The following is a 60,948-nucleotide window of genomic DNA, read 5'->3' as shown; positions in this document are numbered from 1 at the left end:
TTCCATAATTGTAAGGTTGATAACTCCCTTTCATGGAAAAATATTTATTTAAGTGCAAATTTCTTTCTTTCTTTCTTTCTTTTTACTTTTATTTTACTATATTTTTAAAAATATATATTTTTTATTTTTTATTAACATATAATGTATTATTAGCCTCAGGGGTATTTCCTTTCTTTAATATAGATTTTTTTTTTGTTTTGTCCTGAGGGTACATGGAAGTAAATTTCTGCTGTTTTTTCTCTATTGTTAGTGCTTAACATAGTACCTTACTCAAGGAAACTACCAAATTCATATTTGTTAAGTGAATCAGGGGATAAATCATTTGAAACTTTGGATTGGAAGAAACAATGACAACCATTACTTAGTCTTTAACTGGAAAAGTACAAGCTTTGAACTATATTTTCCTCTTTTAATATTTTCTGATTTGGAGATATACTTCCGTTTAATTTGTTGTGTTTTGTTTTTTGATTTTCCTAATTTGGAGGTAAAGCTAGGATTTAAGTTTTTAAAAGCTATTAACATGCCTGTTTGTGGAAGGATCTTAAAAGATATTTGTGATGAAGATGTTACTAGAACAGGATGAATGAAAATGTACTGAATAAAATAACTTGACTATAAAATTTGATCCATTATATTTGGTTCATTATATTTATTTACTTATTTGGCTTCACATTCCCTTATTTCCTGGAAAATATCACAATTCTTTTGATTGAGTAATTGAAGGCTTGTTTGACTTGCTTGTTCCTCAGTGTATAAATGAAAGCGTTCAGAACTGGAGCGATAGAGGTAGTGAGCACCATCACACCCTTATTAATCGCCACTGATTCCTTTGCTGAAGGTTTGATATAGATGAAGATGCAGCTGCCATAAGTTATAGAAACCACAATCATGTGGGAAGAACAGGTAGAAAAGGCTTTTTTCTTTTGCTGGTCAGAAGGGAATCCTAAAATTGTCTTGATGATATAAATGTAAGACAGAACTACACATGTAAGTGTCATAAGGAGGGTTAGCACAGCACAGATTATAACAGTCTGTTCCATGAACTAAGTATTTGAACAAGAGATTTTCAGGAGGAGAGATGCATCACAGATAAAATGATCAATGGTATTAGAATCACAGAATTCCAGATTTAGGCCTAAGCTAAGTGGGGGGATTATAATAAACAGACCAGCTACCCAACAACAAAAAACACATCTTCTGCAGACAGTACTACTCATGAAGGTCACATAATGCAAGGGTTTGCAGATGGCCACAGAGCGGTCATAGGACATAGCAGCCAACAGAAAAAATTCAGTTACACCAAAGAAGTCAGTAAAAAATACCTGACTGGCACAGGCATTGTAAGTAATGACCCTGTCACCTGTTGCTATGCTATACAAATACCTGGGAATACAAGCAGATGTGAATGAGATCTCTAAGGAGAAATTTTGTAGGAAATAGTACATGGCAGTTTTAAGGTGGGAATCCAATAAGATGAGGGAGGTGATAGTCACGTTCCCAGTAATACTCAACATATAAGTGAGGAAGAGAAAGATAAAAATTAAAACCTGCAGTGGAGGGTCATCTGTCAGTCCCAGCAGAATGAATGTTGTTACTGTACCGTTTCTCATTGCTGATTCCTGATAATCTGTTAAATCTGCATGTAACATTGAGACATTTTATTATATATTATTTTAACAATATGAACTCTATCATAGTCAGGTTTTTATTTGTTATTATTAAAATGTTTGCAATTTAAGTGTACACTCTGTAATGGACTAATTTTGACTCTCATGGGTCTCTCATTTCATAGGAGAAAGATGTTTTTTATTTTCAAGAATTCTTTGATGTATTTGCTTGACATATTGTTCCTTCTTAAAATACTAATATGTCAGACATGTTGGGTTTAATGCATATTCTGTAGTCACTTGAAGTCTCTGTTTATGATTAAAGAATTTTGCTTTCTGTTTTTGTTTATTGCATACAAGTTTTCTCCCATGAATATCCCTAAACTTTATCCTGCGTGCATTCACACACACTCATACACATACACACACACAATGTCTTTACCTCCCCTCTAAGATTTGTCTTTCCCTAAGTAATCACCTATAATTCACAGTGGAGCAGAATATATAATGTCTTAACGTGCAGTATACTTTGCATGAGATACTTTTATACTTTCACAAAGTGCTCTGATCAACCAACTTCAAAGATATTACAAATGGTATGTTTTTCTGATCCTTGTATATATCAGTGTTTTCTTCATTTCCCTTCATTTCTTGCCATAATATGTCCTCTGTATTTGCATCAGTTCCTATGTTTTGAAATATTTCAAGTGGTTATCACTAAATCTGTATCTTTAGTTTATAATTGTTCTTTCTCATTCTCAGATGCAACCCAACATCTGTTTGGATATTTCACATGGACTTCAAATTCCCTGTATCACAAATGAAATTAATCTCCCTTTCTCTTCCACCTCATCTTAATATGTCTTTTTCAAGAAGGATAATACACTATATTTATTGAACACATTCCATGTGATTGGTATTTTAGTAAACATTTCTCATGAGACATCTGTTCTCTGTCTTCAACTCACTGAGTAATTTCGATTCATCTTTAAGCCCTATGGAGTTTCCTAAAAGTCTGACGACTATCCTGTCTTTAAACTTCATCACCGTGTTCCCATAGAAAACAATGCTTTCTACTATTTTTAACACTCAAAAGAGAATACTAATTTGTGAAGATCATAATGTGCTTTTTTCACCATACAGCTAACAGAGCTCTGTATACATTTTCAGCCATCTAATATTTCTAAGTGAATTTAATTAGAGTGTGCTTTCCAGACACCTATGCAGCTATTTTCCTAATTGGATTTCTAATTCAAAGCACTTTGATAATAATTTTGTTCATTAAAATTTTCTATTGCAATGTATTATTGATTTTTTTTTTACTTTTAAAGAAGATCAAGTTTTTTTTTGCTTTTGTTTATTACTTTCATAGAGGATAGAAGAGAAACTGCCTTCTCTTTGCCCTATCTTCTAGTAAAATTCTGTTGATGCAATTTTTACTACTGGAAGCAAGATATTAATTCCAGACGGAATGAAAAATTTTTTTTTGTTTATTTACAGCATAACAGTGCTCATTGTTTTGGCATCACACCCAGTGCTCCATGCAGTACATGCCCTCCCTATTACCCACCACCTGGTTCCTCAACCTCCCACCCCCTGCCCCCGCCCCTTCAAAACCCTCTGGAAGTTTTTCACAGTCCATAATCTCTCATGGTTCATCTCCCCTTCCAGTTTCTCTCAACTCCCTCTCTTCTCATTCTCCCCATGTCCTCCATGTTATTTGATATGCTCCACAAATAAGTGAGACCATATGATACTTGACTCTCTCTGCTTGACTTATTTCGCTCAGCATAATCTCTTCCAGTCCCGTCCATATTGCTACAAAAGTTGAGTATTCATCCTTTATGATGGAGGCATAATACTCCATTGTGTATATGGACCACATCTTCCTTATCCATTCATCTGTTGAAGGGCACCTTGGTTCTTTCCACAGTTTGGCGACCGTAGCCATTGCTGCAATAAACATTGGGGTACAGATGGCCCTTCTTTTCACTACATCTGTATCTTTGGGGTAAATACCCAGCAGTGCAATTGCAGGGTCATAGGGAAGCTCTATTCTTTTTTTTTTAATATTTATTTTTATTTGTTTATTTACAGCATAACAGTGTTCATTGTTTTGGCATCACACCCAGTGCTCCATGCAGTACGTGCCCTCCCTATTACCCACCACCTGGTTCCTCAACCTCCCACCCCCCCACCCCCCTGCCGCCCCTTCCTAACCCTCTGGTTGTTTTTCAGAGTCCATAGTCTCTCATGGTTCATCTCCCCTTCCAGTTTACCTCAAATCCCTCTCCTCTCCATCTCCCATGTCCTCCATGTTATTTGTTATGCTCCACAAATAAGTGAGACCATATGATACTTGACTCTCTCTGCTTGACTTATTTCGCTCAGCATAATCTCTTCCAGTCCCATCCATGTTGCTACAAAAGTTGGGTATTCATCCTTTCTGATGGAGGCATAATACTCCATTGTGTATATGTACCACATCTTCCTTATCCATTCATCCGTTGAAGGGCATCTTGGTTCTTTCCACAGTTTGGCGACCATGGCCATTGCTGCAATAAACATTGGGGTACAGATGGCCCTTCTTTTCACTACATCTGTATCTTTGGGGTAAATACCCAGCAGTGCAATTGCAGGGTCATAGGGAAGCTCTATTCTTAATTTCTTCAGGAATCTCCACACTGTTCTCCAAAGTGGCTGCACTAACTTGCATTCCCACCAACAGTGGAAGAGGGTTCCCCTTTCTCCACATCCTCTCCAACACACGTTGTTTCCTGTCTTGCTAATTTTGGCCATTCTAACTGGTGTCAGGTGGTATCTCAATGTGGTTTTAATTTGAATCTCCCTGATGGCTAGTGATGATGAACATTTTTTCATGTGTCTGATAGCCATTTGTATGTCTTCATTGGAGAAGTGTCTGTTCATATCTTCTGCCCATTTTTTGATATGATTATCTGTTTTGTGTGTGTTGAGTTTGAGAAGTTCTTTATACATCCTAGATATCAACCTTTTGTCTGTACTGTCATCTGCAAATATCTTCTCCCATTCCGTGGGTTGCCTCTTTGTTTTGTTGACTGTTTCCTTTGCTGTGCAGAAGCTTTTGATCTTGAGGAAGTCCCAAAAGTTCATTTTTGCTTTTGTTTCCTTGGCCTTTGGAGACATATCTTGAAAGAAGTTGCTGTGGCTGATATCGAAGAGGTTACTGCCTATGTTCTCCTCTAGGATTCTGATAGATTCCTGTCTCACGTTGAGGTCTTTTATCCATTTCGAGTTTATCTTTGTGTATGGTGTAAGAGAATGGTCGAGTTTCATTCTTCTACATATCGCTGTCCAGTTTTCCCAGCACCATTTATTGAAGAGACTGTCTTTTTTCCATTGAATATTTTTTCCTGTTTTGTCGAAGATTATTTGACCATAGAGTTGAGGGTCCATATCTGGGCTCTCCACTCTGTTCCACTGGTCTATGTGTCTGTTTTTATGCCAGTACCACGCTGTCTTGGTGATCACAGCTTTGTAGTAAAGCTTGAAATCGGGTAACGTGATGCCGCCAGTTTTGTTTTTGTTTTTCAACATTTCCTTAGCAATTCGGGGTCTCTTCTGGCTCCATACAAATTTTAGGATTATTTGCTCCAGCTCTTTGAAAAATATCGGTGGAATTTTGATCGGAATGGCATTAAAAGTATAGATTGCTCTAGGCAGTATAGACATTTTAACAATGTTTATTCTTCCAATCCAAGAGCATGGAACAGTCTTCCATCTTTTTGTGTCTTCTTCAATTTCTTTCATGAGTGTTCTGTAGTTCCTCGAGTACAGGTCCTTTACTTCTTTGGTTTGGTTTATGCCCAGGTATCTTATGGTTCTTGGTGCTATAGTAAATGGAATCGATTCTCTAATTTCCCTTTCTGTATTTTCATTGTTGGTGTATAAGAAAGCCACTGATTTCTGTACATTGACTTTGTATCCTGCCACGTTACTGAATTGCTGTATGAGTTCTAGTAGTTTGGGGGTGGAGTCTTTGGGGTTTTCCATATAAAGAATCATGTCATCTGCGAAGAGAGAGAGTTTGACTTCTTCCTTGCCAATTTGGATACCTTTTATTTCTCTTTGTTGTCTGATTGCCGTTGCTAGAACTTCTAATACTATGTTGAACAAGAGTGGTGAGAGTGGGCATCCTTGTCGTGTTCCTGATCTCAACGGGAAGGCTGCAAGCTTTTTCCCATTGAAGATGATATTTGCTGTGGGTCTTTCATAGATAGATTTTATGAAGTTCAGGAATGTTCCCTCTATCCCTATACTCTGAAGCGTTTTCATCAGGAACGGATGCTGGATTTTGTCAAATGCTTTCTCTGCATCAATTGAGAGGACCATGTGGTTCTTCTCTCTTCTCTTATTGATGTGTTCTATCACACTGATTGATTTGCGAATGTTGAACCAACCTTGCAACCCAGGGATGAATCCCACCTGGTCATGGTGGATAATCTTTTGAATGTGCTGCTGGATCCTGTTTGCTAGGATCTTGTTGAGAATCTTTGCATCCATATTCATCAGTGATATTGGTCTGAAATTCTCCTTTTTGGTAGGGTCTTTGCCTGGTTTGGGGATCAGGGTAATGCTGGCTTCATAAAAAGAGTCTGGAAGTTGTCCTTCTGCTTCAATTTTTTGGAACAGCTTCAGGAGAATTGGTGTTATTTCTTCTTTGAAAGTTTGGTAGAATTCCCCAGGGAATCCTTCAGGTCCTGGGCTCTTGTTTTTTGGGAGGTTTTTGATCACTGCTTCAATCTCATTACTAGATATCGGTCTATTCAGGTTGTCAATTTCTTCCTGGTTCAATTTTGGGAGTTTGTAGTTTTCCAGGAATGCATCCATTTCATCTAGGTTGCTTAGCTTATTGGCATATAACTGTTGGTAGTAATTTCTGATGATTGTTTCTATTTCCTTGGTGTTAGTTGTGATCTCTCCCTTTTCATTCATAATGTTATTAATTTGGGCTTTCTCTCTTTTCTTTTGGATTATTGTGGCCAATGGTTTATCAATCTCATTGATTCTTTCAAAAAACCAGCTTCTTGTTTCATTGATACATTCTACTGTATCTCTCGTTTCTACCTCATTGATTTTTGCTCTTATCTTGATTATTTCCCTTCTTGCATGTGGAGTTGGTTTGATTTGTTGTTGATTCTCCAGTTCTTTAAGTTGTAGAGACTGCTGGTGTATTCTGGATTTTTCAATTTTTTTTGAGGGAGGCTTGGATGGCTATGTATTTCCCCCTTAGAACCGCCTTTGCTGTATCCCATAGGTTTTGGACCGAAGTGTCTTCATTCTCATTGGTTTCCATGAATTGTTTAAGTTCATCTTTGATCTCCTGGTTGATCCAAGCATTCTTAAGCCAGGTGGTCTTTAGCTTCCAGGTGTTTGAGTTCCTTCTGAACTTTTCCTTGTGATTGAGTTCCAGTTTCAAAGCACTGTGATCTGAGAATATGCAGGTAATAATGTCAGTCTTTTGGTATCAGTTGAGTCCTGCTTTGTGACCCAGTATGTGGTCTATTCTGGAGAAGGTTCCATGTGCACTTGAGAAGAATGAGTATTCTGTTGTTTTAGGGTGGAATGTTCTCTATATATCTATGAGGTCCATCTGGTCCAATGTTTCATTCAATGCTCTTATTTCTTTATTAATTTTCTGCTTCGATGATCTGTCTATTTCTGAGGGAGGCGTATTAAGATCTCCTACTATTATTGTATTCATATCAATATGACTCTTTATCTTGATTAATAGTTTTCTTATGTAATTGGGTGCTCCCATATTGGGGGCATAGATATTCACAATTGTTAGATCATCTTGGCGGATAGTCCCTTTAAGAGTTATGTAGTGTCCTTCTGTATCACTGACTACAGTTTTTAGTTTAAAATCTAATTTATCTGATATGAGAATCGCTACCCCAGCCTTCTTTTGAGGCCCATTGGCATGAAAGATGCTTCTCCACCCCTTCACTTTCAGTCTTTGTGTATCCTTAGGTTCAAAGTGGGTCTCTTGTAGACAACATATGGATGGGTCCTGTCGTTTTATCCAATCTGCAACCCTGTGTCATTATATGGGTGCATTTAGGCCATTCACATTGAGAGTGATTATTGAGAGATAGGTTTTTATTGACATCGTGTTGCCTTTGAAGTCTTTCTGTCTGTAGATTGTTTCTATATTTCTGTTCAATGATATTCTTAGGATTTTTTCTCTTTTATAGGACCCTCCTTAATATTACTGCAGTGTCGGCTTGGTAGTTGATTTGCGGATGTTGAACCAACCCTGCAGCCCTAGAATAAATCCCACTTGATCGTGGTGAATAATCCTTTTAATGTACTGTTGAATCCTATTGGCTAGTATTTTGGCGAGAATTTTTGCGTCTGTGTTCATCAAGGATATTGGTCTGTAGTTCTCTTTTTTGGTGGGATCCTTGTCTGGTTTTGGGATCAAGGTGATGCTGGCCTCATAGAATGAGTTTGGAAGTTTTCCTTCCATTTCTATTTTTTGGAACAGTTTCAGGAGAATAGGAATGAGTTCTTCTTTAAATGTTTGGTAGAATTCCCCTGGGAAGCCGTCTGGCCCTGGGCTTTTGTTTGTTTGGAGATTTTTGATGACTGTTTCAATCTCCTTACTGGTTATGGGCCTGTTCAGGTTTTCTATTTCTTCCTGGTTCAGTTGTGGTAGTTTATATGTCTCTAGGAATGCATCCATTTCTTCCAGATTGTCCAATTTGTTGGCGTAAAGTTGCTCATAGTATGTTCTTATAATTGTCTGTATTTCTTTGGTGTTAGTTGTGATCTCTCCTCTTTCATTCATGATTTTATTGATTTGGGTCCTTTCTCTTTTCTTTTTGATGAGTCTGGCCAGGGGTTTATCAATCTTATTGATTCTTTCAAAGAACCAGCTCCTAGTTTCATTGATTTTTTCTATTGTTTTTTTGGTTTCTATTTCATTGATTTCTGCTCTGATCTTTATGATTTCTCTTCTCCTGCTGGATTTAGGGTTTCTTTCTTGTTCTTTCTCCAGCTCCTTTACGTGTAGGGTTAGGTTGTGTACTTGAGACCTTTCTTGTTTCTTGAGAAAGGCTTGTACCGCTATATATTTTCCTCTCAGGACTGCCTTTGCTGTGTCCCACAGATTTTGAACTGTTGTGTTTTCATTATCATTTGTTTCCATGAATTTTTTCAATTCTTCTTTAATTTCCTGGTTAACCCATTCATTCTTTAGAAGGATGCAGTTTAGTCTCCATGTATTTGGGTTCTTTCCAGCTTTCCTCTTGTGATTGAGTTCTAGCTTCAGAGCATTGTGGTCTGAAAATATGCAGGGAATGATCCTAATCTTTTGATACCGGTTGAGACCTGATTTGTGACCCAGGATGTGATCTATTCTGGAGAAGGTTCCATGTGCACTAGAGAAGAATGTGTATTCTGTTGCTTTGGGATGAAATGTTCTGAATATATCTGTGATGTCCATCTGGTCCAGTGTGTCATTTAAGGCCTTTATTTCCTTGTTGATCTTTTGCTTGGATGATCTGTCCATTTCAGTGAGGGGAGTGTTCAAGTCCCCTACTATTATTGTATTATTATTGATGTGTTTCTTTGATTTTGTTATTAATTGGTTGATATAGTTGGCTGCTCCCACGTTAGGGGCATAGATATTTAAAATGGTTAGATCTTCTTGTTGGACAGACCCTTTGAGTAGGATATAGTGTCCTTCCTCATCTCTTATTATAGTCTTTGGCTTAAAATCTAATTGATCTGATATAAGGATTGCCACTCCAGCTTTCTTCTGATGCCCATTAGCATGGTAAATTGTTTTCCACCCCCTCACTTTAAATCTGGAGGTGTCTTCGCGTCTAAAATGAGTTTCTTGTAGGCAACATACTGATGGGTTTTGTTTTTTTATCCATTCTGATACCCTGTGTCTTTTGATTGGGGCATTTAGCCCATTAACATTCAGGGTAACTATTGAGAGATAAGAATTTAGTGCCATTATTAGCCTGTAAGGTGACTGTTACTGTATATTGTCTCTGTACCTTTCTGATGTACTACTTTTAGGCTCTCTCTTTGCTTAGAGGACCCCTTTCAATATTTCCTGTAGAGCTGGTTTGGTGTTTGCAAATTCTTTCAGTTTTTGTTTGTCCTGGAAGCTTTTGATCTCTCCTTCTATTTTCAATGATAGCCTAGCTGGATAGAGTATTCTTGGCTGCATGTTTTTCTCGTTGAGTGCTCTGAATATACCATGCCAGCTCTTTCTGGCCTGCCAGGTCTCTGTGGATAAGTCTGCCGCCAATCTAATATTTTTACCATTGTATGTTACAGACTTCTTTTCTCGGGCTGCTTTCAGGATTTTCTCTTTGTCACTAAGACTTGTAAATTTTACTATTAGGTGACGGGGTGTGGACCTATTCTTGTTGACTTTGAGGGGGGTTCTCTGCATCTCCTGGATTTTGATGCTTGTTCCCTTTGCCATATTAGGGAATTTCTCTCCAATGATTCTCTCCAATAGACCTTCTGCTCCCCTCTCTGTTTCTTCTTCTTCTGGAATCCCAATTATTCTAATGTTGTTTCGTCTTATGGTGTCACTTATCTCTCGAATTCTCCCCTCATGGTCCAGTAGCTGTTTGTCCCTCTTTTGCTCGGCTTCCTTATTCTCTGTCATTTGGTCTTCTATATCACTAATTCTTTCTTCTGCCTCATTGATCCTAGCAGTGAGAGCCTCCATTTTTGATTGCACCTCATTAATAGCTTTTTTGATTTCAACGTGGTTAGATTTTAGTTCTTTAATTTCTCCAGAAAGGGCTTTAATATCTCCAGAGAGGGTTTCTCTAATATCTTCCATGCCTTTTTCGAGCCCGGCTAGAATGTTCAGAATCGTCATTCTGAACTCTTGATCTGACATATTACCCATGTCTGTGTTGATTAGGTCCCTAGCCTTCGGTACTGTCTCTTGTTCTTTTGTTTGTGGTGATTTTTTCCGCCTTGTCATTTTGTCCAGATAAGAGGATATGAAGGAGCAAATAAACTACTAAAAGGGTGGCAAAGACCCTGGAAAAATGCGCTGTAACCAAATGAGAAGAGACCCCAAATTGTGGGGGGGAGAAAGGGGATAAAACAGCTTCTGAAAAAAAAAGAAAAAAAAAAAGAAAGAAAAAAATTTAAAAAATAAAACAAATAAAAAAATACAAAAAAGAAAGAAAATATATATATATTTAGATGAACTAGTCAAAAAATGTTAAAAAAGAAAAGGGTAAAAGTTTTAAGAAATTTAGCAGAAGAAGAAAAAAGAAAAAAGAAAAAAAAATTGAAAAAAGAAAAAAAATTGAAAAAAGAAAAAAAAATTGAAGTAGCCGCAAGACTAAAGAATCATGGGGAGAAAGCCATGAGTTCCGTGCTTTGCTTTCTCCTCCTCTGGAATTGCTCTGCTGTCTTAGGAATTGAATCTGCTTTCTCCTTGATAGATGAAATTCGTCCTGGCTGGATATTTTGTTGATCTTCTGGGGGAGGGGCCTGTTGTAGTGACTCTCAAGTGTCTTTGCCCGAGGCGGGGTTGCACCGCCCTTACCGGCGGCCGGACTAAGTGATCGGCTCGGGTTCGCTTTTGGGAGCTTCTGTTCCCTGAACGCTTTCCGTAGAGTTCCGGAGGACGGGAATGAAAATGGCGGCCTCCCAGTCTCCGGCCCGGAGGAGCCGAGAGCCTGGGGCCCCACTCCTCAGTGCGCCCCCAGAGGACAGCACCCAATCACTCCCGTATCCCCAGCCTCTAGCCGCGCTCGGAGCTCACCCAGCCCGTGACCAGTTCAAGGTAACCCCGAGCTGAGAGTTCAGTCCTCGGCTCTGTCTTGGCAGCCAGCTTCTCCGTTCTAATAGCTGCGAGCTCTCCGACACTCCGACACCCCCGATCCTTCTGTGACCCTGCGGGGCCTGGGGCCACGCTGGCCCCGTGTGGGCTTCACCCCGGTTTAGCCCCTGGAGCAATGTCCCTCAGTGGAACAGACTTTTAAAAGTCCTGATTTTGTGCTCCGTTCCTCCGCCGCTTGCCGGGAGCCGGCCCCTCCCCCCGCGGTCTATCTTCCCGTCGTTTTAGATTCACTTCTCCGCCAGTCCTACCTTTCAGAAAGTGGTTGATTTTCTGTTTCTAGAGTTGCTGTTCTTCTTCTCTTCGCTCTCCCATTGGATTTGTAGGTGTTTGCAATGTTTAGATAAGCTATCGAGCTGATCTCCTGCTACCTGATGTAGTCTCAGGCTGCTACTTCTCCGCCATCTTGACTCCTCCCCCTCTCCATCCATTTTAAATGTCAGTCTTGCTGGATAGAGTATTCTTGGTTGCATGTTCTTCTCATTTAGTACTCTGAATATATTTTGCCAGCCCTTCCTGGCTTGCCAGGTCTCTGTGGAAAGGTCTGACGTTATTCTAATGGGTTTTCCTCTGTATGTAAGGAGCCTCTTTGTCCTAGCTGCTTTTAAGAGGGTCTGTCGTGAAACATAATTCCTCATTCTAACTATAAGGTGTCGTGAGGACTTTCAAGAATCTAAAATCTTGGGAGGAAATCTCTCTGCCTCTAGTACATGAACGTTGTTTCCATTCGTGCGATTGGCAAAATTTTCATAGACAACTTCTTCCACTATATCTTCTAGACTTCTTTCTTTTTCCTCCCCTTCAGGGATTCCAATAATTCTGATGTTGGAACGTTTCATGGCATCATTTATTTCCCTGATTCTGTTTTCGTGGCTTCTGAGCTGTTTGTTCCAGGCTTCCTCCTGATCCTTTCTCTCTATCTGTTTGTACTCCAGATCACTAATTCTATCTTCTGTCTCAGTTACCTTAGCTTTTAGAGAATTTAGATTAGATTGGAACTCATTGAGAGCATTTGAACATCATCCCTGGTGGCTTTCAGTTCTGCCCTAACATTGTGAACCTCATCCCTGGTGGCTTTCAGTTCTGCCCTAATCAATTCTGTTTGGTCATCCATGGCTTTCTCCAACCTAGCTATTGCCTGGATAATTGTTAGTCTGAATTCCTTTTCTGACATATTGTCTATGTCAGTAGCCATTAGCTCTGTTGCAGAAGGCCCATCCTCTGTATTTTTCTTCTGTTGGGTATTCCTCCTCCTAGTCATTTTGGTAAGAGATGACTGAACAGATGCAGCTGGACTTATCGATTGTGGTGCAGTCAAGGTGCACCCTGGATCTTCTGTGCAATCAGGGTTCCCAACCCAAATGAGAGAAAAAAGAAAAGAAAAAGAAATAGAGAAGAAGAAAGAAAAAAAAGGGAAAAAAAAGAAAAAAAAATGAGAGAGAGAGAGAGATAGGAAAGAAAGGGAAGATAAAAGAGAAGGCTCAGCCCAAATGGGCCACAAGGTAAGATTTATGAAGTATACAACCAAAAACGGACAAACAAAAAGACTGATAAAAGTATATGACAAGAGAAATAAATATATATATAAGCAAAAAAAAGGGAAGAACCTCATCAGAAAGAACCCCAAGTATAAGATTTATATATTATCAAGACAAACACAAATTCACAGAAACACTGACAGAAGGAAAAATTGGGAGAGTTGTTATAAATTCTCAGTGTGGGTGAGGAAGGTTATTTTGATTCTTCTTGAATGTATCTTGCTGATTTTTTTAAGGGACTCAACTTTCCTATGTTACAGGGGGATTAGAAACTGGTTTGCCAATAGGGGTAGCATTGATTGGGGAAAGAGGATTACCTTGAAGTTTAACTCTATATGTATAGTAGGAAATAAATATTAAAAAAGAATAAACTGGACTAAACTGAGTTAAAATTAAAAAAGAATTAAAAAATAGAAAAGCAAAAGAAAAACACGGGTGTATGTATCAAAAAGTTCAGGTTAGAAGGTTATTAATGAATTTGATGTACTGGACATCTCCGTGTGATGGTAATTAGGTTAAAAATTATTTGTATGTATAAAAAAAAAAGAACTCAGAATATTGGTAAAGAGTTAAAAACAAAAGTTGTATTTATGAAGTAGTGGTGGTTGTTCTGTTGTAGTCTTTTTTTTTTTTTTTTTTCTTTCCTGGTTGGTTTTCTGGGGGAGGGTCCTGCCACCTGGGTTTTCAGACAATGATGTTCCCTGAGTTAGGTCTTCCCCCTCCCTTCAAGGGGGTGGGCTCTGAGGAAATTTTTTTTTCTTCATTTGTTCTCTGGGGGTTTTTATGTTCTTTCATCTGTTTTCTCTCGCCTTGACAGCTTTTGATGGTTTTTGGAGTTTTAGAGGAGAGCAAACTGCACCCAGACCTCCCTCTCAGAGAGAAGCCTCAGAATGTTCTGCAGAGCTGCTGGCAGAGTCGGTTCTGAGTCACTGTCCCTGGGGATGCAGGAGCTCCTCGTTGTACCCAATACCAGGGCAGCGGTAGCTGTCTAGGCAGCTCCAGACTGCCAGAGAGGTTCGGAGCAGAGATCGCACACTGAGATTTTTCCCGCTGTCCTGGGCTGGGAATGTCTGGTTTTTCCTCATGCCAGAGCTCCAGGCTAGCGCCTATGAGCACCTCTCCCAGGGGAGGGTGTGGGACTCGGGAGTTTCAGGATTGCCGTCTGGCCAGGTTCCCAGCCCCTCACGGGAGCCAGACCCCACTCTTTCTCGGGCACGCTGGCGGGTCAGGTGCACTGGCGGCTCAGGGATGGAGACCTGATTTCTCTGCCACACTCTCTCTGGCTCAGTGCCAGGAGAGGCTGTCCTGGGTCCGGGGACTTAGGTCCCTGACCCTAACCGCCCAGGTTCCCACTATTTCCCCCCACAATCCTTTGCTCTTTGTTTTTTGAGTGCTTTCAATCAGACTCCAAGTTAATGCTGGTCCCCAGATGCAGGGCACTCTCCTATTGGGGTATTACTTTCCAATAAGTCCCTCTGGTGACTCCCTCCCCCTTTGGTTTATCTTCCGGTATCAGTCCCATGCTCCCAGTCAGCTTTACCTGCCACTGGCATCTTCTGCTCCTGTAGAGATCCAGACGTGTATAATTCTGATCTCAGGCTGATTTCATGGGTGGTCGAAGTTCTTTGGTAGGTAATCTGCTCACTTTAGTGTACAGGTTGAAACTGTGCCTACTCCTACTTCCCTGCCATCTTGACCTCTCCTCCACATATGCTGTTTCTGGAATGAAATTTTTTGACTGAGTTTCTGTTATTAGATCTTCCACAGGTTGTTTTAAGGCATTGACAGTTAATTAGTGAAGACTCAAATATGTTCATTTAAAGTTAGTGTCTCTAGGTTTGAAATTTCCTACTACAGTGAATTACGAAAAGTTTCCCCTGGAGACTCCAATTTACTTATATGTGGACTACTCACTTTAGCATGTAAACTAATGTATTTAAAACATTAATTTTGTTCAGTTAGCCACTGTATAGTACAACATTAATTTTTGATGTTGTGTTCAATGATTCATTAGCTGCATATAACACTCAGTGCTTATCACTAGTGTATTGTTTTACTAATGTGGAACAGGGTTGGCTCTAAGGAGCAAAACCAGTTAAGGCCTCAGGACGATGATATCAAACAGAAGAAAGAACTGAACTAAGCTCTTGATTGGTCTGACAGAACACTCTAAGGGAATCAAGAGATACACTCAACTACTATAGTAAATCAAATTGATATGTGGGAGAAAAATTTCTGCGGCCCATCTCCTACCTTCCTCCAACCCAGTTTCTAATTTCTCAGCAATGCATACATCATGGTATTGACTAAATGTACTCAGCCCTATCTCGATAGGATATTATTCTATACTCTAAAAAGTTTTTTTTTAAACTAAGTTGTCATAAGGTATAATACAACACTTAAAAAAGACTCAGTGAAATGTGACTAATTGGTTTTTGCTTACCCTGCCTTCAAAACATGTTTGATGTGGGTTTAAGGATCTCTAATGAGGATGACACTTTGGTTGATGTGTCATTCTTCTGAGAGAGTAAGGGTATGTTTATATAATTATGTGAATATATATCTTATTTTTTGGTCAGATTGATGATACAGGTAATATATTTCTGGATAGCTATCAAATTTTAATCCTTTTAAATGTCAGTATATTCTTGTACATAAAAGTCTCTCAGAAAATTACATTTATGTATGACTCTCATTTATAATTTTTAAAAGATAGGTAAAACATGTTTTGTTAGAGCATAATAAAACTCAGGTGACATGAAAGTAAATACAATTAAAATGACACTTTTTCTCACTTACCATTATGACTGTGAATCATAGTTTCTGCTGGTTTTTGAAACACATGAAGCTTTAAAACTCCTAAACTGAAGATGGTAGTTGGGGTGAAGATTTTTATCTGAACTTCTGGCCACTTTTGCTTATGAATCCACTGTCACATTCACAACTCCAAGATGCACAGTAGTGTCCATCTTCAACCAGTTACATGGAATTCCTTGTTTGCTATTAAAATCCCCATCACAAAAGGGATAAAAAGACAAACAAAAAATCATACAGTACAAGGCTGTGGAATGTCAGTAACCTTCTCCAGTTTCAAGAAAGTTGCAATTTTGACCTCTCAGGGCTGTGAGCACAATTGCTATATCTAACTTGACATTTGCGTTATTTGATAAGAATGCAACTAAGTGAATAAAAAAAAGTCCCTGATGATTGAAGAACAGAGTCCTTAATGAATCTTCTGAGAAATAAAATTGGGGTAAAAAAAGAGTACACTAACTGTGGCTTCTTTGGAGACAGTGTCCTTGGAGACAAAAGGGTACAGCAGCAGATAAAGAAACCACATTCTTCATTTACTGATTTGTTACATAAATTATATTTGGAAAATTTAAATACATTAATTATATTTTGGAAATTATACTTGGACAAGAAAAAGGAAAAATATGTGAAACCATATAACCCATAGTGCTTAATTATAGCATTAAAACTCCAGTCTTTCCCCCCCAAATATATCAATATACTTAAAGGAATGATTTAAAAATAAACATTAGTAACATAATTGGTATATCTGGACATATACATCAGTGTTCTTCTAAACATATTCTAGATTAATAAACATATAATTATATCTGAATCATTTATTGTTATTAACTTATGTTCAATATCTTAATGTTCCTTCAGCTCTTGATGCATTGAGCAGTGCATCTTCATGTCTCTCAAGTTATGCTACTTTTGGATGACTTCCTATTTATTGGTACATACAAATGATCAATGAGTATAAGCTATCCCAAAGTAATACATTTTAAAAATAACATTTTTAAAATATCCATTTAAAAATAACATTTTTAAAATATCCATACTAAAACACACATCTTTCATTGTTGGTGTATAAGAAAGCCACTGATTTCTGTACATTGACTTTGTATCCTGCCACGTTACTGAATTGCTGTATGAGTTCTAGTAGTTTGGGGGTGGAGTCTTTGGGGTTTTCCATATAAAGAATCATGTCATCTGCGAAGAGAGAGAGTTTGACTTCTTCCTTGCCAATTTGGATACCTTTTATTTCTCTTTGTTGTCTGATTGCCGTTGCTAGAACTTCTAATACTATGTTGAACAAGAGTGGTGAGAGTGGGCATCCTTGTCGTGTTCCTGATCTCAACGGGAAGGCTGCAAGCTTTTTCCCATTGAGGATGATATTTGCTGTGGGTCTTTCATAGATAGATTTTATGAAGTTCAGGAATGTTCCCTCTATCCCTATACTCTGAAGCGTTTTCATCAGGAACGGATGCTGGATTTTGTCAAATGCTTTCTCTGCATCAATTGAGAGGACCATGTGGTTCTTCTCTCTTCTCTTATTGATGTGTTCTATCACACTGATTGATTTGCGAATGTTGAACCAACCTTGCAACCCAGGGATGAATCCCACCTGGTCATGGTGGATAATCTTTTGAATGTGCTGCTGGATCCTGTTTGCTAGGATCTTGTTGAGAATCTTTGCATCCATATTCATCAGTGATATTGGTCTGAAATTCTCCTTTCTGGTAGGGTCTTTGCCTGGTTTGGGGATCAGGGTAATGCTGGCTTCATAAAAAGAGTCTGGAAGTTTTCTTTCTGCTTCAATTTTTTGGAACAGCTTCAGGAGAATTGGTGTTATTTCTTCTTTGAAAGTTTGGTAGAATTCCCCAGGGAATCCTTCAGGTCCTGGGCTCTTGTTTTTTGGGAGGTTTTTGATCACTGCTTCAATCTCATTACTAGATATCGGTCTATTCAGGTTGTCAATTTCTTCCTGGTTCCATTTTGGGAGTTTGTAGCTTTCCAGGAATGCATCCATTTCATCTAGGTTGCTTAGCTTATTGGCATATAACTGTTGGTAATAATTTCTGATGATTGTTTCTATTTCCTTGGTGTTAGTTGTGATCTCTCCCTTTTCATTCATAATTTTATTAATTTGGGCTTTCTCTCTTTTCTTTTGGATTAGTGTGGCCAATGGTTTATCGATCTTATTAATTATTTCAAAAAACCAGCTTCTAGTTTCATTGATACTACTGTATCTCTCGTTTCGACCTCATTGATCTCTGCTCTAATCTTGATTATTTCCCTTCTTGCATGTGGAGTTGGTTTGATTTGTTGTTGATTCTCCAGTTCTTTAAGGTGTAGAGACAGCTGGTGTATTCTGGATTTTTCAATGTTTTTGAGGGAGGCTTGGATGGCTATGTATTTCCCCCTTAGAACCGCCTTTGCTGTATCCCATAGGTTTTGGACCGAGGTGTCTTCATTCTCATTGGTTTCCATGAATTGTTTAAGTTCATCTTTGATCTCCTGGTTGATCCAAGCATTCTTAAGCCAGGTGGTCTTTAGCTTCCAGGTGTTTGAGTTCCTTCTGAACTTTTCCTTGTGATTGAGCTCCAGTTTCAAAGCATTGTGATCGGAGAATATGCAGGGAATAATGTCAGTCTTTTGGTATCGGTTGAGTCCTGCTTTGTGACCCAGTATGTGGTCTATTCTGGAGAAGGTTCCATGTGCACTTGAGAAGAATGAGTATTCTGTTGTTTTAGGGTGGAATGTTCTGTATATGTCTATGAGGTCCATCTGGTCCAATGTTTCATTCAATGCTCTTATTTCTTTATTAATTTTCTGCTTCGATGATCTGTCTATTTCTGAGAGAGGCGTATTAAGATCTCCTACTATTATTGTATTCATATCAATATGGCTCTTTATCTTGATTAATAGTTTTCTTATGTAATTGGGTGCTCCCATATTGGGGGCATAGATATTCACAATTGTTAGATCGTCTTGGCGGATAGTCCCTTTAAGAATTATGTAGTGTCCTTCTGTATCTCTGACTACAGTCTTTAGTTTAAAATCTAATTTATCTGATATGAGAATTGCTACTCTGGCCTTCTTTTGAGGCCCATTGGCATGAAAGATGCTTCTCCATCCCTTCACTTTCAGTCTGGGTGTATCCTTAGGTTCAAAATGGGTCTCTTGTAGACAACATATGGATGGGTCCTGTCGTTTTATCCAATCCGCAACCCTGTGTTGCTTTATGGGCGCATTTAGGCCATTCACATTGAGAGTGATTATTGAGAGATAGGTTTTTATTGACATCGTGTTGCCTTTGAAGTCTTTCTGTCTATAGATTGTTTCTATATTTCTGTTCAATGATATTCTTAGAATTTTTTCTCTTTTATAGGACCCCCCTTAATATTTCCTGCAGTGTCGGCTTGGTGGTTGCATAGTCTTTTAAGCCTTGCCGGTCTTGGAAACTCTTTATCTCTCCATCCATTTTAAATGTCAGTCTTGCTGGATAGAGTATTCTTGGTTGCATGTTCTTCTCATTTAGTACTCTGAATATATTTTGCCAGCCCTTCCTGGCTTTCCAGGTCTCCGTGGAAAGGTCTGACGTTATTCTAATGGGTTTTCCTCTGTATGTAAGGAGCCTCTTTGTCCTAGCTGCTTTTAAGAGGGTCTCTCTTGAAACATAATTCCCCATTTTAACTATAAGGTGCCGTGAGGACTTTTGAGAATCTAAAATCTTGGGAGGAGATCTTTCTGCCTCTAGTACATGAACATTGTTTCCATTCATGAGATTGGGAAAATTTTCATAGACAACTTCTTCCACTATATCTTCTAGACTTCTTTCTTTTTCTTCCCCTTCAGGGATTCCAATAATTCTGACGGTGGAACGTTTCATGGCATCGACTTTCTTATACACTAACAATGAAAATACAGAAAGGGAAATTAGAGAATCGATTCCATTTACTATAGCACCAAAAACCATAAGATACCTGGGCATAAACCTAACCAAAGAAGTAAAGGACCTGTACTCGAGGAACTACAGAACACTCATGAAAGAAATTGAAGAAGACACAAAAAGATGGAAGACTGTTCCATGCTCTTGGATTGGAAGAATAAACATTGTTAAAATGTCTATACTGCCTAGAGCAATCTATACTTTTAATGCCATTCCGATCAAAATTCCACCGATATTTTTCAAAGAGCTGGAGCAAATAATCCTAAAATTTGTATGGAGTCAGAAGAGACCCCGAATTGCTAAGGAAATGTTGAAAAACAAAAACAAAACTGGCGGCATCACGTTACCCGATTTCAAGCTTTACTACAAAGCTGTGATCACCAAGACAGCATGGTACTGGCATAAAAACAGACACATAGACCAGTGGAACAGAGTGGAGAGCCCAGATATGGACCCTCAACTCTATGGTCAAATAATCTTCGACAAAACAGGAAAAAATATTCAATGGAAAAAAGACAGTCTCTTCAATAAATGGTGCTGGGAAAACTGGACAGCGATATGTAGAAGAATGAAACTCGACCATTCTCTTACACCATACACAAAGATAAACTCGAAATGGATAAAAGACCTCAACGTGAGACAGGAATCTATCAGAATCCTAGAGGAGAACATAGGCAGTAACCTCTTCGATATCAGCCACAGCAACTTCTTTCAAGATATGTCTCCAAAGGCCAAGGAAACAAAAGCAAAAATGAACTTTTGGGACTTCATCAAGATCAAAATCTTCTGCACAGCAAAGGAAACAGTCAACAAAACAAAGAGGCAACCCACGGAATGGGAGAAGATATTTGTAAATGACAGTACAGACAAAAGGTTGATATCCAGGATCTACAAAGAACTTCTCAAACTCAACACACACAAAACAGATAATCATATCCAAAAATGGGCAGAAGATATGAACAGACACTTCTCCAACGAAGACATACAAATGGCTATCAGACACATGAAAAAATGTTCATCATCACTAGCCATCAGGGAGATTCAAATTAAAACCACATTGAGATACCACCTGACACCAGTTAGAATGGCCAAAATTAGCAAGACAGGAAACAACGTGTGTTGGAGAGGATGTGGAGAAAGGGGAACCCTCTTACACTGTTGGTGGGAATGCAAGTTAGTGCAGCCACTTTGGAGAACAGTGTGGAGATTCCTGAAGAAATTAAAAATAGAGCTTCCCTATGACCCTGCAATTGCACTGCTGGGTATTTACCCCAAAGATATAGATGTATTGAAAAGAAGGGCCATTTGTACCCCAATGTTTATTGCAGCAATGGCTACGGTCGCCAAACTGTGGAAAGAACCAAGATGCCCTTCAACGGATGAATGGATAAGGAAGATGTGGTCCATATACACTATGGAGTATTATGCTTCCATCAGAAAGGACGAATACCCAACTTTTGTAGCAACATGGACAGGACTGGAAGAAATTATGCTGAGCGAAATAAGTCAAGCAGAGAGAGTCAAGTATCATATGGTCTCACTTATTTGTGGAGCATAACAAATAACATGGAGGACATGGGGAGATGGAGAGGAGAGGGAGTTGAGGGAAACTGGAAGGGGAGATGAACCATGAGAGACTATGGACTCTGAAAAACAACCAGAGGGTTATGAAGGGGCGGCGGGAGGGGGTGGGGTGGGGTGGGAGGTTGAGGAACCAGGTGGTGGGTAATAGGGAGGGCACGTACTGCATGGAGCACTGGGTGTGATGCCAAAACAATGAACACTGTTATGCTGTAAATAAGCAAATAAAAATAAATAAATTAATTAAAAAAAAACACACATCTTTTAGTTTTATAGAGTCAGAGAAAAACTGTTTCCCAGAGACAACATGACCCAATTATCACCAAAAGAGAATATAACTGAAAAGACAGAATTGATCATATTTATTTATACTTCTAGCTATTAATTGTAACCTTTCGATGTTTATTTACAATTATTCTTACAGCCACAAATTTTAAAATAAATGTAATGTTGAAAATCTTCATGACAGCTTCTGCTCACTGCTGATTGAATCCATGGATACAGTTACAGAATCCTTGTGACTTAATCAATTGCATAAACTTCCTCAAGATAGATGTGCTGTCATAAGCCCAGGAAATATTTTCTTTTACTTCCCACCACCAAAAAGAAAGCCTAGTACAAAGGAAATTCCAGTAGCTTTGGAAAATTTGATGTTTTAAACTATCTTTGCTAGTGTATAGAAATGCAACTAAATTTTGTTATTAATCTTATATACTGCAATCTGGCTGCACTTAGTTCTAATAGTTGTTTGTGGATTTTCTATATACTAAATCATTTCCCTTCTTCATTTCCTGTCTTTTTTTTTCTTTTCTTTCTTTCTTCCTCTAATTACCCTGGAAAAAAAACCCTCTAGTACAATGTTGAATAGAAGTGGTGAAAGCAGATATCCTTTTGTTACTGATCTTAGGGAGAAAACATTCAATCTTTCCCCATTAACTATGGGTTACCTGTAGATGCTTTTATGAAGTTGAGGAAGTTACCTTCTATTCCTAGTCTTTCAAGTGTCTTTATCACAAAAGGGTGCTGGATTTTGTCCAATGTTTTTACTGTGTCTCTTGAGATAATCATGTGTATAATATATAACATTTATACATTCAAAGAGGTTTTCTTTTTTGCATTTTTTGGGTTTATTTTTTATTGATCAGCAATTAACAAAAAACCCTGCAACGTATTTTTTCTTTGCTTGGTAATAGACATTTAATATTCTACCATTTTGTAGATGAAAATCTATTCGAAAGAAATTTTCTTTATTTTCACCCAAATGTATATATACCAAAACCTTCATATATAAGTGGGATTATATGATCAGTGTTTTATTTTGATTTTTTCCTTCATCTCCTTCTACCCATTCTTCTTTCTAATTACATTGTTTAGTTTCTGCTTCAGATAACCTTCATTAAAATTGTTTTCCTTTAATATTTTATATGTTCAGTGATTATATGAAAATAAATACTCTGCAATACATAAATAATCTATGCATTCACACAGACACATGCTTATACTAAAATTTTCCAACCTGGAGTATTGGCTGTCTTTCTTTTGTTCTAATTAAATTTTATATATTTTTAAGAGATTTTATACTTTCTTTATATATATATATATATATATATATATATATATATATATACACACACACACACACACACACACACACACACACACACTGCACTTCTCTGTTAAATTTATTCTCTTGGTAATTAAACCAAGATAACCTTTTATGACCAAAATAACATTTGCTCATTGATTTCCTGTTGCTTTTTGCTATTAAAGTCTCCTGCTTTTTAAAATAGTTTCCATTTTTTCAGCTAGAATACCAAATTCCCTTACAAGTTCCATTAGTTTCCTACTAGTTCCTTGAGTTTTCCTTGAATGTAAGAATGCCCTCAATATAAAAAAAGATCTATTAAATTTCATCAACTTTAAGACAACATCAATTGTAAGGCATGCCATTATACCACTTATCACAATTGAAAAGAAAATATTGACAATTAGCCTATAAACAACAGTAGATGCCATCCATTGAATGAAATGTCTGAATTTCAGAAAAGCAATATATGAATAATACTTTAAAATCAGGGAAATGCCATTGTTTTTATTCTTTCCCATTTATATAATGATTATTTTGTTTTCTTATGTCATCATCCAAGATCTAATAAAATATGGAGCATTTCTGATTTTTACTCATCACATTCATTGGGGTGGGGTTTATCTGTGCTATTAGAGTTTACAAAGAACTGGGTTTCAAATTTTTTGAACTTATTTAATTGATTTGAGTTTCTCCCCACAGTAACATTTTTCATTTGCTTTTGTTTTCAATGTTTTTTTTTTTTTCAAATTCATTAGTATAAATTCCTCACTTTTGGTCTAGTTTATATATTTTTAAATAATGAATTTATTTAAGATAACAGAATTCCTTCTAACTACAGCTTTCTCGGTGCTCCAAATAATTTGTGATGGCTTGTCTGCATTTCATTACTTTCCAGATAACAATTAGTTAATTTGATGTAAATTCCTTAATTTCCAAGGAATTATATTATGTGGATTTTTCATTCTTTACAGAAATTTTTATGGTTGTTATGGCAGAATTTGGACTATGAGAGCTTAATTTGCATTAGATGTAGGCACAGGCTATCAAATACAGTGGGGAATGTTTTCCCCTTGACTCAGAGCTCTATACCCAGCAGATGATATTTTTTTCAGAAACAAAGTAATCTTTCTGTGAAAATGAACTTGGTTTTCTAAATCAAACTTTCACTGAATGTGCAGCTACTGTGCTGTCCCAAGTAATTTCCACATTAAACCTGAGACTTTAAGCCTAAGCCTTCGTAATCCATAATGTGATGTCCTGTGCCCACCCTCCAGTCTATGCTCACCTCAGCACTCAGTAGTCATTTTGTAGATTATTACCATGCTTTTAGTTGAATCTTTATTTTTGATATCTCCTGTTGACCACTTTGCGATGATTTCAGCTATAGAGTTAAGAGAATGTTTATTACATTTTATCCAGTGTTTCTGTGTGTTCATTATAGTGTATTTTCATGTATTTACTCAGTATTGGAAGTGCCACTACTCTTTTTCCCATGCATTTTAAATTATGTAATTATCCATCCATTTTAGACATTTTACCTATAATTACTCTTATTACATGTGTTTACATATCATTATTGTGTATGTTGAAGAGCTACAAACAATTTTACCCTATATTTCCCCAAGGAATAACTCTTATTATATATTGTAACAGAATTAAGATGTTAATTTCTCTTCAGAATGGTTTTTCAGAAATTGATATGCAAAACTACCAAATATTGGTTTGAAAAATCAAAACACAAGAATGGCATGAGCAGAGCTCAATGGAACGTTGGTTAAAAAAGTGTTGAGAAAATTAATGTAACAGAAATAAATGTTATTGAAAAACAAGATTATAGACTTCAAAATAAAATGTCTGTGGACATTTATTCTTGTTTTTGAGATATTTTAAAAATAATATTTCTTTTACTTACTTGAGAGAAAGGCAAATTCTTTTGACTGAGTCCTCAAAGGCTTTCTTAACTTGATTGTTTCTCAAAGTATAAATAAATGGGTTCAATGTAGGTGAAATAGAGAAAATGAGCACTGAAACCACTTTATTAATGGTCACTTTTTCCTTTGCTGTACGATTCATATAGATAAAAATGCATGTGCCATAGGTGATGGAGACCACAATCATGTGGGAAGAACAGGTTGAAAAGGCCTTTTTCCTTTGTTGAACAGAAGGGAATCTAAAAATTGTCTTGATGATAAAAGCATATGACAGAACCACACATGTAAGTGTCATATTCAAGGTCAGCACAGCACAGATTATAACTGTCCATTCCATGAACCATGTATCTGAACATGAGATTTTCACTAAGGGAAATGCATCACAGCCAAAATGATCAATTATGTTAGAGTCGCAAAATTTTAGATTTAAACCCAGGCTAAGTGGTGGAATTATTATACATAAACCAGCCATCCAAGAACAGATGATGAGAGTCCTGCAGGCACTGTTGCTCATGATGATCACATAATGCAAGGGTTTGCAGATGGCCACATAGCGGTCATAGGACATGGCGGCTAGCATAAAAAACTCTGATACCCCACAGAGGTCAGTAAAAAACACTTGGATGACACAAGCATTGTAGGTAATAATGTTGTCACCTGTTGCTATGCTATACAAATATCTGGGAATAATGGCAGATATAAATGAGATCTCCAAGAAGGAGAAATTTTTTAAGAAGTACATGGGTGTTTTAAGGTGGGAATCCACAAAAGTGAGTGTAATGATAGTCAAGTTTCCAGTTACACTCAGTGTGTAGGTCAGAAAGAGAAAGATAAAAATCAGAACTTGCAGCTCAGTGTCATCCGTAAGTCCCAGCAGAAGGAATGTTGTTATTGTACCGTTTCTCATCACTGACTTCTGACTTCTCTCCAATCTGCATGTGATATTCAGATAAATGTTCTTATTGATTATAGATTATTTTAACTGTTCTAAAATAGATTCAAGATTTTATATTTCATTATATTTTTAACATAAATATACATTATATGTATATTTACATTTTATGCCTATCCTGTACTTGGGATTTTCCCATGTGACCAAGTAGATTACTGAGGGAGTGTCATTTTAAGGGTGAAAAAGTTCTTCCCTATTGAGAAACTGAGTCACAAAATTTCACACCCGATTTCGTGTCTTTTCTTGACACTTTGGGTCTTTTTAGAAAAATAGTGCTAATATAACTTGGGTTCACTATATAGACACTAGAGCAAAACAAGAGGTCTTTAGGGATACCTGAGTGTCTCAGTAGCTTGGGCATCTGCCTTCAGCACAGGTCATGATCCAGGGGTCATGGGATCAATTCCTACATTGGGCTCCTTGCTCCAGGGAGTCTTCTTCTCCCTCTGCCTGACTCTCACCTGCTTGTGCGTGCTCTCTCTCTCTGACAAATAAATAAATAAAATCTTTAAAAACAAAACAAAACTGGAAGTCTTTGTTCCAAAAGAAGATTTTTGTTCTTTGGTGTGATTTTAGGTTAAGTGAGCTTAATTCTTTTGAGCAACTTCACAATCTGCTGATTCCCCCTACCTCCTGCTACATAGCCTAGATATTTATCTTTCTGAATATTTGCATTACCTGCTGAATTTGTGTTACCTTTACTGCTGATACAGGTAATGATGGCCTTCTCTTCCCTCTCTCAACTTCCAGTGAATGAATTATTTTATTTTCATTGATGTCATACTTATAGGGACTCAGATATGTCCAATACACAATTAAAATCTTAAACGTTTAGGTTTTCTGGCATATGGAGTTTCTTTGCATTATGAGCAAATTCTGTTTATTGTTTAATTTACTGTGTTCTCTTCTCACTGAGACTGGGAGCAGAATTGTTTTTGGCAGAATTGTTTGGGACTATTTGCTTCATTCACAGTGTTTCTAATACATAGAAAAATTGCCGAGGATCAAGGTTTACTCAAAAGTTAGAATCCTCTTAAGACATTTAGTTTTTTATTCAACAACTATAAGATAGTTCTATCAAAGTGAGATGCAAAAGGAATATTTGTATATTTATATACTTGCAGCCCACCCACTTTCCTTTCATGCTTCATCTGAATCTGAGATAATGTGTATTGTTGTGAAATCTTACTCAGCTCCCAAATGTTGAACATTATCCAATTTTCAAAATATAGTCATTTCCCCCCAAGATATTACAACCTACTTTATGATGGAAGTTAGTAAGTTGACATGAAAGTGTAACTAACTGATTTTGTTTATTCTGTCTTTCTAATGAGTTTTCAAAACGAGCACAGGACTCTGTCATGAGATGCTCTTGTTTCAGTCATTATGGTGTTCTTTTCAGGGATGGGAAGAGGAATACTGGTGCATGCTTATACCCTTCTTTTTTTTAAAAACCATATCTTTTTTTTAAAGATTTATTTATTTATTTGACAAAGATCACAAGTAGGCAGAGAGGCAGATGTGGGGGGCAGGCTCCCTGCTGAGCAGAGAGCCCGATGTGGGGCTCGATTCCAGGATCCCGGGATCATGACCTGAGATGAAGGCAGAGACTTTAACTTACTGAGCCACCCAGGTACCCCTGCTTATATACTTCTATATATAGGAAGGCACTTTATTTTGTTTTATATATTTTTTTCAGTGTTCCAAGATTGATTGTTTATGCACCACACCCAATGCTCCATGCAATATGTGCCCTCCATAATACTCACCACCACACTCACCTAACGCACCTCCCCTCCAAAACCCTCTATTTGTTTCTCAGAGTCCACAGTCTCTCATAGTTTGTCTCCTCCTCCAGTTTCTCCCAATACACTTTCATTTCCTTCTTATAAGAAGACACTTTATTTTAAATTTGGGGTTGAATATCTATCCAAAATTACCCTAAGTACTTCTTACATTAAGTTAGATACAGATTTGTTTATGTATCTTATGTATGCAATACTCCAGGCAATGATATTTATCTACACAAGGGAAATTCATTCTAAAAAAATGACATCTCGTACATATATCTTAGATATATTGAAAATATTAAAATTATCAATGCAAATCTATTTTCTTTCTAAGAGGTAAATATAACCTAGATCCTATAAAGGGAATCACAGTCAAAGAGACAAACTTTATTGTACTTACTTTTTGGTAATGGGCTTAATGCTGTTAGAAGCCTCTAAATATTTTCTTACTATCTCCATCATTGAAAAGAAAATAAATTACTCAAAGGGCTAAGGAACTCTCTCCACTGGTGGAAGACATGAATTTTAAATCATAACGGCAGAGAAAAATGCACACATCATGTCAAATGTGGCTTATCTTTTTAATTGGCAGAAAATGTTAAGCATGAAAAAAATAAATGGTCCTTGGGGACCTACAGTCAAGAGTCATTGATTTTCTGAGTAATGAAGTTTGGCAAAAACACAAGTGACACTGGCTTCAGTGGGGACTGTGCCTTTGGAGATAGAAGGATGTTAGGGCATCATTTGACACTGGTCAGGAGGGCAACTGTATCATTTAAGTTACATAGTTAATTTGATTTAAACTTTCACATCCACTATGGCATTTGGAAGATTATAATTCTTTATTTATGAATAAAATCCTTTATTATATGAATTTTTATTATCATTGGCTAATTTTAATCATATAAGCACAAGGAAACATTTATATAATTATATAAGGCTACCACTTGCATTATAGAACTTACCTTTTCAGATTTTTTCTCCAAATATATCAATTGCATTATAAGTATTAGTTATGAGTGCATAAAGATTTTTGGTCATATTTTATAATTGGATGCAAAACATATGCTTCATGGTTGCATAGTAACACAGATATACTAAAGCCACTAATTTTGCACTTCAAAATGGTCAAAATGGTAAATATTATGTTATGTATATTTTACCACAGTGAAAACATATGCTTTCATATATTTAAACATTTATTAATTTATTCCATGATATGCCTTTGTTTTTTTTTCCAATTATTCAGTATTAATAATGTTGGCTATATGAATATTTTGGCAATTTTGAATTAATGCCTGTATTAAATGTACAGTGTTCTTTATTTTTTATAGTTATCAATCATTCTATCAAAAGCATTTTCTGGGGCGCCTGGGTGGCTCAGTGGGTTAAGCCGCTGCCTTCAGCTCAGGTCATGATCTCAGGGTCCTGGGATCGAGTCCCACATTGGGCTCTCTGCTCAGCAGGGAGCCTGCTTCCCTCTCTCTCTCTCTCTCTCTCTCTGCCTGCCTCTCTATCTGCTTGTGAACTCTCTCTGTCAAATAAATAAATAAAATCTTAAAAAAAAAGAAAAAGCATTTTCATACAAATATTTTTGCATGTGTGATAATGATTGGTGGAAGTGAAATTTCTAAATAAAAATATTATACTGCTTTTAGAAAATTTGCATAATCAGAGCCATAAGATTATTTTGGATCAAATTGTGTCACTATAATTAAGTTTTAGAGTACATTGTTTTTATTTTTATGCTTATTTGTATCTTGTTCTTTTAAATAAGTTAAATATGAATTTTAAGATTTTAGTGAGTCTTTAAAAGTGTCATTGCTGGGGATGAGTAAAGATAGTGGAGAAGTAGCAGGCTGAGATGAAATCAGGTAGCAGGAGATCAGCTAGATAGCTTATCAAACCATTCTGAACACCTACAAATCCAACAGGAGATTGAAGAGAAGAAGAGCAACAATTCTAGAAACAGAAAATCCACCACTTTCTGAAAGGTAGGACCTCCAGAGAAGTGAATCCAAAGCGATGGGAAGATAGACCATGCGGGAAAGGGCTGGCTCCTGGCATGTGTTGGAGCAATGGAGCACAAAATCAGAACTTTTAAAAGTCTGCTCCACTGAGGGACATCGCTCCAGAGGCTAAGCTGGGGTAAAGCTCATGCGGGGACAGCGTGGTCTCAAGTTCCATGGGGTCACAGAAGGATCAGGGGCATCTGAGTGTTGCAGAGCTTGCAGGTATTAGAGTGGGGAAGCTAGCTACAAAGACAGAGGCAAGGAGTGAGCTCTCAATTCAAGGTTACCTTAAATTGTGATCTGAGGCACTGGCCACTGCTCTGTGAGCAGGGACTCCACAAGATCCAGGAGAACACCATGGAAAAGTGCAGTGACCTGTCGGGTTTGGAGACTCCAGGTAGGGCTGTGTGCCAGAGGCAGACATGCTTGGTCATAGGCTGGGTGAGCTTAGAGCACAGCCAGAGGCCAGGGAGACAGGAGTAATTGAGCACTTTTCTCCAAGGGTGCAATGAGGGGTGGGGTTCTGAGCTCTTGACTGCTCCGGGCCAGAGATTGGAGGCTGCCATTTTCATTCCCATCCTCCAGAACTCTACGGATAATGTTCAGGGAACAAACGCTCCCAGAAGCGAACCCGAGTAGATTACTTAGCCTGGCCCCTGGTAAGGTCGGGCAATTCCATCTCAGGCAAGAATCACTGGTCCCTCCCCCAGAAGTTCAGCAAGAAATCCAGCCAAGACCAATTTCACTTACCAAAGAGAAAAGCAGAAATCCAGAGAAAGCAAAGCATGGAATTCATAGCTTTTACCCCATGATTTTTCAGTCTTGCAAAGTTAATTAATTTTTTTAATTTTATTTTTTTCTTCTGCTAAGTTTTTTTAACTTTCACTCTTTCCTCTTTTAGTGTTTTTTAACTAGTTTATCTTAACAATACCTTTCATAAGAAAATATATCTTGAAACTTCATTATTATATTCATATTTTATCCCTCATTGTATCTAACTTAATTTCTTGTATACACATAAGGTTTTTTCTTCTAAAAAAATATGGGATACAACTTCTACTAACAGATCAAAATATACCCTAAATCGAGCACAGGGCTTTTTTCTAGTCTCCAGCCTGAGCAAATTCCCTCCACTTTCTTTTTCTTTATTCTCCCAACCAACTTATCAACTCCTTTTTTCCAAATTAAAAAAAAATCATCTTTATACTCATATCCCATCCCTTCACTGTGTTTCCCCTTATATATGTTTTTCAGTCTTACTCAGCATGTAGGAAAGAAACAGAAAGATAAAGAGCAAAATTTTCAGTTGAGGGTCCTCTGTCAGTCCCAGCAAGATGTAAGTTGATAGTGCTATTTGGTTTCTCATCCTTGACTACTGTTTTTTGCCCAATCTGTTTGAAACAATAAAGAAGACTATATGAAGAACACCAAAGTCCTGGCCGGTGTCCAACTTTAAGAGAAGTAAATCTGAGAGTGATTCCTATACAACTGGTGAGTTGAGAAGTGAGCACATAACACATGACGATGTTTGAATACCTCTTGCATCACACAAACTGACTATTCACATATGAATCAAGTATTTATTTTCTGCTGCTGCTTCTAATAAATCTACAACTTAGCTATACTTGGTGCCAGTTCAACGTATCATCTTATAAACATCACTGAAAAAAAAAATCCTATCTCCATAAGTTGCTTTTGAATCAACAGTTCTGCCCTCCCCAAATTTTCTTCTGCAGACATGCTTCCAGCAGAGATGATTTTAAGAAAAACTAACAATGGTCTTTGGCAAGATAATCCCAGTATTAAAGTTTACATGTATGTTACTTGTTAAACAGACAATGAGTACTTACTGCATAGTTTACCCTGTGTCAGCTTATTTAGACCGCCTTCTTGGAAGTGTGTTTATGACATTTTTATTGGAAAAAAGACATTTTTGGGGCTATATTTTCTTAAAGATTCATTTGAATGTTTTAAGAGTCCAATTTTTTCTTCAGGTTTTCACCATAGAAATTTTACTTCAGAGGTACACATTTAACATTGTAATATTTACCTTTGGCTGTATTTTCTTTCTACTTTCAGAATAGAATAGCTATGCGATATATTTTGCTGCTTCCTGGGATATCCTTGTGCTAAGGATTTCTTCCCAGGTTGCAAGCTGAAGTCTGGGATTGTAATGTCTCATTCAGTAGTTTTCTTCTAGATTTCTTTAATAGTAAAATTCCTAACATACTCCACCTGTTACTGTTTTGTATTATCTAGTTCTTGAGAACTTTTCCCCCTTTTTTCATGTCAATGGATTCTCCTTAAGAGCAGATTCTTGATATTAAATTTCTAAACTGAATTTCCATTGTTTCTTTCTAAACACATTTGAGAACGACATATCGCTCCTTGGATGTATTGCATAGCAATGTGCTGGATTCAGAATTTATTACAAAGAAGGAAGAGAATCTTAGAAGTATGTTTATAGAGTTGAAGAGCCATATCCCTGGTTGTTTTTGTTTGTTTTTGGCTAGCCTTGTTTCAGTTTGAAACACCATCAACCACCTTATTACAAATGGCATTTAGCAATATTAGGTTTAAGAGGTTTTAGCCATTTCTTAATTATACTTACACACATTTTGGCTTAAATTTCACCTATATGACAAATGTCTCCTCTGTCCTAGTAATCATTTGTACATCGACTTATCTGAGTATTGCAACATTTAAACTACTCTAGCCAAGGTCACCACTAGCCTCCCTTTTGTTTCACTCATTAAACAAAATTCAGATTTCACTTAACTCAAACTCTGTGGCATATGAGACTATAAAGTGCTAATTTAAGAAACTCTTTACAGCTTTATTCCCACTATTTCACATTTCCTTGAACTTCTTCCTACTGCTTTGTCTATTCTTTTTCATTCTCTTTCATGGTTTTTCTTTTTCTAATCCCTGTGGTTGTTTATTCATCTGAAATCTCTTCTCTAGAAAATCCTTTCTTTCACTCTCTCTTATAAATGAGGTGTTTCTTATAAGTAAGGTGATTTCAAATAGGCTGATAATCCCCAAATTTATATTGCTAGGGAAAAATGCATCTTTACAGGGTTCTGATTTCAACATTCAGTTTATTCTGGACATCTAGATCTGACTTAGAGGGTTTGAGTTTACACTTTCCCTTTTTCCCTTTGAAGTGGCTTTGAGCAAGCTTCTTAATGTGTAAAACTCAGGTAAAATAGTGTTTACATCTTAGAGTTATACTGAGAAATTTAGATAATGTAGATAAGATATATACAGCTGCATTTTGGAATATGGTAAACAATCATTATTATTAACTACACTTAGTATCCTTATTTTGTTATCTTATTCTTATTGAGAGTCCTGTAGATGTGCGTATTTCAAGATTTAAATATGTCTCTCAGATTTGTATATCCTTTCTTGTCAATCTTAAGTCTCACATAAGGACACTCTTTATTGTTCCTTTTTCCTTTCTTCCAATTTCCGTTTAACACTTGATCTTGCCATTTTGGTTCTCTTCTTAATTTGTTTCTTTTACTCTCTCACTCAAAATACTAATTTTACACTGAGTGTCTTTATCTCATTGCTAAAATATTGCAAAAGTGTATTAACATACACTTTAATATATGTCTTTGCTTCTCCCTCCAATATTTTAAAAATCAATGATTTCAGAATCATTTTTTAAAAACCCAGATATGATTAATTCTCCCTTATGTTTTGTGAAAAAATGTTTCTGAACTGTTATAAACTGACATTCATCCCATACTAGATGTTTCCTTAAAACTCTTTCCAGAGTGGTTGCACCAGCTTGCATTCCCACCAACAGTGGAGGAGGGTTCCCCTTTCTCCACATCCTCGCCAGCATCTGTCATTTCCTGACTTGTTAATTTTAGCCATTCTGACTGGTGTGAGGTGATATCTCATTGTGGTTTTGATTTGTATTTCCCTGATGCCGAGTGACGTGGAGCACTTTTTCATGTGTCTGTTGGCCATCTGGAGGTCTTCTTTGCAGAAATGTCTGTTCATGTCCTCTGCCCATTTCTTGATTGGATTGTTTGTTCTTTGGGTGTTGAGTTTGCTAAGTTCCTTATAGATTTTGGATACTAGCCCTTTATCTGATATGTCGTTTGCAAATATCTTCTCCCATTCTGTCAGTTGTCTTTTGGTTTTGTTAACTGTTTCCTTTGCTGTGCAAAAGCTTTTGATCTTGATGAAATCCCAATAGTTCATTTTTGCCCTTGCTTCCCTTGCCTTTGCCGTTGTTCCTAGGAAGATGTTGCTACGGCTGAGGTCGAAGAGGTTGCTGCCTGCATTCTCCTCAAGGATTTGGATGGATTCCTTTCTCACATTGAGGTCCTTCATCCATTTGGAGTCTATTTTCGTGTGTGGTGTAAGGAAGTGGTCCAATTTCATTTTTCTGCATGTGGCTGTCCAATTTTCCCAGCACCATTTATTGAAGAGGCTGTCTTTTTTCCATTGCACATTCTTTCCTGCTTTGTCGAAGATTAGTTGACCATAGAGTTGAGGGTCGATTTCTGGGCTCTCTATTCTGTCCCACTGATCTATGGGTCTGTTTTTGTGCCAGTACCATGCTGTCTTGATGATGACAGCTTTGTAATAGAGCTTGAAGTCCGGAATTGTGATGCCACCAACTTTGGCTTTGTTCTTCAATATTCCTTTGGCTATTCGAGGTCTTTTCTTCCTCAAAATGTTGAAAATAGAACTACCCTATGACCCAGCAATTGCACTACTGGTTATTTACCCTAAAGATACAAACATAGTGATCCGAAGGGGCACGTGTACCCGAATGTTTATAGCAGCAATGTCTACAATAGCCAGACTATGGAAAGAACCTAGATGTCCATCAACAGATGAATGGATAAAGAAGATGTGGTATATATACACAATGGAATACTATGCAGCCATCAAAAGAAATGAAATCATGCCATTTGCGACGACGTGGATGGAACTAGAGCGTATCATGCTTAGTGAAATAAGTCAATCGGAGAAAGACAACTATCATATGATCTCCCTGATATGAGGACATGGAGAAGCAACATGGGGGGGTAGGGGGATAGGAGAAGAGTAAATGAAACAAGATGGGATTGGGAGGGAGACAAACCATAAATGACTCTTAATCTCACAAAACAAACTGGGGGTTGCTGGGGGGAGGTGGGATTGGGAGAGGGGGAGCGGGCTATGGACATTGGGGAGGGGAGGCGAACCATAAGAGACTATGGACTCTGAAAAACAACCTGAGGGTTTTGAAGGGTCAGGGGTGGGAGGTTGGGGGAACAGGTGGTGGGTAATGGGGAGGGCACGTTTTGCATGGAGCACTGGGTGTTGTGCAAAAAGAATGAATACTGTTACACTGAAAAAATAAATAAAATGAAAAAAAAAAAGAAATAAAACAAACAAACAACAACAAAAAACTCTTGATCCATCTCTCAGTTACATGAAAGTCAATTCATTTTGGCTTTACATAATTGAGAAGAGTAGAAGAAGGAATATATTTATGGATTTTAAGTTTCAAATGCATGAAGCATTTAGTTTAATGGAATATTTTCAGGCAGTACATATTTCTTTCAGAGTAGTGACTAATGAAAAGTCTTTTCATTTTTGAGAATTTATGAAATTTGTTTAGCAGGGGATAAGACAGCTGGGGGATAGTTAGAGAATTTAATGGTTCTGAATGAGATCTCTATGTTTGGGGCCCTTTGCTATCTTCCAGTGATACAGAGCCGAATAACAGAAGGAAAGAACATGAGATACACTTCAGCAGTTTTGTTTTGTTTTGTTTTTTTCTTGTAGAGATCTAAGGAGGAAAATAATAGGAAGTAACTATTTGCTCTTTGAACACAGGCTAAAAGGACTTTAGAAAGTCACATAGTTTTTCCATTTTCAAGACTGGTATAGAATTAGAAGAAGGTTGTTCTCATGCCTAATGATGACAAGGAAACTAAAATGGAACACTTGATACTTCATACATTTTCCTGTATTGCAATTTGCTGCAGAAATATTAAGAGTGTCTTAAAACTTATACAGAGAACCACTAGACCATAAGAGTAATATAGGAAGGGAAACAAGAGGTTGATCCCAAAGTAGTAGAGACAAAATAGGTATTTGAGGACCTGAAAAGATGATGCATATTTTGGTAATGCCAACTCTGATGGATGCTGATATTTCTTTACCTCCTAATATCAGAAGTGTGCAAATGTACCAGAATTAAGGTGAAGCTGGGTTGAGGGTGGCAATAGATATACGGTAATGATTCATGAAAATGTGATAGATAGATGGTAGAATTAGTTAGAGAGGGAAAACACTGATACTAAGTTGAATTAAAAAATAAACTTTTATGTATTGTTTTCAGAGTTTGTAAATGGAATTTTTGTAACCCAAGCAGTAGTTTTAATCCTTTCCATTGCTCCCTTTTGCCTTCATTATAAAATTTAAGTTTCTTAGTGAGCATATGGAGAGCTTTCTAATATTTCCAGTATTAATTCATATAGTTGACCGAATTTCTTGTTCTATTCTCCTAGTATACTTACACTGGCTACTATCTTACCATCCTAGTATGCATATACCACTATGAGAAATAACAGAATATTACTCAGGCTTAAAAAAGAATGAAATATTGCCCTCTGCAGCAGCATGGATGGATCTGCAGGATATAATGCTAAATGAAATAAGTCAGTCATGGAAAGACAAATACCATATGATTTCACTCATCTGTGGAATTTAAGAAACAACAAATGAATGAACAAAGAAAAAAGAGACAAGGAAACAGATTCTTAAATAGAGGGGCCAGACTGGTGGTAACCAGAGGGGAGATGGGTGGAGCCTGGGTGAACTAGACAAAGGGATTAAGAGTATATATTTACCTTGATGAACACTGAGTACTGTATCGAATTGCTGAATCATTATATTGTACACCTGAAACTAATATAACACTGTTACTTATAGTACAATAAAAAGAAAGATAGTATTTCATAGTGACAAAGAGTACAGTCTACACTATCAGGCTGCTCCTTTAACATCTCCTCATTCAATTTGGTTCAGTTATTTACTAGCAGTTCCCATAAAAGAATATGCTTAAAATTATCTGTGGAAATTCCTATATGCTGATCCTTTTGTCTTTAGTGATTTTTATACTTGCACTCTCTTCCCTCCCTATCCGTCTTTCAAAGTTTTGGTTTAGGTATACATTTCACTAGGAATCTATGCATGATCCTTTAAGATAGAAGTAGCATTTCCTCTTAACATTCCCACTGTAGTCTATGATCATTCTTTATTATTATTATTATTATTATTATTATTATTTATGTTATGTTAGTTAACATATAGTATGTCATTAGCTTTGGATGTATGACAATTATTATGATGGCTCTTATGACCAACTTGTCAGTGTTGACAAATTTGATTTTGAATGTTATTGAGAGAAAGAGAGTGAGAGAATGAGAGAGCAAGCATGTGTGTGATCATGTGGGGAGGGATAAAAGGAAAGGGAGAGAGAATCTCAAGCAGGCCATGCTCAGCTAGAGTTGAGGAGGGACTCAAACTCATCACACTGAGATCATGACCTGAGCCAAGATCAAGGGTAGAACACTTAACTGACTGAGACAGCCAGGCACCCCTTTCCTGAATTTTTTATAAAGCTTGTCAATTCTGGTGCCTCTGATAATCTGTTCAATGCTCCATAAAGAAACAAGATGGGATTGGGAGGGAGACAAACCATAAATGACTCTTAATCTCACAGAACAAACTGGGGGTTGCTGCGGGGAGGTGGGGTTGGGAGAGGGGGGAGGGTGTTATGGACATTGGGGAGGGTATGTGCTATCATGAGTGCTGTGAATTGTACAAACCTGGTGATTCATAGACCTGTACCCCTGGGGATAAAAATACATTATATGTTTATAAAAAAAAAATCGGAAGGGGAGGCGAACCATAAGAGACTATGGATTCTGAAAAACAACCTGAGGGTTTCGAAGGGCCGGGGGTGGGAGGTTGGGGGAACCAGGTGGTGGGTAATAGGGAGGGCACGTATTGCATGGAGCACTGGGTGTTGTGCAAAAAAACAATGAATACTGTTACACTGAAAAAAAATAAATAAATTAAGAATATTTTGATTAAAAAAATAAAAGAAAAAAAAAGAAATACTAAGGGCTGATTTCATTGACACTGCAATTTTGGACATGAGGCAATAGGTATTTCAGATTTCTTTCTCAACTATCATTAGGTTATTAATTATATGGGCAGCTATTTCCTTTTGGAAATAAAGAGTCTATGTCTTTTTTTCCCCCTCCAGTCCAAGAAAGAAAAGGATGTCTTTTGGAAAAATTGATTAGTTTGTTATATGAATGGTTTCACTGATTTCTAGCAGTCTGGACCCAACAAGAAACATAGAAGTGTGCTTTTCTAAAGTCTGGTGAATTGAAGCATGTTAATTCTATCAAGACAGTAACATAAAACAACACCAGAGTCCTATAGATAGGAAATTACATCGGATTGTAGGCATCTCTGTGGAAAAGTAGCACTAATCTATGGTCAAGGGGAGAAATAATTAACTGATAACTGGGCATTCTTTTAAACAGGATCATATTGGAATTGAACCCTCTGAAACAAACTGAGAAAATTCCTTAAAGCTCTCAGTGCTTCCTTGTTTCATTCTAACTCAGAGTACAGTCCCAGATTTCCAAACTCTCCTTTCTTTCTGATCACCAACACTTATCTTCTGTGATCCTGGCATATTAAGTGAATGTCCTGGTAAACCACTCTAATTCAGGTGTATTTTCAATTTAGTGTAGTTCAAGGAGTATTTGTGTTTATAATTAGCTCATTGTTTGCTAACAACAGCATTGCTAATAATGTGGCACTCTGATGAAGGCACAGGTGCATCTTGGTATAAATACATATTGATTGGAAAGTGTGATGTTGTGGGCCAGGTCATTTCTGTTCATTCCTCCTATTTCTATGAATTAATTCAACACATATTTTTTGAGAACCATGATATGTTTGGGATTGGTATAGATACTAAAGATGAAAAGAGTGAACAAGTAGTGCATGAACAATGTATCTTGGAATACTGAAAAAATAAAATTAAATAAAAAAATAAAAGACATGAGTAGCCTGATTAAAAAAAAAAGAGTGAACAGGTATTGACCCATCTCCACTGATGAGTGTATCAAATATCTCCAGTGAGTCAAATCCCTTAAAATTTAATTTTTCTACAAGGAAATAACATTTTAAATAACTACTTGCTTATTCAGAGATATCCAAGTTAATTTATTGCCATCTCATATTTAAATAGATCAGTCTGATATTTTAGAGACCAAGGAACTAGAATGTTGAATGAAGAAAGAAACTGAAATTACCAAATAATAATATACTTACTCTTATGGGAGGTAATCATGGTTTTAGGTGACTGTGTAATCGTGATGGTCCTCATGATGAAAATGGAAGTGTACATGGAGTCAAATATATGTACAAATGCCCCACTCACAGACACATACACAGTCTCAGACAATTTTTTTTTTTTTACTGCAGATAGTGTTCTCTGAGTTGCCAACAAAGTCTCCTTAAAGATTCTATTCCACTTTAAATCTAGGAAAAAAATTCTTATATAGCAAACCTGAAAAAAATCCCTGTCATTTATTTTAAATGATGAGCAATCTAATATGATTTTTAGAAGATTTCGACAGATGATTTCTGACTTCTTTGTGCAAAGATAGACTTTTACACAGTGAAGTTACATGAGTGTTTTGTTGCCTTTGACTGTTACGGATGTTAAGGAGCTCTCTGTATGGGTAAAGAAAGGGTCCTCTGTGACCGAAGTTTGAACATGACTAATGATTCTAATATGCACTGCATTTTGGCAAAATATATAATAGAGGCAGCAGTGGGAATCATGTCCTTGGAGACAAGAAGGTGCAACAATTTTATTAGGTGCATTGTAAGGGAAAAACAGTAAGTTTCTGATGAAAAAATATTTCTGGCTACTCTTCAACCCAGAGATAACAAAGTATGAATGAAAGACAACAAAATTGCTTTAATTCTGTACTTTCAGTGGAAAATGCAAATATACTTGAAAATAATATACAACCTATTTCTGAGTGGTAACTGTAAATACTTTGCCAGGATTAAAATTAAGATTTGCGTCACAAATTTTTTCTGCATTAGACTCTTTTTATGGACAAACCATTATTTGGTAAAGCCTCCCATGTTTAACCATTATAACATTATATATTATTTTATATTAATATCATCTATTTCTTTAGTATAAATTATCAGAAGAGGAATTTCTGAGGTAAAGACCAGTTTTATAGATATATGTGTATATATATATATAATTAATTATTTACAATGATTAATTATTTTTGTACTGTTGAGTGATTCATTGGTTGCATATAACACCTAGTGCTCATCACAACAGAAGTGTATTGCCATGTGTAATGCCACATAATATTCACAGAAGCATTTGGGTTCCTTGCCATTGTTGGGATTGTGAAGGAATTCCACCCTTATTCCTTGCTTGATTTCTGAGTCAGTTAGGGAGAGAAAGTAGGCAAGTAAATGGATATTAAAATTCCAGTTTTATTTGAAAAGATGGTTTTGAACATTGCAATAAGAAATTCTCAAGTTAGTCATATCTATTGAATAGACAGGACTAGATCCAAATCTACCCCATCGACCAGGGGTATATCTTCTATTGAATGACTTCAGGCAGTTTTAAATCTAGCTGTAGAAAAGACAACATAAAAGAGGAAAGGGAACAGGATAGATCTAGCATATCCAGATCCTTGTTCAAAATCTACCTGCCATGGGTATAGAGCTTTAGTTTGGGAAGATGGAAAAAGTAGTGTAGCTATATAGAGGTGATGGCTGGACAACAATGTAAATATACTTAATACCACTGAACTGTACATATTCTTAAAAATTTTTAAATGGGAAAAAAGACAGCCTCTTCAATAATGGTGCTGGGAAAATTGGACAGCTACATGCAGAAAAATGAAATTGGACCACTTCCTTACACCACACATGAATATAGACTCAAAATGGATGAGGGACCTCAATGTGAGAAAGGAATTCATCAAAATCCTTGAGGAGAACACAGGCAGCAACCTCTTCAACCTCAGCTGCAGCACCATCTTCCTAGGAACATTGGCAAAGGCAAGGGAAGCAAGGGCAAAAATGAACTATTGGGATTTCATCAAGATCAAAAGCTTTTGCACAGCAAAGGAAACAGTTAACAAAACCAAAAGACAACTGACAGAATGGGAGAAGATATTTGCAAACGACATATCAGATAAAGGGCTAGTATCCAAAATCTATAAGGAACTTAGTAAACTTAACACCCAAAAAACAAACAATCCAATCAAGAAATGGGCAGAGGATACGAACAGACATTTCTGCAAAGAAGACATCCAGATGGCCAACAGACACATGAAAAAGTGCTCCACGTCACTCGGCATCAAGGGAAATACAAATCAAAACCACAATGAGATATCACCTCACACCAGTCAGAATGGCTAAAATTAACAAGTCAGGAAATGACAGATGCTGGTGAGGATGCGGAGAAAGGGGTACCCTCCTCGACTGTTGGTGGGAATGCAAGCTGGTGAAACCACTCTGGAAAACAGCATGGAGGTTCCTCAAAATGTTGAAAACAGAACTATCCTATGACCCAGCAATTGCACTACTGGATATTTACCCTAAAGATACAAACATAGTGATCCGAAGGGGCACGTGCACCCCAATGTTTATAGCAGCAATGTCTACAATAGCCAAACTATGGAAAGAACCTAGATATCCATCAACAGATGAATGGATAAAGAAGAGGTGGTATATATACACAATGGAATACTATGCAGCCATCAAAAGAAATGAAATCTTGCCATTTGTGACAACGTGGATGGAACTAGAGGGAATCATGCTTAGTGAAATAAGTCAATTGGAGAAAGACAACTATCATATGATCTCCCTGATATGAGGATGTGGAGATGCAAACATGGGGGGCTATGAGGGTAGGAGAAGAATAAATGAAACAAGATGGGATTGGGAGGGAGCCAAACCATAAGTGATTCTTAATCACACAAAACAAACTGAGGGTTGCTGGGGAGAGGTGGGGTTGGGAGAGGGGGAGAGGGGTTATGGACTTTGGGGAGGGTATGTGCTATGGTGAGTGCTGTGAAGTTTGTAAACCTGGCTATTCACAGACCTGTACCCCTGGGGATAAAAATACATTATATCTTTATAAAAAATAAGAAATAAAAAAATTTTAATGGTATATTCTATGATATACACTTTTTCCCACAATAAAAAAATAGGGGGAAAAAGTTACAGAAATAAAATCAAAACCAAAAAGCCCACCCAAACCCCCCTAATTCTACTTGTCAGATAAGTCTTTTCAACACCAGTGAAAGGAGAGATAGGAGAGTGTCAGGAGAATTTCATAAATGAATTACTGAAAAAAATCTTCAAACCCTAGAAATAAAGTTGAATGACTGCCCATCTTTACAATGTCATTATTTTACAAGTTCATCCAAAATTTTTTTAATTATTCAGGAAAATACACAAGAATCTGACTTTGTTTTTTACTTTTTGTTTAAAGTCCACACACCTTGAAATAACACAGTAACTGTAGATTTCTGTTCAGTAGAAAAGATATCCTGAAGACTACAGTTTTATGGCACTATAAGATATTAATCAATTCAGTATCTAATAGATACCGAAGAGTCGTCATTTGATTATATAGTGTTTATTCCTTGGATTCTCCTTTCAAACAGCCTTACCATCTTACTGTTTAACTAGTTGAATAAAATACTTAGCATATGTTTGTTGAATAATTGTATGAATATTGTATTTTTTTAACCTTTTGAAAATTACTCTTAAAAGAATTCCCCTCCACATGGAGAGAAATATGAAGAATAGGGAGTATATATTTTTCCCAATATTCACATATTCATCATATTTCTAAGATTTTTTTCTTAACCGGTTAGCTTAACATTAAGCCTATGGCTAACAAAGTGTATGCTTATACTGCTTAAGAGAGAAATTAGCTCTCTTTAAGGCAAAATAATCCACCTTCCCAGTTTTACTTTCCCATTGCCAGTTCCTCTGAATATCTTTCTAGACCTATGTTGGACATTTCAGAAGTTACTCCAAATCAACGTACTAGAAAAATAATTTAGCAAGGCCACTCTAAACCTGTAAATGAAAATCTACCTTCTAATATTTTTCCACTGTCAAGTACAGAGACGTTATCTAATACATGCAACCCAATATTGAATGACACTATAGATACTTTAGTAATAAAATTCCATAACTTAGAGACATCCCAAATATAGATGATTAACAATTCTTAGAGTGTAATTGTACAGAGTTCTTAGACAGTAGTCCTAGAAAATGAATTTGGGAAATAAAATGTTCTTGTGTTCCCAAGATTTATTCTGTTTATTCTATTCTTAACAGTTTTATTGAAGTGTATAACTGATATACAGAAAACTGCACAATTTCATTTATACAACTTGATGAGTTTGTACCTATGCAGACACCTGTGAAACCATCACCACAATCAAGATAATGAATGTATCCATTGCCTTTAAGTACAGGACACTTGATGTTTGGATAAAATTCAAATTTTTTTTTCAAAAGCTAAAACCTGAGTTGATATCTTCTAAATTGGATTAACTCTTTTAAGAATTTAAAGGATGTAAGAGTCTAATTTGCCCATTTTTAGAGATTCTGAAGTGTTAGGGAAACCAGTGAACTTAATATGTCACTCTTTATTTTTTTAACCCTAGCATGTAGAAAATTTACTAAACAACCTTGGTCTTTTTAGCAGTTATCCCAGGATGTGAATTTTCCAGGAATATTTGTTTTAAAAATTCTTCATATATTTAAATCCCACAAGCTATTTTTATTATTGTGTTATACAGACAATGTGCATTTAACTGTTCAACTCATTTTCTTATTCTGTATTTCATCACTCATGATATCAATGCATGTAATTATTTTTCTCAGTTATAAAGACGACTTTGTTATTTTTTCTTTTAGTGTAGACATATTGGTGATGAATTCACTTAGTGTTTGTTTTTTTGGAAATTTCTCTGTTTTACCTTTAATAACACATTCACAGTAAAGGCAAATAATTAAATTTTGCTGGTTAATTAAACTTTACAAATATATACAAACATGAAGCCTCCACCCAGAAAAAGACAGAATACTACCAGCAATCAAAACAAGTCTTTCTTATCCTCTGGCAGTCAGGATTCAAGTAAAGGTAGCTACTGTCCTAGTTTCATGTGTATAATTTTTGGAGATATATATTTTCATTTTTCTCAGGTATGTAACTAGGAGAGCAATTAATAAGACCTGATAACTGAGTTTGTATGAAAATGCCAGAATGTTTTCCTAAGCAGTTATATCATTTCACATGCCTGCCAGCAGTATATGATTCTTTCAGTTGCTCTCCATCCTTGTTGTGATTTATGTTGTCAACTTACATTCCAATTGTAGCCATTCTAGTGAGTGTGTGACTCATTTTAGTTATAATTTGAATTTCCTGGTGACTAATGATACTGAGCTCCTTTACATATGCCTATTGGCTATTCATGTATCTTCCTTTATGAAGCATCTAATAAATTTTCTTGACCATTTTTAGTGGTCAAGACTGATGGTCAATGACTGATGTTTACACTCATGACAAAGTTTAGAAATTATAGAGACAGAATTGCAATTAGATCTTTAATTCCAAAGTGGTGATAGTTAGATGATAGATAGATATAGGTAGATAGAAGAAAGGGCTATTTAATTTGGAAAATAAGCAATAATCTAATGCCTGATACCTAGCATAGGAGTGCTGAATTTTTAAATTAATAAATAATGATGGAAAATGGACATTCTTACATCATAAAAGCAAAAACTTTTTCATGAAATGAAATGAACTCATGAAGATTTTTTGAATATACCTTTAAAATAAAAATTTGATTTTTCAACCATATTTTATATGATTTAAAGTTTAAAGGACCATAGTACAGGAAGAAAAAAAAAACTACAATTGATAATAAATAGAAATAAACGAAGTAATAGCATTTCACACTGAACATAGGGTTAAAAATCAAAAATACAAAATAATTAGTGTGTAATTCTTTAAAATATTATGCTCTGATTACTGGTGGTCTTTGAGATATATTCTAAGGAGTAAAAGGATGACAAATAAATCTAACTTTGTTATTATTGGTGGTATTGATGGAGTGATTCTAATTTCATTTTGTATACATTTCAGCATGGGACAAGTTAATAAATATATTGATGTAGAAGGTAAAAAATGTATGAGTCTATAGGACCCTTCGCTCTTCCCTTTTTTATGCTGGTTATAATTTATGTTATGTTTATATACATCAGAAGCTCCACCAGATAATGTTATAAGTTTTGCTTTCAACAATCAGTTTTATGAAAGGATTTGTATAGAATTGGTGTTTTTGTTTGTCTTGAATGTTTAGTAGAAATCTACAGTCAAGCCATCGAACCTGAAGTTCTCTTGATAGGATGACTTAACTATGTATTTGTTCACTTTAATAGATACAGGGCTGTATGGGTTAAGAGATTTCATCTTTAATTAGCTTTGGTCAATTGTATTTTTCAAAGAATTCGTTTATTTCATTTAAGTTGCCAAATCTACTCTGCAGATGTTTTCAAAATGTTTCATTTATATCTTCTTAATATCTGTATAATCTCTAATGATGTTATTGCTCTTATTCCTGATAAATCTTTCCTTTTCTTTTTTCCAACTCAGTCCCACAACAGTTTTATCAATTGTTATTTATCCCTTCTAAGAATCAGCTCTTGATTCCTTTGAACTTCTCTCTTGTTTTATTGTTTTCTGTTTCTTCGAATTTCCCTTATTGTTTCCTTTCTTCTGTTTAGATGCTTTCTCTTTGACTTTTTACATGTAGATTGCCTTAAAACATCAAAAGTAGCAATGAGAAATCACACAGCAATAACAACATTCATCTTGTTGGGACTTACAGAGGACCCCCAGCTGCAAGTTTTCCTTTTTATCTTCCTATTTCTCACCTATGTGCTGAGCATTACTGGAAATCTGACCATTATTATTCTGACATTCATGGACTCTCATCTTAAAACACCTATGTATTTTTTTCTTTGAAAGTTCATATTTGATCTCATTCATAACAGTGGTTTATGGCAACCCTGAGCTGAGAGCCCATTCCTGGGCTCACTGTTTGCATCTGGCTTCCCCACTCCAGTATGTGGGAACTCTGCTGCACTCAGGCACTCCTGGTCATCCTGTGGCCCCAAGGATCCTGAGTCCACACTGTCCCACCTAGGGTTCTGCCCCTTTCAGGCAGGGATGTACCTGCCTGGAGGTACCTCACTGGAGCAGATTTCTAAAAGTTCTGATTCTGCAATCTGCTGTTATATCATTATATATCATTTCCCAGTAGCCTGCTTACAGAGGGTTCCTCCCCCTCTCTTCCTTGCCTCCCCCTTTGCTGTGGTCTATCTTCCTATATATTGCCTTGGATTCCCTTCTCAGCACCTCCTCTCTTGCAGAAAGTGGTCGCTTTTTGTTGAGTTGCAGCTACTCTTTTCCTAGATATCCAGCTGAGTTCACAGGTGTTCAGGATGATTTGATGGCTATCAAGCTGAGTTTCTGGTAACAGAAGAAACTAAGGTCTCCTATTCCACCACCATCTTGAACTCTACTCCTACAGTTGTTTATTTTTCTAAAATGATTGTTTCTCTCAGAATAGAAGAGTCTGGATGGAAGACGCTTACATTTTTGTGTGTATCAAACGTCTCTGGAGGGACACATAAAAGGACATATGATAATGAATGACTCCATGGCAGAATGAATAGTAGGGGGAAATGGTGAGGAAGGGACTTAATTCCCACTCTTCATAATCGTATTTTAAGTTTTATAAAACTTGCACGTAATCTATATGAAAAACAACGTATGAAATAAAATCTATCTTATAAAAAGCTGAAAGAAACAACTCTGGAAGATGGCGGAGAAGTAGCAGGCTGAGACTACATCAGGTAGCAGGAGATCAGCTCAATAGCTTATCTAAACATTGCAAACACCGACAAATCCAATGGGAGATTGAAGAGAAGAACAACAACAATTCTAGAAACAGAAAATCAACCACTTTCTGAAAGGTAGCACTGGCGGAGAAGTGAATCTATAACGACCAGAAGATAGACCTTGGGGGGAGGGGCCGGCTCCCGGCAAGCAGTGGAGCAACGGAGCACAAAATCAGGACTTTTACAAGTCTTCTCCACTGAGGGACATTGCTCCAGAGGCTAAACTGGGGTGAAGCCCACACGGGGTCAGCGTAGCCCCAGGTCCCGCAGGGTCACAGAGGGATCAGGGGTGTCGGAGTGTTGCAGAGCTCCCAGGTATTAGAGCGGAGAGGCCAGCTACAGAGACAGAGCCGAGGACCGAACTCTCAGCTCAGGGTTACCTTGAGCAGGTCACGGGCTGGGTGAGTTCAGGGCGCGGCTGGAGGCTGGGGATACGGGAGTGATTGGGTGCTGTCCTCTGGGGGCGCACTGAGGAGTAGGGCTCTGGGCTCTTGGCTCCTCTGGGCCAGAGACTAGGAAGCTGCCATTTTCATTCCCATCCTCCGGAACTCTACAGAAAGCGTTCAGGGAACAGAAGCTCCCAAAAGCGAACCCGAGCCGATTACTTAGTCTGGCCGCCGGGAAGGGCGGTGCAATCCTGCCTCGGGCAAAGACACTTGAGAATCACTACAACAGGCCCCTACCCCAGAAGACCAACAAAATATCCAGCCAGGACGAAGTTCATCTATCAAGGAAAGCAGATTCAATTCCTAAGACAGCAGCAGAATTCCAGAGGAGAAAGCAAAGCACAGAACTCATGGCTTTCTCCCCATGATTCTTTAGTCTTTTAGTTAATTCAATTTTTTTTCTTTTTTCAATTTTTTTTCTTTCTATTTTTCTTCTTCTGCTAAATTTTTTAAAACTTTTACCCTTTTCTTTTTTGACGTTTTTTGACTAGTTTATCTATAATATATATTTTTTCTTTCTTTTTTATATTTTTTCTTTATTTGTTTTATTTTTAATTTTTTTTCTTTTTTTTTCTGAACCTCTTTGTATCCTATTTCTATCCCCCCCCCACAATTTGGGGTCTCTTGTGATTTGGTTACAGCACATTTTTCTGGGGTCTTTGCAACCCTTTTAGTATTTTATTTGATCCTTCATATCCTCTTATCTGGACAAAATGACAAGGCAGAAAAAATCATCACAAACAAAAGAACAAGAGGCAGTACCGAAGGCTATGGACCTAATCAACACAGACATTGGTAATATGTCAGATCAAGAGTTCAGAATGACGATTCTGAACATTCTAGCCGGGCTTGAAAAAAGGCATGGAAGTTATTAGAGAAACCCTCTCTGGAGATATAAAAGCCCTTTCTGGAGAAATTAAAGAACTAAAATCTAGCCAAGTAGAAATCAAAAGAGTTATTAATGAGGTGCAATAAAAAATGGAGGCTCTCACTGCTAGGATAAATGAGGCAGAAGAAAGAATTAGTGATATAAAAGACCAAATGATACAGAATAAAGAAGCTGAGCAAAAGAGGGACAAACAGCTACTGGACCACGAGGGGAGAATTCGAGAGATACGTGACACCATAAGACGAAACAACATTAGAATAATTGGGATTCCAGAAGAAGAAGAAACAGAGAGGGAGCAGAAGGACTATTGGAGAGAATTATTGGAGAGAATTTCCCTAATATGGCAAAGGAAACACACATCAAAATCCAGGAGATGCAGAGAACCCCCCTCAAAGTCAACAAGAATAGGTCCAAACCCCGTCACCTAATAGGAAAATTTACAAGTCTTAGTGACAAAGAGAAAATCCTGAAAGCAGCCTGGGAAAAGAAGTCTATAACAAACAATGGTAAAACTATTAGATTGGCAGCAGACTTATCCACAGAGACCTGGCAGGCCAGAAAGAGGTAGCATGATATGTTCAGAGCACTAAACGAGAAAAACATGCAGCCAAGAATACTCTATCCAGCTAGGCTATCATTGAAAATAGAAGGAGAGATGAAAAGCTTCCAGGACAAACAAATTTGAAAGAATCTGCAAACACCAAACCAGCTCTACAGGAAATATTGAAAGGGGTCCTTTAAGCAAAGAGAGAGCCTAAAAGTAGTAGATCAGAAAGGTACAGAGACAATATACAGAAACAGTCAAATTACAGGCTAATAATGGCACTAAATTCATATCTCTCAATAGTTACCCTGAATGTTAATGGGCTAAATGCCCCAATCAAAAGACACAGGGTATCAGAATGGATAAAAACAAAACAAACAAACAAAAAAAACCATGAGTATGTTGCCTACAAGAAACTCATTTTAGACGCGAAGACACCTCCAGATTTAAAGTGAGGGGGTGGAAAACAATTTACCATGCTAATGGGCATCAGAAGAAAGCTGGGGTGGCAATCCTTATATCAGATCAATTAGATTTTAAGCCAAAGACTATAATAAGAGATGAGGAAGGACACTATATCCTACTCAAAGGGTCTGTCCAACAAGAAGATCTAACAATTTTAAATATCTATGCCCCTAACATGGGAGCAGCCAACTATATCACCCAATTAATAACAAAATCAAAGAAACACATCAATAATAATACAATATTATTGTATTTCAGTGAGGGGACTTGAACACTCCCCTCACTGAAATGGACAGATCATCCAAGCAAAAGATCAACAGGAAATAAAGGCCTTAAATGACACACTGGACCAGATGGACATCACAGATCTATTCAGAACATTTCATCCCAAAGCAACAGAATACACATTCTTCTCTAGTGCACATGGAACCTTCTCCAGAATAGATCACATCCTGGGTCACAAATCAGATCTCAACCGGTATCAAAAGATTAGGATCATTCCCTGCATATTTTCAGACCACAATGCTCTGAAGCTAGAACTCAATCACAAGAGGAAAGCTGAAAAGAACCCAAATACATGGAGACTAAACAGCATCCTGCTAAAGAATGAATGGGTCAACCAGGAAATTAAAGAAGAATTGAAAAAATTCATGGAAAAAATGATAATGACAACACAACGATTCAAAATCTGTGGGATACAGCAAAGGCAGTCCTGAGAGGAAAATATATAGCAGTACAAGCCTATCTCAAGAAACAAAAAGGTCTCAAGTACACAACCTAACCCTACACATAAAGGAGCTGGAGAAAGAAAAAGAAAGAAACCCTAAAGCCAGCAGGAGAAGAGAAATCATAAAGATCAGAGCAGAAATCAATGACATAGAAACCAAAAAAAAAAAAAAAAAAGAAAAAAGAAAAAATCAATGAAACTAGGAGCTTGTTGTTTGAAAGAATCAATAAGATTGATAAACCCCTGGCCAGACTCATCAAAAAGAAAAGAGAAAGGACCCAAATAAATAAAATCATGAATGAGAGAGGAGAGATCACACTTAACACCAAAGAAATACAGACAATTATAAGAACATACCATGAGCAACTCTACGCCAATAAATTTGACAATGTGGAAGAAATGGATGCATTCCTAGACACATATAAACTACCACAACTGAACCAGGAAGATATAGAAAACATGAACAGGCCCATAACCAGTAAGGAGATTGAAACAGTCATCAAAAATCTCCAAACAAACAAAAGCCCAGGGCCAGACGGCTTCCCAGGGGAATTCTACCAAACATTTAAAGAAGAACTCATTCCTATTCTCCTGAAACTGTTCCAAAAAATAGAGATGGAAGAAAAACTTCCAATCTCATTTTATGAGGCCAGCATCACCTTGATCTCAAAACCAGACAAGGATCCCAACAAAAAAGAGAACTACCGACCAATATCCTTGATGAACACAGATGCAAAAATTCTCGCCTAAATACTAGCCAATAGGATTCAACAGTACATTAAAAGGATTATTCACCACGATCAAGTGGGATTTACTCCAGGGCTGCAGGGTTGGTTCAACATCTGCAAATCAATCAATGTGATAGAACACATTAATAAAAGAAAGAAGAAGAACCATATGATACTCTCAATAGATGCTGAAAAAGCATTTGACAAAGTACAGCATCCCTTCCTGATCTAAACTCTTCAAAGTGTAGGGATAGAGGGCACATACCTCAATATTATCAAAGCCATCTATGAAAAACCCACAGCAAATATCATTCTCAATGGAGAAAAACTGAAAGCTTTTCTGCTAAGGTCAGGAACACGGCAGGGATGTCCATTATCATCACTGCTATTCAACATAGTACTAGAAGTCCTAGCCTCAGCAATCAGACAACAAAAAGAAATTAAAGGCATCTAAATTGGCAAAGAAGAAGTCAAACTATCAATCTTCGCAGATGATATGATACTATATGTGGAAAACCCAAAAGACTCCACTCCAAAACTGCTAGAAATTGTACAGGAATTCAGTAAAGTGTCAGGGTATAAAATCAATGCACAGAAATCAGTTGCATTTCTGTACACCAACAACAAGACAGAAGAAAGAGAAATTCAGGAGTCAATCCCATTTACAATTGCACCCAAAACTATAAGATACCTAGGAATAAACCTAACCAAAGAGGCTAAGAATCTATATGCAGAAAACTATAAAGTACTCATGAAAGAAACTGAGGAAGACACAAAGAAATGGAAAAATGTTCCACACTCCTGGATTGGAAGAATAAATATTGTGAAAATATTTATGCTACCTAAAGCAATCTACACATTTAATGCAATCCCTATCAAAATCCCATCCATTTTTTTCAAAGAAATGGAAAAAATAATCCTAAAATTTATATGGAACCAGAAAAGACCTCGAATAGCCAAAGGAATATTGAAAAAGAAAGCCAAAGTGGGTGGCATCACAATTCCGGACTTCAAGCCCTAGTACAAAGCTGTCATCATCAAGACAGCATGGTACTGGCACAAAAACAGACACATAGATCAATGGAACAGAATAGAGAGCCCAGAAATAAACCCTCAACTCTACGGTCAACTAATCTTCGACAAAGCAGGAAAGAATGTGCAATGGAAAAAAGACAGCCTCTTCAATAAATGGTGCTGGGAAAATTGGACAGCCACATGCAGAAAAATGAAATTGGACCACTTCCTTACACCACACATGAAAATAGACTCAAAATGGATGAAGGACCTCAATGTGAGAGAGGAATCCATCAGAATCCTTGAGGAGAACGCAGGCAGCAACCTCTTTGACCTCAGCCGCAGCAACATCTTCCTAGGAACATTGGCAAAGGCAAGGGAAGCAAGGGCAAAAATGAACTATTGGGATTTCATCAAGATCAAAAGCTTTTGCACAGCAAAGGAAACAGTTAACAAAACCAAAAGACAACTGACAGAATGGGAGAAGATATTTGCAAATGACCTATCAGATCAAGGGCTAGTATCCAAAATCTATAAGGAACTTAGCAAACTCAACACCCAAAGAACAAACAATCCAATCAAGAAATGGGCAGAGGACATGAACAGACATTTCTGCAAAGAAGACCTCCAGATGGCCAACAGACACATGAAAAAGTGCTCCACATCACTCAGCATCAGGGAAATACAAATCAAAACCACAATGAGATATCACCTCACACCAGTCAGAATGGCTAAAATTAACAAGTCAGGAAATGACAGATGCTGGCGAGGATGCGGAGAAAGGGGAACCCTCCTACACTGTTGGTGGGAATGCAAGCTGGTGAAACCACTCTGGAAAACAGCATGGAGGTTCCTCAAAATATTGAAAATAGAGCTACCCTATGACCCAGCAATTGCACTACTCGGTATTTACCCTAAAGATACAAACATAGTGATCCGAAGGGTCACGTGTACCCGAATGTTTATAGCAGCAATGTCTACAATAGCCAAACTATGGAAAGAACCTAGATGTCCATCAACAGATGAATGGATAAAGAAGAGGTCGTATATATACACAATGGAATACTATGCAGCCATCAAAAGAAATGAAATCTTGCCATTTGCGTCGACATGGATGGAACTATAGGGTATCATACTTAGTCAAATAAGTCAATTGGAGAAAGACAACTATCATAGGATCTCCCTGATATGAGGACATGGAGATGCAACATGGGGGGTTAGGGGGATAGGAGAGGAATAAATGAAACAAGATGGGATTGGGAGGGAGACAAACCATAAATGACTCTTAATCTCACAAAACAAACTGGGGGTTGCTGGGGGGAGGTGGGGTTGGGAGAGGGGGAGGGGGTTATGGACATTGGGGAGGGTATGTGCTACGGTGAATGCTGTGAAGTGTGTAAACCTGGTGATTCACAGACCTGTACCCTGGGGATAAAAATACATTATATGTTTATAACAAAAAAAAAAATTGGAATTGGAGGCGAACCATAAGAGACTATGGACTCTGAAAAACAACCCGAGGGTTTTGAAGGGGCTGGGGTGGGAGATTGGGGGAACCAGGTGGTGGGTAATAGGGAGGGCACGTATTGCATGGAGCACTGGGTGTTGTGCAAAAACAATGAATACTGTTATGCTGAAAAAATAAATAAATTTAACAAAAGGTGAATGAATTAAATTATCTCCAGAAATTTAAATCAACATTAAATATTTTAAATAACTTCACTTAGATGTAATATTCATATAATACATGAGCATTAGAGGAAATATGAAATGAAGATCAGAGTAGTGGAAAATTTCCTGAAAGAGATCAGTTCTAGCTTATTCTTCGAAGACATTTTGCTAGTCATAATTATCAACTTAAAAATAATGATGCCTCAAATATATATGTATTTCATTCATATTCATACTTTCTGTTGGTGGGAACCAGAGGAAATATACAATAATATACAAGTGAAAGACTAATGTACTAAAAACTATATAACATTGAAGAAGAAAATTAAAGAAAGTACACACAAATGGAAAGACATCTTTTGTTCCTTGATTAGAAGACTTCATAATGTTAAAATGTCCATACTATTCAGAAGGATCTACAGATTCATTGGAATCCCTATCAAAATCTTAATGGCCCTCTTCCAAGCATAAATAGAAAAAAAAAAACTAGTCTAAAATTCATATGGAACCATAAAATTAATTACTAGCTAAATCTATCTTGAGAAAGAACAAAGCTGGAGGCATCACACTTATTGATTTTAAAACATATTACAAGCCTCCAGCAATCAAAAGAGTATGGTAACACCATAAAGACAGCCATAGACCAATGAAACAGAACATAGAGACCAGAAATAAATCCATACATATATGTTGAACATATTTTCAACAAGGTACCAAGAATATACAATGGTGGAAGAATGGTTTCTCCAAATGATAAATGGTAAAACTGGGTATCCACATATAAAGAATGAAATTGGACCTTTATCTTTTATCATACACTAAAATCTACTCGAAGTGGATTAAAGACTTAAGCACAGGATCTGAAACTGTAAAGCTCATGGAAGAAAACATATGCAAAAATCGTCATGACATTGATTTTTACGATGATTTCATGGATATGACAACAAAAACACAAGCAACAAAAGCAAAAATAGACAAGCGGTACTACATCAAACTAAAAAGCTTGAGCAAGCAAAGGAAACAGACAACAGAATTAAAAGATCTGGTATGGAATGTGAGAAACTACTTGCAAACTGTGTATCTGATAAAGAGTTGATCTCCAAAATATGTCAGGGACTCTTACAACTCAATAGTCCAAACTCATAATTATGTTTAAAAAAATGAGCTAAGGTCTTGAATAAATATTCTTCTAAAGAAAATGTACAAGTGGCACCAGGTATATTTAAAAAAATCACTCAAAGTCATTAATCATCAGGGAAGTGCAAATCAAAACCATAATAAGATATCCCTTGATAACCATCAGTATGGCTATTACTAGAAAATCCACAAAAGGCAAGGGAAGGTCAAGATACAGAGAAAAGAGAACGATTTTACACTGTTGATAGCAATGCAAAAATGGTTCAACCACTATAGAAAATGCTATTTGGGTTCCCCAAAAAATTAAAAATCGAACTACCATTTGATCCATCAGCCCCACTTCTGGGTACATATCCAAAAGAATCAGATCAGAGTCTTGAAGAGTTATCTGCACCCCCACAGCCATTGCAAAACTATCCACAATAGTCAATATAAGAAAATAACATAAATGCCCACAGATAGGTGGATAGATAAACTGTACATAGACATTATGAAATATTATTTAGCTTTGATAAAAGAAGTGACTTCCCCCATTCGTGGAAACATGGATGAATCTGAATAACATTATTGTAAGTGAAATAATTCAGTTCCAGAAAGGAAACACTGTTATGATTTCACTTATGGAATCTAAAGTAGTCAAACTCACAGGTAATTACCAGGGGCAGGGAGGAGGAGAAAATGGGGAGTTGCTAATCAGTGGGGTTAAAGCTTCAGTAGTAACAAGATACTGAATAAGTTCTAGAGATGTGCTGCACCATATTGTGCCTCTAGTTAATAACATTGTATTATACACTTAACGATCTGTAATGAGGGCAGGCCTCATGGTAAATGTTCTTACAAAAATTAAATAAAACTTAAAAATTGGAAGATAATTTGTATACAAGTATACAAATGAGACTTGAACCCATGGAAAAACACTTTTGTTCATATATAAAATGTGCAATAGTGTTAGTATGTTAATGTTCCCTAAATTAACTTACAAATGCATATAACGTGCTTAAAAATATCAAGAATTGTTGTAAAATTGACAAATGCTACTAGTGTTCATTTGGAAAACTAAACATAAGAGTTTCCCCAAAGGAAAAAAAAAATAGAAGGCAAGACTCAGACTCAAAGTTAAATGAACCAGAAATTTTAGTTTTATTTCATGTATAAAATATTTGGGAATAATTTGTATTTTCTCAAGTTTCATGCCTCTTGTGCTTGAAGGTAACAGTCTTTGTCTTGTGTAGAAATTACATAGGAAGGAGACTGAGCAAGATATTTGGAAGAGCACCAAAAGGAATTTGAATCTTTATTTACTGGCTAGGTGTAACGCGGCCAGAAAATTAACGTCCCATTACATTTACCACCCTCTCTCAATAAAATGGATTCACAAGACTTGCATATTTTCTATGACTGTCTGAAAGGAATTTACTATGTAGAATATATTGTCACTGCTAAATAAGATAAATATATAATTTTATTTTCTCTTTAGTCAAAACTTTTTTGATAATTACCTCTATCACTTGGTTCAAGGTTCATCTTCTATATTCAAAAATAAAATTTCCAGACTTCCTCTTTTTCCAGCTGGAACCATGAAGGGTGCAGAAGGGAAGAAAAAGAAGGTTCCTGCTGTGCCAGAAACCCTTAAAAGAAGCGAGGGAATTTTGCAGAGCTGAAATCAAGCTTCTGAGGAAGAAGTTTGCTCAAAAGATGCTTCAAAAGGCAAGGAGGAAGCTTATGTATGAAAAAGTTAAGCATTATCACAAGGAATATAGACAGATGTACAGAACTGAGATTCGAATGGCGAGGATGGCAAGAAAAGCTGGCAACTTCTATGTACCTGCGGAACCCAAGTTGGCATTTGTCATCAGGATCAGAGGTATCAATGGTGTGAGGCCAAAGTTTCCAAAGGTTGCAGCTTCTTCGCCTTCGTCAAATCTTCAATGGCATCTTTGTTAAGCTCAACAAGGCTTCAGTTAACACGTTAAGGATTGTGGAACCATATATAGCATGGGGGTACCCGAACCTGAAGTCAGTGAATGAATTGATCTACAAGCGTGGTTATGGCAAAATCAAAAAGAAGCGAATTGGCCTGACAGATAACACACTGATTGCCTGATCTCTTGGTAAATATGGCATCATCTGCATGGAGGATCTGATTCATGAGATCTATACTGTTGGAAAAAGTTTCAAAGAGGCAAACAACTTTTTATGGCCCTTCAAATTCTCTTCTCCACGAGGGGGAAATGAAGAAAAAGACCACCCATTTTGTGGAAGGTGGAGATGCTGGCAACAGGGAAGACCAGATCAATAGGCTTATTCAAAGAATGAACTAAGGTATCTACCATGATTATTTTTGTAATCAGGCCAGTTAATAAAGGACTACTCGCAAATGGAAAAAAAAAAATTCCCCCCCCACAAAGTTTAAAGTTATTTTAAAATTTTCTTTCTCCTTTAAAAAAATATAATTATTTTTTATTTTTTTAAAAAGATTTTATTTATCTATTTGAGAGAGAGAGAAAGAGCAGGGAGCCTTACTTGGGGATCCAACCAACGACCCCCACCCTAGAGCATGACCGGAGCCTCTCAGAACACTGAGAGCATGACTTGAGCCAAAGGCAGATGTCTAACTGAATGAACCACCCAGGCACTCTTCTAGTTTCCACTTTAAACATATCTCCCCCATGTCTCCTGCCCCATGAAATCATTCATCTGAGCAGATTGAGAGTTTTGAAATGAGGCGGGGTGCGTGGATTGTACAGTGGGTTAAGTCTTGGACTCTTGGTTTTGTCTCAGTTCATGAACTCAGGGTCCTGGGATCCAGCCCCTTGTGGGGCTCTGCACTCAGCACAGTCACCTTGGGATTTTTCTCTCCCTTTCCCTCTGCCCCTCCCACTCATGTTCTCTCTCTCTCTCTCTCAAATAAGTAAATTTTTTTTTGAAAAAATAGAAGTATTCCAGAATCTTTGTGAGAGAACTGTTACTAGAGACTCATTAGGACTATAGGTCCCTCATTTACTCTCTTTACTTTCCATTTCAAAAAAAAATTATCTTTAATACTATATATTTTTAAGATTTTATTTTTTTGACACAGAGAAAGAGAGAGAGCAAAAGCAGTGGGAGCAGGTGGAGATAGAGGGAGAAGCAGACTCCCTGCTGAGCAAGGAGGCTGATGCTGGGCTTGATCCCAGGACCCTGAGATCATGACCTGAGCCAAAGGCAGATGCTTAACCTACTAAGCCTGCCAGGTGCTCTCTTCAAGAATATTCTTGATCACAATTACCACATGCTGCCTTTTTTCCTGCCTTAAATCATTCCTATTATTTATTCTTTAAGTCTTTTTTCATGTTGTCCTACTAATTCATCTTGTATTTATATCATTCCTTTACTGAACTTAGTAAAGGGTCATGATGTGAATTTTTAAGAAAAACTTGATTTTCAACATCCATTTTGCTTTTTGAAAACTGCAGTACTTTTGATAAACCATATGGATTTTTGGTATTCTGGTACAATTTGTTATTTTTATATGATTTTTTGAGAAGAAACCATCTCTTTTATGTTACAGTGAAGCCAAATCAATCTTGTCAGTGTCTAGTAATTTTTTCATGTTTCTACAGTGTGAAACTTTCCACCTTTCTGATCCTTTGTTTTGAAGCTGGAATTATTTTATTCATTTTAAAATTCATCTTTGTATTTTGTTGGTGATGATGAAGTATTCTTTTGGTTTTCATTTTTTCTGTTTTTTTATCTTCAGTGTTTTATCCTTTTGATATCATTATTAGCTAACAAATTAAATGATCATATTTATCCATCACTTACCCAGAAGTCCCTATTTAAATCTTTAATCATGCAAAATAGTTCTGTATGATAAGGTTAGGAAAGAGTTGAGTTTAGGCATGGTTGTCCTTGAAAAAAATTCTGTTACTTTAAGGAGGAAAGGCACCTGTTTATTATTTTTCACTCAGTAAAAGGGAAAGTAATGGTATGAGGGTAGATTTTGTGATGAACATTAAAATTTTTTGAAAGAAGCCCACGTTGGCAAATTCCAGATGCAGTATAATTGACTAGACTAGTCAGGGGAAAATATTATTCCTGAGTGTCTTCATTCTTTTACTTTGATAGAAATTTCATTCTTCTGATTGAATCCTCAAAAGCTTGCTTCACTTGCTTGTTTCTCAGGATATAAATAAAAGGATTAACACAGGGGTTACAGAATTAATGAGTACTGATACTCCTCTATTAATGGCCACTCGCTCCTTTGCTGAAAACTTGATACAGATGAAGATGCAACTGCTATTGTGATAGAGGTTACAATTATATAGGATGAGCAGGTGGAAAAGGCTTTCTTCCCCCTCTATTGAGCAGAAGGAAATCTTAAGATAGTCTTGATAATGTAAATACAAAGCAACATCACACGAACGAGGGTAATGATTAATGCTAGTGAAGCATAAGTAATGGTTGTTTCCTTTATGAACCATGTATCTTAACATGAAGTTTTCAGGAGAGGAGATGCATCACAGCCAAAATGATCAATCACAGTGGAATCACAAAATTCCACCTGAAAGCTCACACAAAGTGGAGCAAATGTGATTAGTAAATAAGTCAGGCAGCAGCCGAGGACAAGGATAATACAGAACCATTCATTCATCATGGTCACAAAATGCAGGGGTTTACATAGAGTCCCAAAGTGATCATGTGACATGGCAATCAGGAGACAGAAATGTGTCACTCCAAAACGTATGACAAAAAATATCTTAGTAGGTCAAGATGGTGGAGAAGTAGCAGGCTGAGACTATATCAGGTAGCAGGAGATCAGCTAGATAGCTTATCTAAACATTGCAAACACCTACAAATCCAATGGGAGATAAAGAGAAGAAGAACAAAAATTCTAGAAACAGAAAAACACTTTCTGAAAGGTAGGACTGGCAGAGAAGTGAATCCAAAGCAAAGGGAAGATAGACCATGTGGGGAGGGGCCAGCTCCAGGCAAGCAGCAGAGCAACGGAGCACAAAATCAGGACTTTGAAAAGTCTGTTCCACTGAGGGACATTGCTCCAGAGGCTAAACATGGGGTCAGCATGGCCCCAGGTCCTTCAGGGTCACAGAAGGATCAGGGGTGTGGGAGTGTCGCAGAGCTGGCAGGTATTAGAACGGGGAAGCTGACTACAGAGACAGAGCCAAGGACTGAGCTCTCAGCTCCGGGTTACCTTGAACTGGTCGCAGGCTGGGTGAGCTTGGAGCGTGGCTGGAGGCCGGGAATATGGGAGTGATTGGGTGCTGTTCTCTGGGGGCGCACTAAGGAGTGGGGCCCAGGTTCTTGGCTCCTCCAGGCCAGAGACTGGAAGGCCGACATTTTCATTCCCATCCTTTGAAACTCTACGGAAAGTGTTCAGGGAACAAGAGCTCCTGAAAGCAAATCCGAGCAGATTACTTAGTCTAGGGCCCGGTAGGGCAGTGCAATTCCATCTCGGACAAAGACACTTCAGAGGATCAAAAAAAATCCAGTCAAGATGAAGTTCATCTACCAAGAAAAGCAGGTTCAATACCTAGGAGAGCAGCGGAATTCCAGAGGAGGAAGAAGCAAAGCACGGAACTCATGTCTTTCTCCCCATGATTCTTTAGTCTTGTGGTTAATTTAATTTTTTTTTTCAATTCTTTTTCTTTCTATTTTCTTCTTCTGCTAATTTTTTTTAAACTTTTACCCTTTTCTTTTTTAACGTTTTTTAACTAGTTTATCTAATATTTATATATTATTTTTCATTTGTTTTCTATTTTAAATTTTAATTTTTTTTTTCTGAACCTCTGTTTATCCCTTCTCCCCCCCATGATTTAGGGTCTCATCTGCTTTGGTTGAAGCACATATTTCTGGGGACTTTGCCTCCCATTTAGTATTTTACTTGCTCCTTCATATACTCTTACTCCAGGTAAGAGGTAAGAGTCTTACCTGGAGTAAGAGTATATGAAGATAAATAAAAGAGTATTTTTTACCTTCTCAAAAATGACAAGGCAGAAAAATTCACCACAAAAAAAAAGAACAAGAGGCAGTACCAAAGACTAGGGACCTAATCAATACAGACATTGGTAATATGTCAGCTCTAGAGTTCAGAATGACAATTCTGAGGTTATAGCTGGGCTTGAAAAAGGCATGGAAGATATTAGAGAAACACTGTCTGGAGAAATAAAAGCCATTTCTGGAGAAATAAAAGAACTAAAATCTAACCAAGTTGAAGTCAAAAAAGCTATTAATGAGGTGCAATAAAAAATGGAGGTTCTCACTGCTAGGATAAATGAGGCAGAAGAAAGAATTAGTGATATAGAAGACCAAATGACAGAGAATAAAGAAGCCGAGCAAAAGAGGGACAAAGAGCTACTGGACCATGAGGGGAGAATTTGAGAGATAAGTGACACCATAAGACAAAACAACATTAGAATAATTGGGATTCCAGAAGAAGAAGAAAGAGAGAGGGAGCAGAAGGTCTATTGGAGAGAATTATTGGAGAGAATTTCCCTAGTATGGCAATGGGAACAAGCATCAAAATCCAGGAGGAGCAAAGAAGTCCCCTCAAAATCAACAAGAATAGGTCCACACCCCATCAACCTAATAGTAAAATTTATAAGTCTTAGTGAC

At 37.1% G+C, this 60,948-nt stretch overlaps 1 protein-coding gene and 2 pseudogenes across 1 annotated transcript; 1 reads left to right on the top strand and 2 right to left on the bottom strand.

Annotated features, from left to right (window-relative positions):
• Positions 1-677: 677 nt before the first annotated feature.
• Positions 678-1,610, bottom strand: LOC123946062 (annotated as a pseudogene).
• A 23,234-nt stretch (positions 1,611-24,844) lies between these two features.
• Positions 24,845-25,774, bottom strand: LOC123946064 (olfactory receptor 6C2-like). The gene has a single exon (XM_046011131.1). It carries the CDS (start codon positions 25,772-25,774, stop codon positions 24,845-24,847), a length of 930 nt encoding a protein of 309 aa, XP_045867087.1.
• A 30,139-nt stretch (positions 25,775-55,913) lies between these two features.
• LOC123946066 lies at positions 55,914-56,696 on the top strand (annotated as a pseudogene).
• Positions 56,697-60,948: the final 4,252 nt, after the last annotated feature.

Source organism: Meles meles, chromosome 7, assembly GCF_922984935.1.
Source record: "Meles meles chromosome 7, mMelMel3.1 paternal haplotype, whole genome shotgun sequence".
NCBI classification, from domain to species: Eukaryota; Metazoa; Chordata; class Mammalia; order Carnivora; family Mustelidae; genus Meles; species Meles meles.
This window is presented reverse-complemented; position numbering and strand designations above follow the sequence as displayed.

Bases quoted from the DNA above. Each gene is read 5' to 3' on its own strand.
- LOC123946064 (XM_046011131.1), bottom strand. From the start codon at position 25,774: ATGAGAAACGGTACAATAACAACATTCCTTCTGCTGGGACTTACGGAT.